Here is a 72,089-nt window from a genome sequence, read left to right as displayed (position 1 = left end):
AAAAAAAAAAAAAAAAAAAAAAAGCATTCAAACATTTTCTGGCAAAGTGCAGCCATATTTTCAAAAAGTCATGTCTCTCTCAGACACTATTATGAGAAGACAGTGTAGTGTTTTTCAGAAAAGCAAAGAATAATCTCATTCCAACCAAAGTTCATGTGGTCCATTATGAGCTTGTTCAGGTCTGTATGACCCAGTGCATGGATACTATTGAAAATAAGGTGATTCAGAATTAGATTGAGAGCTTTTTATCCAGTGCCAAAATTCCATGCAGATATATTAGACAGTACTGGTGTTTGAATTTGGCGTTCATTCATAGCCCAGGTTTAAAATTAACAGTCTTTTATCCAGGAACAACATTAGGATTCCTTACAACTTGTTCTGTGTGGATTATCTCATTATAAAACAACTGAAGCTATAAAGATCTCTATGTTGTCATAAGATCTTTAGTCTGAAATATCCCTTTCACTTCAAAAATGTACACACTGCATAGCAAGCTCAGTGAAGCTTGGACAGTGATATTAGATATTGTCTTCATTGCCTGCAGTAATATAGCCTTTGACTGGTGACCTACTGTCATATATCAGATTATCTGTAATAGTAATAGTGGAGGAGGAAGAAACAGCACTTTTATTTTGCAGGATCAGTCTGCTGCACTCAGTCTTCAGTGAGAATAAGGGACATCTACACAGGTATGTACAAAACTGTCTCTGTAGTCTCATCACACTTACAAATAGTACATATTTAACATTTTATAAATTGTAAACATATAAAACTTTTGCTTAGTATGTTTTGTGTATCTCAACTGTTGTCCAAATTTGAATTCTATACCACTCTATGTATTTGTTCTCCATAAACAGTGTATGCTCTGTCTTCTTAGTTGATGGAACTATAATAATAATAATAATAATAATAATAATAATAATAATAATAATAATAATAACACCTCCACCACAACAAAAAACCCTCATACACACACAAAAAATAAACCAATTCAGTTCTCTGTTATTCCAGAATATTTTCTGGATTGTTCTCTTGGCAGCCTGCTGTTGTGAAATTTATTAAAAAAATATTTTCCTTGGAGCCTATTATGTAATCTCCATCAGCAAGGCTTTTATTGTCATCAAAAATAGAATTTTTTAGAATGTTTGCTCTTGGTACAAATGTGTTTCCCTATCTGTTTTTACAGTTTAGTCTCACTAGTGTTATCATTACTTTCATAAATATGTAGTGCGTATGTTCATAATGCCCTAAACTGTAGAGAATGTAGTTAGATTTCTAGACCAAATCTGAAAATGCTAGCTGAAATTACTTGCATATACTATAAGATTCAGCCCAAAAGTATGTATTTCTGATTCTTCTGGCAGAAACATGCATTGGTTCTCTCTCTTTTTTTTTTTTTTTTTTTTGATGCCCCAAGTTCTTATGAAATACTGAAGATAAAAACTGGAAGCCTAAAGTGGTGAAGTTCATTGTCACTTGCATGACTTCATGACTTCAACACTTATATTTAATTTTCCATGCACATTTGGAAATATTTCACAGTCATTATCTTTCTTGGTAAAACATTGTGATAAGTCTTGTAAAGTTGCTTGTAAGTTTGTGTCTGCTCCTTTTTGAATCGTCTTGTACTACAAAGAGCTGGCTCCATTATCTTTGTAAGTTGACATAAAGAAGTTGTGCAAAACATTTAGATTGCCCCGTACTCTTCTAATCACTCGTTACCCCATCAAATCTCTCTTCATAGGGCATGTAGTGTGCCCACACTATTTTGACAGTAATCTTTGCATGCTTTCTACATCCAATTTCAACTGGACTAACCTAAACTTGTGCAGTACTCTGAATGTAGTCTCAATAGCACCACGTAGAGGGAAATAGCAATTCCCTCTTTTCTCCTACCCACTCCTTTTAAAGTATGCACGTATGCAGCTTCTCTTATTTACAGTGAGTACACACAATTTACTTATATTAAACTTGGTACCCACCTGTAACCTCTAAACATCTTTCAGCAGGGAGAACTCAGGTATAAACAACATATACATGTATATATCATAGAGTCATAGAATAACTTGGATTGAAAGGGACCTTAAAGATCATCCAGGTCCAATCCCCCTGCCATGGGCAGGGATGCCACTCACTAGATCAAGTTGCCCAGGGCCTTGTCCAACATGGTCTTGGACACTTTCAGGGATGGGGCATCCACAGCTTACCTGGGCAATCTGTTCCAATGCCTCACCACCCCCTGAGTGAAGACTGACACCTAACCACCTAATCTAAGCCTCCCCTCTTTAAGTTTAAAACCATTTTCCCTTGTCTATGATTATTTGCCTGAGCAAAAAGTTGTTTTGCATCAATTTAGAACTTTTAGAACACCCTTTAAGAACTGAATAGCTGCAATGAGATCACCCCAGAGCCTTCTCTTATTCAAGATGAACATCCCCAGATCTCTTGCCTTCCATATATGTATATACATGTATATATATATATATGCATGTATATACCAATAAGAACACAAACCAGGTACTTTTTGCTCAACATTATACATATGCAATTCAGACCAAAGGATAAAAATATTGGACAGAAATGATACTCAGGCTGATGCTGAAAGGCACCTCTGGTTGGTTCACACATCTTCACTTTATCTATGAGGATGTTATGAGACAGTGTTGAAAGCCTTTATTGTAGGTAAACAATGCCTACTGCTCTCATCTCATCCACCAGTCTGGTCAGGAGCTTATTTCCTCTTATGCTTATTAATCCTAATCATCATCTTGTCATTCATATGGTTGGAAATAGTTTCCATAATTATTTGCTCCATAGCCTTCCCACAGACTGAAGTAAGGCTGACTGGCCAGTAGTTTTGCAGATCCTTCTTTTTACCTTTCCAGAAAACTGGAGTCACAACAACAACAAAATACAGAAATCTTCCATTAAGGATAATGAAAGAGATTTCACAATGTGAGAAGTCGTGTCAGAAGGATTTTTAAAGTGAGAGTCAGGTGGTGCAAATAGGGAGAACCCACAGGGTGGGTGAAAAAAAAACAACTAACAAACACTGAAATACAAACAAAACCAGAATGTAAGTAACTGCTGCTTCTCACTCAGGCACTGATACATGAAATAGTACTGTTATCAAAGCCTTGTATTACTCTGAAAGCTAGTCTAAGTGAATAATTTGTCCAAGAATGTATTTTAAGCTGTATCATGAACCAGGTGGTCTGCCATACTATGAGCATACCTGTAAATTTTGCTTTTGAACAATTTATAAATATATATATTAATTTTATTTTATTTTTATTTTGAGAAAAAGGCAATTTATCAGTATAACACAAGTTCACTCATGGAAGTAATGCTCTCAGAAATAACATTCGATTTTTGGGTGTTTCTTTGTGGAGCTTGGAGTTGGGCTCAATCCTCATGGGTCCCCTCCAGCTCTTCATATATGTGATCCTGTGACTCTTCATTTATGAAAGTGATCACATGGTCATAATTTGGCCAACAAATAAGGTTGAGGAATTGCTTGAAGAACATCATTTTTCTATTACTGGTGCAGTTAAAGATCAACAGCAATGAATTCTGTTCACTCGTGCCAAGCAGTTAGGATTTCCCTGAGACTACTCTAGCAGTTCTCAGTAGAAGAAAAGACCATTATAGGTAGATATTTTAATAGAAAGATGAATCAAGCACTAATGACTAAGTATTTCTCCACACCAGAAACATAAAGCTATCTTCCTGAAAGGTATATCATATCTCACAAATCTAGTTTAGTCATAGGAGTCAGATGAGTGAATGGTAGTGTAAAATAAGAAATAGAAGACATTTTGTGTGAACATAAGGCTTATTTATTCTTGAAAGATATCTGTTAAAAGTTATTTTCCTTGTGTTTAAGTTAAATTTATTCCAGAAACTGCATTATTTTGTGTTCTCTTTAAAATATCAAGTGTCCTGTGGGCAATACATTGATTAGATATTCATCAAACATACACATCCCAAAGCCCAATTATTCTAACTTGATGCTGTATATCAGTATTAGAAATGATTTTTAATTATGATTCCTATCTTGGAGAAAGCATATTGTCCTGTGATTGACAAGCTCTGTTCTTAGATTTGTGTTTCAGTTGCAGTACAGATATATTACAGATATGATAATTGTAGAAAATGTCTGTTGTGAATGTATTTTTATCTATAAAGAGAGTTCAGACATTAGGAAGCTGGTAGAATTTTTAAAATCCTCTAACAATTGCAAAGATGATTACGGTATCCTTTTTTTTTTTTTTTTTTTTCCTTATCGTATCTCTTCTTACCCTACACATTTATGATATGAAATACTCAGTGTTATTATATCTTTTTTGATGATGTTCATGAGAGACAGTCCATTAAATAAAAATGTTCTAAAAACTCGTGGACTGTATTGTAGTTTTAACGTGGTGATTCAATCATTTGATGAGTTCTTAGTAATGGTTCAGGTAGATATGGATATGGACAAATTTGGAAATCTTCAGCTGGTTGCATACAACACATCAAAAACTCTGCCTGGTAGGGGAGAAAGGAGTTGTTATCCAGTAACAACTATCATGCATCATTAGGTCTTTTTTGCAATATAGTTATGCCCTGAAATCATACTGAAAAATAGGAGCAGGATGAAATTCCAAAATTCTAGGTATATTAATGATTATGGAAGACTAATAATAAGACCATATCTAGAATGAAAAAAAAAAAAAAAAAAAGAAAAAAAAAGTCAGTTTTCATATTTTTAATTTATACTGGAGAAGAATGCTAACATGTATTATAGTAGTTCATTTTCAAGCCAGAATCTTCTACAAATCAACTCCTTCTCTACACAGTAGGACTTAAAAAGCTGTAGAGCATTATTTCCCACGCTGCACCCACATTGAAGAGTATCTACTCTGGAAAAAGAGAAGCTTTCTACCAATTTTTGAAATTATGTATGACACATAAAAATGTTTATCTTCTAAACACAAGCCACTTCCCTAACCCTTGTATTGTTTTTGTAAAGGAATAAATCTTACCATTTTCCTCCCACTTCAGTGGGAGGAAAATTCATTCCTTGGGTGCTTCACCAACATTTGAGTCTGTGGAATAGAAAGAGGATATATTTTTGTTATTGCATTTCTTATTTCACTTGAGAATTACTGATAATAAGCCCTACGTGTTGAGCAATAGTGGAGAGCATAACAGCACATTCCATTCCCCATTCTGAAGTATGGAATAAGTGCAACTACTTGATTTGGACTTACATATTCAATCTAATGGAAAATATGCTGCTAGCTGAAGACAGCTTTCACTGGTTGATAAACAGTTCAATGCGTGATAAAACTGGGTGACCCCTATACAATGGTTAGCAGAGAATTTAATAGGAGATTCCTATTTTTTTCCCTACAGTCTCTCAAGTATCCTGAAACAATCTTCATCAGTAAACTATGCCAAGTTTTTTTATTATATTCTTTTTTTTTAAAATTATTATTTTTCCTTCTTTCCTTTCTTTCTTCATTTTCCTCTTCCTTGTCCCTTTTTTCCCTCTTTTCCTTATTTATTTATTTATTTATCCCCCCCCCCCCCTCCATTCTCTGATACTGGTTCCTATCCAGGTTCCATTCAAACTCATCAAAAATCCTCCATCCATGTTGATAGCCTAAGGGCCCCTGGTTTCATGTTTTGCTTGTGTTTTCAAGGCTGCTGCTAGCATCCTTTGATGGTACATTGGACATTTTTCAGCAGATGGTCCCTAATGATGTTTTCTCACACATGGGTTCCTGGCAACCTCAACACATTATTATCACACATGAAATACAGTAAAGAAACAGTCTACTAGAGAACTATTGTAAATTATATAAATATATTATGAACAATTTTTTAAACATTTGTCATTAACTTATATATATATAATTAAATGAATGTAATTAGTGTAGGTTTTCCTTGGTTCTCTTCAGGTTATACAAATTTTTAGGGAAATAAAAGTAGTACCTCTTCAGGAACCCTCTATGTTTAGGAACAGCGGTCACATGGATTTAAAATAATAGTTAAATGTTGGTGATCAAAATAGGAAAAACATGGGCTACTGAGTATCAGATATTAAATTTTACAAACAAATGACCTACAATGTCAAAAAAAATTTTTCCACTTTAGTATTATCTTTAGGAATGTGGAATGTGAAGCTCTACCTGAATGACAAACAGAAGATGAAGCCATCCAATCCCCAAGCCACCACAGTCATATGCCAGGTGTCAGTTTTTGAGAATAAGGACAGAAGTCTCAAAGCAAGATGCTGACAAAGAGAAATGTTGTACAAAAGATCTAACATGTTAATATTTCTCTGTGTGGGAATATTACACAGGTCAAAAAAAACACAATGACATATCCTACCCTTGGGACAGCCCTCTCAACCCTTGCTGACTCTCAGAAATCCTGATCAGAATAAAATAGAAGCAAGCATTGTTACATCATCAGAACTAAATCTGCCATATTAGTTAATCATCTTTTTATTTTCTCATCTCTGGTGTTAAGCAGAAATTCAGGGATTTTTTAGTCAATATATATGATACATGAGAAAACTGAAGTGGAATTTGAGCAACAACATAAAATGCACTGTAAGGACCTCTAACATTTGAATAATATGTGTATATATATATATATAAGTAAAATAAGTATGGCAGCACATATTTAATCTACTAAAGTAAAAATGTGCAAATGAAGCTTCCTGTTGCATGTTAAAGGAAATTCTACAGCTTATTATGTGATCTATTTTCCCCATAAGCATAAGAGAAGAGGACATATGCTAGGTAATGATGGAAAGAGGGTTTGGAATTGCTTGCCCCAGAACACATCAAGAAGAATTAATAAATATTACTCGGTACTGAATAGTCCTTTAGATTTGGAAAAACACACAAGTAGTCCATAATGAGGCACTCAATAAACCTCAAAGATACAGGGATTATTTATTTATTTATTTATTTTGTCCACCTGTGTTTTTGGCCTCAAGGTTGTATAGAAACTGACACACAGGAACAACACGATTACAGTCTGAAATTTCAGTGAGTCTTTGCTGAATGCTTTGTTAAATAGTTTGTGTATGTGTATTAGCAGGCTAATAGCCTCAGTGATTCCAGACTTTCAGGCAGTCCACACATCATGTGGACTGGCTTCAGATGCTGAAATCCCTAGAAAATGGCGGGCCACATAGGGAGGTTATAGTCAATATACAGCAGCTTCTCTCTCCTGCTCCTCTCTCTTCACCACTTTTCTTGGTGCCTTAGACCCTGGAGGATAAAGTCCACCAATCAAGCTAGCAAGTGACATTTCCTGGTAAAATCAACAACAAAAAATAAAATAAAATTAATAATAATAATAAAAACACCAACCACTTCTCCCTACTAGATATAACAATGTTTACTCAGTCAGCAATATAGAGGTTATACAATAACCAGAAATCAGCAGGAGAGCAACATCCAGCTTTGCTTACTTCCTATTCTGAGGATGTCATTTTGTTCTCCATACTGAACATTTATTTTAAAGACCATTACAATGAATACAGGATTTTTGCTTCTCTTTGGACTGAACTATTAAATTAAAGGGAAAACCAAAATGTTCTTTCAATGATAGCTATAAGGATATCAGCAAGTTGTGAAGCATAATAAAAATGGTGTTATAATATATACAGTTTGGAAGCTTTACTTCAGATTAGCTCTTGTCTGGTCTACTGGATTGAATACCATCCTGGAGTGGGAGTACATTGAGATCCTGGAACACAGTTTTAAGTTTATTTTATCTGAATGGATTAAATCTGCATTCTCCAGAATAAGAACCTAAGCACAGGAAGTGGATATGATCAGGGGATTTACTTCAGATATACTCTTCTGATCCAAATTAAAGTAGAGATGTTGATACATGAACAGCCAATTTCTTCTTTGGTTATAGAGACAGATTCGAGTAGCTGACAAAATGTAAGTCATATTCACAATATGTGTTTGTTTTTCTCACAGTATAATGTGATAAAGTTATTCTGTGGCTTTGTTTTTCTTTTATTTTTTTATAAATAAGATACCTTTACAAACTATCACTCAAGGCACCCTTTTTTTTTTTTTTAGCCATAAACATTTTGCAATGCTGTTTTTAGATAAAATTACTTCTAATTTGAAAGAATCCAAACACAAAAACCTCAGAAAAATGCACATAATTTTACTGTAACAAAAATCTACTGGATGTAATGGGTTACAACTGGCAAACAGCAAAATATTTTGTTTTAAAAAAATAAAATTATTTGCTTGTTCCCCCATCCCCACAAAGGGATGGGGTGTGAAAATAAGAACAGAAAATTCACGGATCAAAATCAAGATAGAACATTGGCTACCAATTGCTGTTGTGGGCAAAACAAACCTTACTTTGAAAGCAAACAAACAAACAAACAAATAACAACAACAACAACAAACACAACTTACTTTCTTGCCAAGTAAAATATTTAATTACTAATTGGTGTACGGGGAAACAAGACAACAAATGGTAAAGAAGCACTATTTCCTCCTTTTCCCATGCTCTACTTCACTCCTTCACCTCAGACCCCTCTCCCCACCCTGAGTGGTGCGGGGTGGGAAGTTATAATCAGTATACAGCAGCTTCTCTCTCCTGCTCCTTTCTCTTTGCACTCCTTTCCCATGCTCCACTATGGTCTATTCTAAGTGCCTGGAGCACCTGCTCCCCATCCTCTGACCTTGGTGTCTACACAGCTGTTTCTCATTCCTTTTTGTTCTTACTTCTTCACTGTTCAGCATTTCCTCCCCCTTCCTAACTCTGCTTTCCCCAAGGTGCTGTCATCTTGGCTGCTGGGCCCAGACATGCGCTGTGGTAGGGCTGTCAGAACGGGCTGGAAGTGGCTGTGTGCAGCACAGGGAGCCCCAGCCTCTCCTCACAATGGTCACCTCTGCAGCTCCCATTCTACCAACACCTTGACATAGACACACCATTATTCTCATATCCTTATATCTACAGAAGGTAGCTGTTAAAGGAGTAGCATCACTTTTTCCCTTCCCACTTCAAGTCCTCTTGATAGAAGTATTTTTAAAGGGAAAAAAAATTGTTATGCTGTACTCCATGTTAGTCTGAACTGCATTCAGTTTTGGACAACATATTTTGAAATTAAAATAATTAAAAAAAAATGTAGAGGAGAGACAAAGAAATAATGAAATGTTTGAAAAAGAAGACATTTTCAGCTAAGTGAACTGGGCATGTTCTATGGTGAAAGACTGAAAAGGCATATAATTGTCCTTGAATCCAAAAAGCTGTATTTTAAGGAAGATGGGGACCAATTACTGCTTTTAGCAAGTAAGGACAGAAAGAGAGGCAATGGACTCAAACTGCAGAAGAGAACTGTGGATTAAATATTAGGAAAAACATAAAAGCTGGGCTAAAAGTCATGGGGAAGAGTGAGTTGCAGAGAATTAAGTGGAATTGGTCTCACTAGAGACACTGGAGGTTAGGACTTGACACCCATTCATAAGCAATGTTTTAGGAGTCCTGAAAATCAATTTTGCTATAGCGCGGTATTCTTGACCAAATGAACCTTCTCGACCAAATCATTGCTATATATGACTCCATGCCCAGTGAAAAGGAAAGCATTTTGTCAATTCCAAAACGAAGCTTTTGTTTTTGCAAAACAGAATGCACTGTAACCGTGGGGGGAAGAAGCTGGAAACAGGAGGTGGTGCAATCATGATATATCTCTTTTTTTTTATGAAGCAGTTGCCTTGATATACATTCTATGCCAATATGTTGCTTACATTCTTTATTTGTTATTAATTCATGGTTTATGTAGATTTTTAGATACAAAGTGGTGAATAAAGATTTCTATATAACTACAGGATGGAAACAGCAAGAACTGGCAACTTCCCTGTATTGTTTCATCAATGTATTACATTCCCAGCTGAGAAAGTAAGAGGAAAGTTCAGTCTCCATACTCAGACAGCTTCCTACTGGGGATACATGCAGATAACTTATACTTGTTGTAGCATGCAGTCTACCACTTTTTGTAAATCAATGTTATCAACCATTTTCTTATCATTATTGACTTTCTCCCCCCTAAGGATAGAAAGGAGAAATGATTTTAAAGTACTGCATGATTTTGCATATAAACACCTCTATTCTGAAATAAGATACACGTACGTATTTAAAAAAACAACACCAGAATCATCCAGTAGTCACTGGGGATACACACAGAAATATACCTGTGGAGATTTTAAAGAATAGTTTTAAACACAATTACTGTTTTTGAAACACCCTCTTTTCTCTGTATATAACTCAGTGAAACTAAATTAATTAGGCTACTTAATTCATATAAGCTACAACCAAAAGCTGGCATTAAGCCCTTGCACTCTGTTGTTCTTTGTGACTCAGAATCCAAAACCCAATGTAGGTGCAGGAACCTGATTTTGTTTTCACTGATCGGTGTTATTACACTGATTTAAATAATTTCTTATCAGTTGAGTTGCTCTTTAATTATATTGTGCCTTTTTAATATATATTTATTATCAAAGTAAAGTCATCTTCTCTGAAGGTGATTCTTGTATATGAGCTAAACCAAAACCCCATGCGTGAACACCCCAAATTGATTCTCGCAGCATGCAGCAATCTGTTAAAATACACATTTCAGTTATTGCATTATATTTTATGTCTGACATCTGGTCAACACAGTCTGACATTTATCAGATGATTTTATTTTATAGGTGTTAACTTTTTGAATTGCTACTTTTAGGATTTCTTACTTTTTCTTTCCTTATCTCCCCCATTTGCTCCTCCAGGCGTTGTCCACCTTTCAGGAATTCTCTCAGTGTTCCCTAAAGCACACAATTCTCCCTGTCAGCTTATCTCACAGACCTAGCAAAACTGAAAATTTCAGAAACTGATCTCAACCAATACTTACCTCCCAGCTGTTCATTTTCCTGACAGACCTGAACTATTTTGCAGAACATTCTGTTATTCTCTTCTTATTCATCATTCTGCTGCATGGTCAAAGAATAAACCGCAGATTCTTAGATTACGTTTCACACCATCAAAGGCTAGAGAAAAATATAAATGTATTTCTTTGTATGGACAACTTTGGCAATATAGAATCATATAAATCAGGCCCAAAAAAAGAATTTGGATTTCTTATACTTCATTACTCTCAGACATGAGAAATGTGTTTGATTTCCATACAAAGACCCATTTTATCTCTGTGTATAATACATTATACACAATGCATTATACCAATGCTGCTGTCTCTCTTCCATTTGTTTCTATGCCTACATTGCTGCTTTTAAGGTTATGCAATAATAAAATTGCCAAAAACGGTCTCTCTCACGCTGTGTAGGCAGTATGTATATCGTAGTAAGTAGTACTTACTACGACGGATGCATGGTATCTTAAGCTTAGTATCCTAATGATTATATAGAGATTTTTTTAATTCAATTTCTAAAACAGTCCATCTATTACTATGTGAAGTAAAAGATTGTGGTTGAATGAAATAGCACTTGCTCACTTCATATTATGACTATATTTTTGCTTCACTAAGTTTCAAATTAGCAAGTATAGAATAATAAATATATATATATTTACACTGTTTTGTCAAGTACTTGGCATACTAGCTGTTTATTAAACAGTATGCATTATAAAAATTGGAAGGGAAGCTCTCATATTTTGTTCAGCTGTAAAGGTACAGTAAAAACAGCAGCCAAAGGGTTAAGCTGAAAATCAACTGTAAGGAAAAAGGAAGGGAAATTAATTTAAAAGAAACTTTGGAAGAATCTGGATAGAACCATTTCCTTGGAGTTCTCTGTAGACTTCCTGAGAGGTTTTGTGGTTTTTGGTTGTTTGTTTTTTCTCCCTGCCAAAGCAGCCTAATCTTTTCATTTTGCAAATTGGAGAATTAAAAAAAATCTTTTTTCTTTGTTATTTTTCTTTCCCTTGCTGTTCCAAAAGCCTGGTACTAATTTTTACCCAAAGTTTCATATCACCCACATTCATATACATGCTTTTTCCTGTAATCTTCTTTCTTATCTAAATATCCATACATACGCACTTATGCAGTTTCCAGCAATCCAACACAGATTCAGGCTGTTGTTGCTGCTTCTCTTGAGAGAGCTGCTGATGGGAGGAGGAGGTGACACTTTCCAGAAGCTATTCTTTACATATTTAATTCTCTGAAGTGGCAGCAACTGCCTAGTATAGTTATCATACAGCAACTGTCTTCCTTGTGTGGCCTTCATTCAGTAGAAGCCCTACTGTCTGGCACAGCCCTGATATTGCAACTTTGGTTGCTATTTCTGTTGCTGATGTTACATGTGACCCCTTGCTACAGGTTGGGACAAGATATATGTAAGAGGGAAAAAGGATAGAAAAGAAATGTACATTGGCAGATTTAGTAAAATTAGCCACAGAACGACGAAAAGGAATTGACAGAAGCAAGTAGAATAGTGGGAAAATTGGAAGCAGCTTGGAAGGTGCAATTTTGAAACACATTTTGTGCTTAAAGATTAGTCCCATATCTTGTCCTATATGCTTTCTTCCAAACTCTGCTGAAGTCACTGTGGGGATTTCCATGGAGCTCAATAAAATTTTACACCCAACTTTTAACATAGTACTGTCCTTTCCTTACTTCGCCAGTACTGAACTAACGCCTCACAGGGTGCTATGAGGCATAGTGCATCTTTCTGCAGTTGTAAAACTAGCACTGTTTGAATTACACACAATATAAAATTATCGTCATCATCATCATCATTATTTATTCCAGACTTTGTGAAGAAGGTTGATTGTGGCCAAAGGCTCAACACAACTAAAATTAACAACATGTAGGTAGGAACATACACAAGAATGGAAACAGATAGTTTAAACAGTTTAATTAGTATTTAGCTAAGATAGTGATATTTAAGACTGCAGGGCCTGACAAAATTTATACTAGAGCAATTACAAGACATCTCATAAGCTTTTTTGAACTGCTACTTATAGTCTTTGAGAACCAAGGAGGTTTGGTTTAGTTTGGTTTTAGTTTGATTTACTAGTGAAAAATACTCCTCAGCTAAACCAGTCTTTAACAGAGGGGGAAAAAAAGCATCTGTGCTAATGAACATAACAGCAACATACAGAAAGATGCTGCTAGCTACTTATTAAACAAACAATGTATAATACTTGAAGACAACAGTGAAATAAGAATCAGCAGATACAGATTTGTCAACAACAATATGAGAAACATTCATATTTTTAAGAGGCGACAAGGATGGGGTAGATGTGATATAACTCAACAGAATCTTTATTTAGGAGATGCTGTTGACATAAATTTATAAGAAAACTAGAGAAAAGTGTTCTAGGTCAAGTGATTATAAAGTAGATGCACACCCAATTGAAATAAAATAAAATAAAATAAAATAAAATAAAATAAAATAAAATAAAATAAAATAAAATAAAATAAAATAAAATAAAATAAAATAAAATAAAATAAAATAAAATAAAATAAAATAATCATGAAAACTGTTAAGGGAGTTGAAGAGCAAAGAGCACCTCCTCCAGATTCTCCAGCTCAGAACCACTTCTGCCTGGCTGCTGGGGCCAGTGCCTGGGAACCCTGGGTTTCTGCCCAGGCTTTCACCTTTGCAGGTTCAACCGGTATCAAAGTTAAGCACATATCCCAGAGACACACAGATGCACATGGACAGAAATAGAGCACTGACACAGCTGGACCCAAAGGCTGCCCTGGTCAAGGGCTGCCTTCAACATCAGTTACACACAGGACTCACATAAAATGTGAGACAGTCAGGTGAGTCCCCAGTCTCTGTGGCTATTAGAGATAGAAGTCCAGTAGTGCAGACACACACACACACACCAGGATCACAAGCAGAAACACATTTGAGGATCCTTAGAGTACCTGGCATGGCCCCTCTGCCTATACAGCACCCCTGCCTGGATACCTCAAGTACCAGCTCGGTTCCTCTGCCCATCCAACATGCCCATACCCAGATCCTGGGCCCCCTTTCCTGATTCATGGGTCACCTATTTCCCAGCTGCTTGACTGAAGTTGGCGGCAAACACATAGCACTCACACACTCATCCCTCACACACACTACATTCACAAATCCCCATGGCCATACCAGAGCAGACCCCCTCCCCACCTTGTACCCCAGCCCAGATCTCCTACTCACCGACTGGCCTGGCTTAAAGTTTGCTAGAAGACACATATACATACCTACACACAGTGGGTCTGGGGAAGATACAGACATTTATCTCCCACCAGCAGCTGGCACCAGACACAGACTGTGACCACAACCATGCTCCAGCTGCCAGTACAGAGCCTCACACTCACCTCACTCATGCCAGTCACCCACCAGTAGCTGTTTTGGGAACACACTGTTCCTGCTAATGAGATCCTGCTTGGGGAGTAAAAGATCCCCACTCTTTCCAGTAGCTGGCACCACAGACTAAATGTGCCTATACCCATGGTCTGACTCTAGCTGGTATCCAGTCCACTCACATTGATCCTCTCACAGTAACTAGTACTCTGGACTCAAAGTCTGTGGAGCCCTCTCTAGGTCTAGAGAGAACCCTCCAGCTATGGATATTAGAACCCCCACTCAAGTAGCTGGCATGATAGGCCAGGGGTGCCTACACCCCTGATCTTACTCCAGTAGCTGCTACCTTGTCAACTCATAGATGGCAGTCTCCCCAGTAACTGACACTCCAGGAACAAAGTCTACAGGACTCTTTCAGATCCAGAGAGCTGTTACCCCTCAAACTACTGATGCTAGGATCCTCCACTCCCTCCAGTAGCTGACTGTACAGGCCTGAGGTACATACACTCCTGTCCTGAATGCAGTAGCTGGCACCAATTCCACTGGCACACCCACACATCCTGCAAATGCCCGAAACTGAATGTGGGGGCTTTCACTCCAGGAGTGAGCACCACAGGCCAGGGCCGTCTGCTCCCCAGCCTGACTTCAGTGGCTGGCATCCATCTTCACTCACCCACTTCCAAGTCTCACCTGTAGCTGGCATGTACTCCTTGCAGCTCACATACACATACAAGAGAGTGTGAATACACAGATAGTTAAGAAACACTTAACCACAGAACTGACTGGCCCTGTTTTATATGCAACCAACCCTTCTGTACCCTCTTCTACTTACTTGCCTCTTTGTTCCTTCTGTGCCTCCTCTTTCTCCCTGCCAAGCCCCATGGGTTTGCAGAGTTCTGCAGTTTCTGGCACCCTTCCAGGCTGGACCCCCTTGGTTCACAATCTTATCAGTTGCAAGATTCATCCTTCCTGGAAGTGGCACCTGTAGTTTGATTTGTTTCTTATGATACTCTCCCTGCATAGAAGTCCTCGATCAGGTAACCCTGCTGGAATAAACATTGCCATGCTCTCAAAAATTAGTGTGACTGACCAGACTTAGTTCCCACCTTCCAGCCTTTCCAGTGCTGATTACTTGCTTTAAAGATATAACATTATAATTTTGAACATCATTTACTCAAGAAATGGGCTGAAGGTGATAAGAGTAAATTTAACATAAAAGTAAGAGAAGTATTGCATTAAAGGAGAAATCAAATGTAGAAATCTACAATGGAGATAAAGCTGAATCAAGCTGAGCCTGAGTGAAAACATGAGGTTGTTCAAAAAAAACAATCTCTTTTTGAAGCGTATTAAGAAAATGGCTGTAAAGAAGGCAATGAAATATTTCCTCTCCCCTTTGCAATAACAATTCCTTAAATTGAAACCTAGGAATTATTTATTATCTCCACAAAGACTCTATCTTGAAGAATAGCCATTGCCCTCAGAAATTATTTTCCTTTCTCAAATGATAGAGAAAAGAAAACATAGGTGCTCTGAATTGCATCTCAAGGGTATGCAGAAGGTAAATCTATTAATAGTCTCATTTTGTCTTTGTTTAGAGTCCTTTTAAGAAAAAAAAAAAAAAAAAAAAAAAAGTATCAATTAAAGAAACTGTGTAAAGGTGCAGGATACTAGGATACTTCGATGTTATGGTAAAAGGTAAATCTCATCTGCTTGTAAAATGAGATCTATAAGGAAAGATTATAGAAACTGGACTTGTTTTGATCTAGAAAAGTGAAGGCTTTTTTAGACCATAATACCAGTTTTCAAATATGTAAAGGATAGATACTGAGAGGCAGCAATGTTTTGTTTTCCAGATCAATGAAGAGCAGAACAGAAAAATGACATATTTAATTTTCACTCAAATGGATTTCCATGAAATACTGAGTTATCTTACTCTGTGATTCAGGCATATAAAAATGACAGAGTAATTTATTATTCAGCACAGAAAGAAAAGTGTACCAAAATCATGTCCATTCACTTTTACTGGACTCCTTGTAAAATAAAGTGGACTGTAAAATGAGTGAATGTATCAAAATCTGTTCCTACTTGAGCTACTGCCTTTACAAAAATATGTACCTGAAATTATTCCAATCACATGGTGAAAGTGCATATTTTTTCCCTGTGTCAAATTCCCAGTAAGTTTAGTATAAATACTGATAAAGAAATGCAAATTAATCTAACAATAATTTTGTGAAATCAGAATGTAACTTGAACCAAATTTATGAAGCCAAAATACACTTCAGAAATTCAAATAGGAACTAGATAGTTTAATCCAGTCTCATACTGGGTTAAGAATAAAAAAGGAAAAATACAAAGGGAATCTCATTGCTTTGATGTGAAAGAAATATAAACTTCTACAAAAAATAGTATACATATTTTCATGTAACCACTGTAACAGTAAATGACATACCCACCATTGTGATATGCTATATAGGTAAAATTACTTGTGCCACAACACAAAGAATATTATATCTCAGTTTTCCTTATAAATGAAATGGAAATATTTGTCAAAATTATCTTTTCATCTCTTTTTCCCAATTTCTGTCAATGATTGTTTCTTCTCCTTATTACTGCCTTCTTCAGTCCCTGCCTGGAAGGAAAGGAAAGGAAAGGAAAGGAAAGGAAAGGAAAGGAAAGGAAAGGAAAGGAAAGGAAAGGAAAGGAAAGGAAAGGAAAGGAAAGGAAAGGAAAGGAAAGGAAAGGAAAGGAAAGGAAATATTGTAAAAAGATAAATCTTTAGTTCTGAGCACAGAGAGATTTTCTGATCAGGCTTATGTCTGGCACAGGGTAAGTCCTAAACAAAAGGCCAGACAGAAAAATAGTTTAGCCACTCACTGTACTGAGTCTCAGTTCTGATCCCCAAACTGTTATGACTTCCCATTGTCACAACACAAAGCAGTCCATAAGAAATCTGTCAATCTAATGAGCTTCGCATACTAATACACATTGACCTGATGGGGGCCTTGTATGGTATCTAAAACGTAAGGTTAGTTCTTTTAGTCTACTTTTCTGAATCATTTATACTTCACTGATAGCACATAATAGTTACTTGCACTCACCTGTGTAATCTGCTCATTTTGGTCACCAGTGCAGATCATTTTCACACTTCCTATCTAGCTTCAGGATTTAACTTTGCTAAATTTAAACTTAACTCTTTACTAAAAGGAGCAAATCATGATTGTCAATAAGTACATATGAGATGAGTAGATTACTTCAATTATCAAAACAGAAGATGTATGGTTTTTGAGATTAACAGAAGGAGCAGACTGCTGTTGCACATTCACAGGAACTAAAAGCAGTGGTCATTTCACTTCAAGCGACATCTAGTTGTCAGAGCTGTAGTTTCAAAACCTGTGCTTCCAGAAGGAGGGTTTATTTATTTATTAATGCTTTCATCAGTAACAAGGCGTATTGAAAGCATTTCAAAGTAGCAAAATGCTTAGGAGAGATCATCCGCCATGCCCCTGAAACTGAAGTTATTTATGATGACAGCACTAAATGATCATCTCCGCAGTGACTTGCTGGAGAGCTGGTGGCTGAGCCAGGAGCAGTAATGCACAGCAACACACTTTATCAATTTAAAACACAGTTGCAGGCAACCATAAACTTTTTTCTTCATGACTTGTCCTTTTGTTGCTATCAAAGTGGTGCATAAAATGAGATTTAGCTTACATAAAGAATTAACTTATAGATACTTTTCCTCACCACAGGCTTCCTATATACAGAATAGAGAATCAGGTAACTTCAGAAAGCAAGGTATTTCATGAGACAGATATCAGACACCTAAAATTGGCCAGATTAAGCTTTCTGCAGATGCAAACCATAGATTCATACTGGGAGGACACAATGATATCCTTGTCTTTAAATTGGAGAGACATAGATTTGATGGATGGACCACACAGTGGGTAAGGAATTGACTAGATGGTCTCACTCAAATTGCTGCAGTCGACAGTTCAATGTCCAAGTGATCAGTAATGAGTAGTGTTCTTCAGAAGTCAGTATTAGGATCAGTGTTGATTAACATCTTTGTTGGCAATATGGACAGTGAAACTGAGCAAGTGAAACCTCAGCAAGTTTGACAATGACACCAAGCTGTGTGGTGCAGTCAACACACTGGAGAGAAGGGATGACATCCAGAGGGACCTTGACAGGCCTGAGAGGTGGTCCTGTGCAAAATTTATTAAGCTCAACAAGGCCAAATGCAAGGTCCTGCATCTGGGTCAGGGCAATTCCAAGCACAAATACAGGCTGGGCAGAGAATGAATTGAGAGCAGCCCTGAGGAGATGGACCTGGGGGTGTTTGTTGTGGTCTGGGAAGAATACAGTGATGCAGCAACCTCTCCCCGGCTGAGTTTGTGATCTTGAGGAACACGGGCCTGACAAAGAGCAAAGTCAGGACCCTAGACTTTCAATGAGCAAAATTCAAGCTATTTAAAGACCTTTTAACACTGGAATACTGTCCATAGGGACAGAGGAGCTGAGCAGAGCTGGCAGCTCTTTAAAGATGTTTTCCTTGGAGTGCAAGAACTCTCCATCCCCCTCTGTAGAAAAACGGGCAGGGAGGGCAGACAACTGGGATAGCTGAGCAAGGACCTGCTGGTCAGACTGAGGCACAGACAGGAAATGCACAGGCAGTGGAATCAGGGGCATGTGGTCTGGGAAGAATACAGTGATGCAGTCTGGATGTGCAGGGATAGGATCAGGAAAGCCAAGGCATGGATGGAACCGAATTTGGCAAGGGATGCAAAGAAAAACAGGAAGGGATTCTCTAGGTACATTGGCCAGAAAAGAAAGGCGAGAGTGTGCCCCCTCTGATAAACCAGAAAGGAGAACTGGTACCAACAGACATGGAAAAAGCATGTCTTCACTGCCAGTCAGGCTTTCCAAGTCTGTTGTTTCCTTGAATCCATAGATGGAGGCTGGGGGAGCAAAGTCCCACCCAGTGTAAGCAAAGAGCAGATTTGAGACCACCTGATGAAACTAAACAAGTACAAATCTATGGGGATGCATCCCACTCTACGCCATGCATCCCAGGGTCTTGAAGGAACTGGCTGATAGAGTTACCAAGCTTCTCTCCATCATATTTGAAAAGCTGTGGCAGTCAGGTGAAGTCCCTGTTGACTGGAAAAGGGGAAACATCACTCCCATTTTTAAAAAGGGTAGAAAAGAGGACCCAGGCAACTACAGACGAGTAAGTCTCACCTCTGTGCCTGGGAAGATCATGGAACAGATCCTCCTCATAGCGATGTCAAGGCATATACAAGACAAAGAGGTGATCTGTTACAGCCAACATGGCTTCATAAAGGGCAAATCATGTCTGACCAATCTGATTCTATGATTGGCTCTAGGGTAGCTGCATTGGTTCTGGTTCTGGAGTGACTTCATCAGTTGACAAGGGAAGACTGACCAATGTCATCTACCTAGACTTCTACAAGACCTTTGACATCATCCTACATGACATACTGGTCTCCTGTTTAATGTCTTTATCAATGACATAAGACAGTGGGATTGAGTGCACTCCTCTCAGCAAGTCTGCAGATCACACCAGGCTGAATGGTGCAGTCGATACAACGGAAGGAAGGGATGCCATCCAAAGGGGCCTGGACAAGCTAGATAAGTGGGCCCACGTGAACTTAATGAGGTTCAGCAAGGCCAAGTGCAACGTGCTGCACCTGGGCTGGGGCAATCCCAGACATGAAGACAGACTGGGAGAAAAACTCATTGAGAGCAGCCCTGCAGAGAAGGACTTGGGGGTTCTAGTGGACAAAAAGTTCAACGTGAGCCATCAGTGCATGCTTGTAGCCCAGAAGGCCAACTGAATTCTGGGCTGCAACAACAGAGGGGCGAGCAGCACAGGAAGGAGGTGATTGCCCCTTCTGTCCCCCTTGTGAGGCCCCACTTGGAGTGCTGCAGCCATGTCTGGAACCCCTAGCACAAGGATGTGGAGCTGTTAGAAAGGGTCCAGAGGAGGGCTACAAAGATGATCAAGGGGCTGGAGCACCTCTCCTATGAAGAAAGCCTGAGAGAGCTGGGTCTGTTCAGCCTAGAGAAGAGAAGGCTCCACGGTGACCTTAATATGGCTTTTGAGTATTTAAAGGTGGCTTACAAAAAAATGCTCAATCAGATACTGAAAAGACAGGGGGAGATGGTTTTAGACTATAAGAGGGGAGATTTAGATTAGGCAGAAATTCTTCACTCTGAGGGTGGTGAGGCACTGGAACAGTTTGACAAAAAAAAACTGTAAATGCCCCATCCCTGGAGGTGTTCAAGGCCAGGTTGGATGAGGCCCTGGGCAGCCTGATCTAGTGTGTGGTGTCCCTACCTATGGCTGGGGGGTTGGAACTAGATGATCTTCAAGGTCCCTTCCAACCTGAGCCATTCCATGATTCTATGATTCTGTGAATTTCAATTTGAATGACACTCAGCTCTCTGAATTGAAGAAGAGCTTTCTCTTCCTACTGAATTCTTAGTGAAAAGTCATAAAATTCACTACACCACAATGTTATGCTTTTTATAATTCCCAAATCTGATTCATTTTCTATTGTCACTGAATTAGAATCAGAGAGTCATATATTCTATACACACCATCCATAATTCACATCATCAATAATATTTACATTTTTTTCAAGAAAACTTTGCATCTGAATTATTCTGTTCTAAAGTAAGCAAGCTACATGACAGTATAATTTGATTATATATATGTATATATAAAGGTTTATATCAAACTGCATATTTAAAGGCAGGTTACTTATATTCCCAAAAGACAGAGAAGAAAGTACTAGGTCATCTGAATGGATTCCGGTAATTGATTAAGCCCTGATATTTCAAGTCGCTCATTGCAGCTGGGTCACTTTGTTTATGCAGAGGAAAGTGAATTCCATTGGGAATGTCACAACATCAACAACACCCAAAGAAGCTTACAGCTGATCGCCTAATAAGAAAAAAAAAAAAAAAAAAAAAGCATAAAAACAAAACACCCAAAAAGACCCCACAAAAAAACAACCCTCCCACCCCACCCTACTGCCCATAAGAAAAACAACAGCAGATCCTTCTCAGAGGATGAAGTCCTGTCAGAACCTTTGCCCATATCTTAAGGATATGAAAATCCCGCTTGGATCTCAAATTGCTAGTAATAAGAACTAGATTCATATTTAGTCAACCATATCCCATGCTGCATGGAAATAAGCATAGAGAGCAGGTCATGGGAGGTGAATCTCCCCCTCTACTCCACTCGTATGTAACACCACTTGGGGTACTGTATCCATCTCTGGGACCCCCAGAACAAGAATGATGTGGACCTGTTAAAGCATGTACAGAGGATGGCTACAAAAATTATCAGAGGGCTGGAGCACCTCTCCTATGAAGAGTGACTGAGGGAGTTGCGGTTGTTCAACTTGGAGAAGGGAAAGATCCAAGGAGACCTTATAGCAGTGTTCTAGTACATACAGGGGGCCTTTAGATACTGGAAAAGAGCAGGAGAGGGACTCTTTTTCAGGGAGTGTAGTGATAGGACAAGGAGGAATGGTTTTAAACTAGAAGAGGGTAGATTTTGATTAGGTACAAGGAAGAAATTTTTTACTACAAGAGTGGTGAGTCACTGGAACAGATACCCAGAGAAGTTGTGAGTGCCCTATCCCTTGGAGTGTTAAAGGCCAGGTTAGATGGGGCTTTGAGCAACCTGGTCTAGTGGGAGGCATCCCTGTCCATGTATCAGGGTTAGAACAATATGTTCTTTAAGGTTCCTTCCAACTCCAAACATTCTATGATTCTATGATTTTATGGTTTTGCTTTAGAGATAATGCTGTCTTTGATTTTATTTTTATTTTTTTCTACTTCTGGTCTCTGTCATGCTTTCTGCTGCTTCTTTAATACTGGCTATGGTCTTGTGGAAACAGGAACATGGGGTGGAAGAAATACATATGTGTGCAGTCAGATAATCAAATTGTTCAGTTCACCCCACAAGTCAGTGATAATTATATCCAAAATCCAGAAGAGTGTAAAAAAATGTGGGGTACAAAAAGGGCAGAATCATAACTTTCAGTGGAATTCTGGGTTGCTATCAGTTTCTGCTAATACTAAAACCTCATGGTAAAATATTTAGGAAAAAATGTCCTCCAGAGTTACTTTTTTCTTCAGTTGTTATGGAGAAAAAATGGAAAACCAAATGAAATTATTTACCTGAGCTTTTCTGTAAATCCTCTCCCAAATAACAAGAAAGGATGTTATATAGTGCTTTAAATTGCCTTTTTCACACTATTTCCCCTCCCCTCCTCTCCCCCTTCCTCCCCTTCCCTTCCTTCCTTCCTCCCTTCCTCCCTTTTTTCCTCTTTTCTTTTTTCTTTTCTTTTCTTTTTTCTTTTCTTTTCTTTTCTTTTCTTTTCTTTTCTTTTCTTTTCTTTTCTTTTCTTTTCTTTTCTTTTCTTTTCTTTTCTTTTCTTTTCTTTTCTTTTCTTCTCTTCTCTTCTCTTCTCTTCTCTTCTCTTCTCTTCTCTTCTCTTTTTCTTCTTTTTCTTTTTCTTTTTCTTTTTCTTTTTCTTTTTCTTTTTCTTTTTCTTTTTCTTTTTCTTTTTCTTTTTCTTTTTCTTTTTCTTTTCTTTTCTTTTTTAAATACATGTTCTTTTCAGTTGGAGTTTGAAAAACAAATCACCTTTCAATCCCTTATCCTTATTACCCCATCAACTATAACAAGGCAAAGGAGAGTATTTCTTGTCCTTTTTCAATGTATAAAATCTTAAATTAAGATTGCAGCTATTAATAATCTGTGAGTAGAGATCAATCATATCTTACTCTTCCATTAAAAAAGTAAAATGTGAATATCATAGATGGCGAGTAGTAAATATTTGCCTGTTTCCATATTACTATTACTTTTATTTCCTTACTTGGTCTTTAATAAGATAAATTTTTAAACAGAATAAAAACTGCTTTAAAATTGCTGCAGTAGTATCAACTGCAGAAAAACAGAGCTTACACATTGAAAAGTTTTGTAGAGAAGCTTATGAGCTGAAAAATGGCTAACAGAGTTCAGTCCATAGGAGTGAAATATAGTAATGAACTAAGGACTGATAATATTCACTGGCAGAACTTACTGTATAAAAAGAAAAGCAGTATATTATACCAGCTAAGAAAAAAAGATCTGTGAAATATTTGGATGCAAAACAGAACAATTAAGATCTTAGGTTGGATTTTCAGAAGGATGTTAAGAAGTGGTTACTTAGCAGTTGAATTTTCGGAAGATAAATCAGGATGTTTTTAAATTAGAGAAATTAGTGAGGGTTCTCAGAAAATCTCTGTTTAGCTATACCAGAAATGATGTATGTGATCTAGGGCAAGTCATTTAAGTTAAAATGTTCAGAAATATTTGACTCTCAGTTAAGATCTGATTTCCATTTCTGTTAGTTATAAAAATAACAGTGCCTTTCTCCTACTCTTCATGTCTATTTAAACAGCATTGTCCCCTGATATTCTATTTTAAAGTAGTGAATATTCTTTCTTATCTTTCTACAGAACTTGAGTCTTTTGCCTCCTTTGGGGTCTTACATCAGCATATGGATCCATGCAGGAGATAAATCTTCTATAGCCTCCATGAATAAATCTGCTCCAGATTTATCTGCACCACTGGAAAAAAAATAATAATAATAATAAAAAAAAATGTAGTAATATCAGATTATGATGCTTTGCTGTCTTTTTATTTATTTATTATTATGGGTAGGCAGAATTATTTCATTCAGAAAAATAAGTGACAACATTACTTGAAAACCAAGAGATCATGAAGTTGAGTTGCAGTGGGTATGTAAGCAAAACTTCTTACTATCTAAGTTAGAGAAATATTAAAACTAAAACCTACAGTTAAATAAGAAATAATGAGATTTACTCACTATGAGACCTTTCACACAACATTTTTAGTGCATGTTTAGCATCAACATGCAGTACCACTTTCTCAGAAGGCCAGAAAAACTACACAAAACTGAATATGTACTAATAAAAAGGAGAAAGACACGTGTTTAAGGTAGATAGGAAACTAGAATAAGAGAAACAGATTTTAGTTGTGCATGACATAGATGCAAGATATAATCGTGTCAGATGTAGAACTTCAGAACTTGACAGTAGCTTCTAAACAGAAAGTATCTTAAATTAGCAATGGTGCATGACCAACATGTATAAATACAGACAGGCACAGAGTCATAGCTACTGAGTTACTGAGCCTCTGTAAAAAACAAAGATAGCTGTAAGAACATAAAGCTAGCTCAAATTAAAGACAGCAATTGTGCCATGTCACTACAAACACTACTTAACTCTTCATGTGATTAGTAAAATGGCTATATTGCTAAATTTAATTTCCTTAAGGAACCTGATATTTGTCTTTAAGTATTTATATGCATAAAAATGATATGCAACTAAATACATATACCAATCTCAAAGGGAAAACACAGTGTTAGAAGTAAATATATATATATATTTTTGTCAGTAAATTAGCATTCTTTTTTCTACTATATTTATTTACCATGTTATCAACTTCTATAGCCACCTGTTCCCTGATTCCAGTTCTTGCCATCTTGAACATCATCTTGAAGACCTGAACATCATCTTAAGACCTGTCCCCACTTCCCTTCTAAAAAAATGTAAGAACAAAATAAAGGTAAAAGACCAATCACTTCAGGCAGGAACAATCGTGTTGGCTTAAGGGTATGGCATCCAGCTATAAGCACATCTGCCACATTGCTTTAAAGGAAGTGAAGCTTCATATAGGGCCAGAGATGCATTTGCCTAATCTCTTTGACAATGTGACAGAACTACAATAAGGTCTATTTTTGACTATTAAAAAATGTGAGCTGGGAGGTGAGAAAATGGGGTGGGAATAATAAGACAAACATTCAGGCAGAAATAAAAAAGATCAGATAGACTAGAGAAGTAAGCAAGGCATCTGCTTAGATACTAGAAAATAATATACACAAATGCACTTTCAAAAATGGTTGTGTTTCTACTGCTGTAGGTATTTCTGAGCACAGCAAGAGCACTAGAAAATGTATTCTTATGCACTAGTAGCACAGGAGGATCAAAAGATGAAGTATTGGGAAGTATAATGATAACTGTAAGACATTGCATAGATTTCTGCTGTGGAAAACAAGGAACAGGTTGATTATATAGGAACTCAGCTTGTCAGAAGCATTGCCATGTGAGACCTATAAGATATGTTTATCAGAGCTAATTTATATTATATAATAACGTATATATACATGAGTAAATCAATATTTAAATATTTTATTCTTATAATATATAAACAATGAAAATAATATTCAAAAATATATGTTGTCAACATATTCAAGTTACATATATACTTGAAATATATTGCTTATAATACCAAAATTGAAGGCTGTCATTATATTTAGATATGATTTACATTTTCCACAGATTTACTAAATGTATGGTTGATATTGATGTTGCTTATATTTTGATCATTGGTAATCATTGCAATTTAATGGAGTTAAATCCAGTTGGAGGCCAGTCATGATTAGAGTTCCCCAGGGCTCAGTACTAGGGCCAGTTCTCTTTAATATCTTCATCAGTGATCTGTATGAGGGGATCGAGTGCACCCTCAGTAAGTTTGCAGACGACATCAAGTTAGGTGCGTGTGTTGATCTGCTCAGGGGTAGGAAGGCTCTGCAGGAGAATCTGGATAGGCTGGACCGATGGGCTGAGGCCAACTGTATGAAGTACAACAAGGCCAAGTGCTGGGTCCTGCACCTGGGGCGCAACAACCCCAAAGAGTGCTACAGGCTGGGAGATAAGTGGTTGGAAAGATGCCTGGCAGAGAAGGACCTGGGAGTGATGGTTGATAGTTGGCTGAATATGAGCCAGCAGTGTGCTCAGGTGGCCGAGAAGGCCAACGGCATCCTGGCTTGTATAAGAAACAGTGTGGCCAGCAGGTCTATGGAAGTGATTGTCCCCCTGTATTTGTCTCTGGTGAGGCTGCACCTTGAGTACTGTGTTCAGTTTTGGACCCCTCGCTACAAGTAGGACATGGAGGTGCTTGAGTGAGTCCAGAGGAGGACAACAAAGCTGGGAGGACAACAAAGCTGGTGAAGGATCTAGAGAACAAGTCTCACATGGAGCGGATAAGGGAGCTGGGGTTGTTTAGCCTGAAGAAGAGGAGGCTCAGGAGTGACCTTTTCATACTCTACAGGTAATTTAAAGGAGGCTGTAGTGAGGTGGGGATTAGTCTATTCTCCCATATGCCCTGTGCCAGGACAAGGGGGAAAGGGCTAAAGTTGTTTAGTTGAAACCTCCTCCAGTGGAGGTTTAGGTTGGTTATTAGGAAGAATTTCTTTACTGAAAGGGTTGATAGGCATTGGAAGGGGCTACCCAGGGAAATGGTTGAGTCATCATCCCTGGAAGACAGGGAGATCACTCAACAATTATCATGGGCAAAACAGGTTCAGCATAGGGAGATCAATGAAATTTATTACCTATTACTAACAACCCAGAAGAGTAAGAAACTAAAAGCAAACTAAAAACACTTCCCCCCCATCCCTCACCCCCCCTCTTCTATGTCCTCCCCCTGAGCGGCACAGGGGAACAGGGAATGGGGGCTGTGGCCAGTCCTTAACACTTCATCTCCGCTGCTCCTTCTCGGTCACTCTCTGCCCCTGCTCCACATGGGGTCCCTCCCATGGGATGCCTTCCTTCCTGAACTGATCCTGCGTGGGCTTCCCACAGGCAGCAGCTGTTCAAGAACTGCTCCAACATAGATCTGTACCACAGGGTCCATCCATCAGGAGTAAACTGCTCCAGCATGGGTTCTGCATGGGCAACAGTTTCCTCCAGACTCCTTGCTCCTGTGTGGGCTCCTCTCCACAGGCAGCAGCTCCGGCCCAGGGCCTGCTCCTGCAGGGGCTCTCCATGGGCCACAGCCTCCTCCAGGTCACATCCACCTGCTCCACTGGGGCTCCTCCACAGGCTGCAGCGTTGAGATCTGCTCCATGGAGCATGGGCTGCAGGGAGACAGCCTGCTCCACCAGGGGCCTCTCCACAGGCCACTGGGGAACTTCTGCTGTGTGCCTGGAGCACCTCCTGCCCTCCTTCTGGACTGACCTTGGCACCTACAAGGCTGGTTCTCATTTCTCACTCTCCCAGCTGCTGTTGTGCAGCAGTTTTTTGTTTGTTTGTTTGTTTCCTTTCTTAAATCTGCTGTCACAGAGGTGCAAACAACATCCCTTATTGGTTCAGCTCTGACCAGTGGTGGGTCCCTTTGGAGCTGGCTAAAATGCTCCTGTCTAACATGGGGCAGCTTCTGGACTCTTCTCACACAGGCCACCCCTGCATCCCCCCCACTACCAACACCTTGCCACATAAACCCTGTACACAAGTACAAACAATATGGTTCTGTAATAAATGTGTTAGTAAAATGCAGTTATTTACAGGAGATACATGTATATTGTAGTTGCATATTCATCCATAAGCACATTGGTGTGACAGGGAAATAAAAGCTCAATTAACACATATCAGATCATAGCTGTCATCAGTTCTCATGCCCTTTAAGTGATTTGCACTGTGGTAAAGAAAATTTAGGTGTTGTCTGGTACCTTTAAAATCTAGCTAAATATAGGTGGTCTCACTACTACGATATTCCTTGTTCTTTCTGTCCTAACCTTAGGTAATTAATACTGATGTAATATTCCAGCATTCGTGTCACCTTTTCTTCACACTTGCCAATTATCTTCTGAACATTTTATTGCAAATTGTTGAAAAGATATTGCTTACTGGAACAAATTCACTGTAATTGAGGATTAGAGCTTATTGTTTTATGGTAAATAAACCTATATTGGAAGATTGCGTGTCCACAATCCAAAGAAAGTGTTATCAGGACCTCAGCACAAATAATTACAATGACCAACTTGATCAGTAGGCTCACTTGTTCCTTTGACTGAGTAGTCAACCTCCAAACAGCTGAAGACAGCTGAATTAAGTTGTTTAAAGCAGAAGTTACAAGCTTTGTTATTAATCAATCTAACCATTAGACAATGTGAATAGAAATAGTTGCTTTCAACTCAAAATTTTCAGGTCTCCTAAAAAGATAAGAAATTGTAGGCCATACATGTGCATAATAAAGACTTCCTTCTTACCTTCTAGGCTTGCATAACATTGGATCTGGCTCAGGTGTTGCCATGATTATGGTCTATAATCTGGTTGTCTTAAATTACCATTTTCTCTTTCAGGCTAGACCTACTGTTCAAATCATATTTTTAATGACCTCATGCTTTTCATAGTCATTATTTGGGGGGACAGGAGATAAAGCTGAATAACACTGAAATAGGAATGATGACTCAGGAGAGTCAAAATATTAGCATTAAATAAACCATATAGTGATATTTTAACATTTCCAAACTTAAATGTTTGGCTTTCAAACACTTAAAACCCAAACCAAAATATATCCCAAGAAAAATAAACTCTCTTATTCTGAAAGAAGACCTTGTTATTGGTATTCATGATTTGCTGCAAAAAGCATATGATCTTTACATTCTCATTTTAATATGACTCTAAGTACTGTGATGCTATGATTCTTTACATTTGCAACAATGCCATTTATTTCTGAATATAAGAATGCTAACTTCTCAAATAAAAAGAACTGAAGAAGGTACTTCATGTCCCCATTTTCCCACACCTAGATGACACCTCACCTCCTCACAAGATCACCTTAGAGACTGGAGAATAGCAGGTATAGCACCTTTATAGCAAAGTAGTCCTTGTCAGACTGTGTTGCTGTAGTCATTATATTACCGTTATGAACTGGATTTCTCTTTCCTAGAAATGTCTCCAAAGACACAATGAGCATGTCAAAGCGGAAGACACTCCTTTGTGCACAGATTTCTTCATAGACAGAGCTATTTTTCACACAAACAAATACAAATCTGGGAAACAGCTAACCTGTGTTAAGCAATATCTGGTATCTGCTCTATTTTGTATGAATGACTCATTAAAAAATTCATTTCAGTAACAGAGAGCACTGTTACTGTCCATCAAATGGTACCCTGTAATTACAAACAGTGCGGCCAAGGAGTTAATCAGATCTCTAGCTTCCTACTGTTTATTGGAACAATATTCTTTAGTAACCTCCACAGGCTATCTACAAACTGCATTGACATTTTCAGATTTTCAAGCACCGTTTGCATCTTCCCCAAACACTACAGATATGTGGGAACACTCTACCCACTGAACAAATCAAGAACCCATCCTGGTATTTGTTCAAGTGTATTTTCATTCAGAGATTGTTCTTTAATCAGAATAAATAGTCTGTTTCGCGCCAAAAGTGATCTTATTGACAGATTCTAAAAATGTTAAATGAGCAACCTGTTCTTTAAATGTTGCTTTTCTAATTTAAAATCATTACAACACTGGAGCACTGACATGGTGTTATTTGTTATAATTTCTTTTTTGGTTATTGTAAGTTACTCTTGTGATTTTTCTTTGATTTTAGTTTTATTTAAAATCCTTAGAATACAATTTACACTTATATTTATAATCCTCACAGTGAACCAATACATAGAAGTGATGAAAACTGATGTTGTTTTAATATTGGCTTTGGCATATGATACACTGTATCTCATAACTTTTCAATATTCAAAAGATACACGTTTCTAAGTTAGTTCTTTAGTAAAGTTTATATTTATCTTGCTATTCAGCTATTTCTATTCTTCTGTGGTAATTTATATGAAAAATGAAGCAACCATCAGAATATGTAGTGAATAATGAGGTGATATAATTCATGGATAATTAAAACATAGCATTTCAGCATTAAATCCTCAGATTTAAAACTTTTCTGTTTCTGAGAACAGTCAGAAAGCATGGGTTTGTACTCAGAATTTTAAAAATATCTTTTTGTATAACACACATAAAAGTCATCCTGTAACAGGATAAGTAGTACTGAGCAGCACAAGGTCATGATCTATTTCAGAAAAAGTAAAAATTAATGAGACATCTATAAAGAAAAGCCATTTCACAGATGCACTGTCCACTGTCCCTTATACTGTACATTATTTTCATATGGAAATTTTCACAAATGACTTCTAGGGGAAGGTCTAAAACAGAACTTGAAGACCTAAATACATATAGTTATTGATTCAGCTAAGGACTCTCTGAAAGCTATCCTCAATTTATGTTTAAGTTCACCTTCAGAGAAACTGAAGCGTTATAGTCTTTAGATGCAAGTAGCTACTATTTCATTTAATTAGTTCAGTTCTGAAGTAATTTAGTTTTATTTATATACAGTTATGTCAATGATAATATTAATGCAAATGCAGATCTATTACAATTTCTGTTATATAAAAAGTATGTAATACTGTTCAAAATACATGTATATTTTAAATACTTTGAAATTTTTTTTCATATAACTTGAGCCAAGTATACAAGAAGTATGACAATGTGCATGTATTTGTTTTTTTAAAAAAGTGATATTATAAAACTGAAGTAGTCATCATAATTGATGTGTACATAACATCCCTGTACATTCTGGGGGAAAAATAAATAAGGAAAAGATTAAAGTTAACATCACAGTTAAAAAATAAATTTATCCCAATGTTATTGTTACCTCTTTTCAAAGTTTCTAACGCAATCTTTATTTAACAAATAGAGTTTTTATTTGCATATTTGTAGTGCATGCAATAATGACAACATAAAATCATATAGGATTATTAATTTGCACTCAAAAAATCAATAATAAAATAATAATAAAAATATTCAATAGAACATTTTTATCTTTTTTTTTTTTTTCTTAAGATGAAACAGAATTATTCAGCTTTAGAAACACAGAACAAGTACGTGAGATGGTAATTACTATATGCTTTCCCAGATTGCAATCCCCCAGTCTTATTATGGTCATGGCTGATCTTCATCAGTTTTTCTTACTGTATTTAACTGTTACTGTGCTAATTGTACCTTACTGAGCAGCTGAACTCCTTCACAACCACTCTCTCAATCCACCTCCTCAAAGGGAAAGGGGGAGAAAATATGATGGAAAAAGCTCAAGGGCTGAAATAAGGACAGGGAGAACACTCAACAATTATCATCATGAGCAAAACAGACTCAGCATAGGGAGATCAATAAAATTTATTACCTATTACTAACAACCCAGAACAGTAAGAAACTAAAAGCAAACTAAAAACACCTTCCCCGCCACCCACCCGTCACCACCCCACACCCTCTTCTGTGTCCTCGCCCTGAGCAGTGCAGGGGAATGGGGGCATGTGGGCTGTGGTCTCCTAATGCTTTATCTCCACTGCTCCTTCTCAGTCACTCTCTTCCCCTGCTCCACGCGGGGTCCTCCCACAGGATGACATCCTTTCCGAATGGATCCTGTGTGGCAGCAGAAGGCAGCAGTTCTTCAAGAACAGCATCTGTATCATGGAGTACATCCCCCAGGAGCAACCTGCTCCAGCACGGGTCCCCCACAGGCAGCAGCTTCCCCCAGGCCCCCTGCTCCTGCGTGGGCTACTCTCCATGGGCTGTAGCTCTGGCCCAGGGCCTGCTCCAGCGGGGCTCTCCATGGGCCACAGCCTCCTCCAGGCCACATCCACCTGCTCTACCTGGGGCTCCTCCACAGGCTGCAGTGTGGAGATCTGCTCCATGTGGGACCCATGGGCTGTAGGGGGACAGCCTGCTCCACCAGGGGCCTCTCCACAGGCCACAGGATAACTTCTGCTCAGGTGCCTGGAGCACCTCCTCTTTTGCACCTCTTTCTGCACTGATCTTGGGGGCGGCTTGTGCAGCAGTTTTGTTTTGTTTTGTTTTGCTAAATATGCTCTCACAGAGGTGCAAATGACAGCCCTTATTGGCTCAGCTCTGACCAGCTCTTTGGGGCCAGCTGAAACTGGCCCTTATCTAACATGAGGCAGCTTCTGGATTCTTATCACAGTGGAAACCCCTGCAGCCGTCTGTTAAGAAAACCTTGCCACATAAACCCAGTACAGGTACTACTCCCTCCAGAAGTTTCCTATTTTCCATAGTTGTGAGATGAACCTTGAAATCAGTTTTTTGTTTATTTTTCTGTATGTATTTTCTTTCTATTTCACAATGCTCTGTATGTAACATTGAAATAAATATGTTTTCTACCATGAAATTAAAAGGAGGTCTTGTAAGCTTTTGCTTTTAAAGTAGATATTGATCAATCCAGGTTTCATTCTCTCCCTTTGCTGAGAAGTAATGCTTTCCCTTCATTTCTGCTACTGTTGTTCTGTACAGACATGAGAAGGTGGGAAACAATTACACCAGAATCACACTTGTTCGGTAAAATCATGACTCACTCCTTCCATGGATATGGGAAACACAATGATGTATCACGTAATACAATATCAGTTTAATTTAGTTGTACTTTCTGGACTTACTGTTAGGTCAGGTGTATTTATAGCCTGTTTTCGACATTAATTTTGTTTTGTTCTATATTTCCATGTGTGCATTGATCTGTACACAGATCTATACACAGAGAATATACAGTATTCCACAGGGTGCATGAATGCCAGTTGCAATATGCAGAATAAAAATGGCTGTATGTAGATATGCCTGTATGTCTTTTGTCTGTATTACAGACAGACAAACAGACAAACAAACAGGCAACAGTCATTTCATAAACACATGTCAAGTGTGGTTGGAGCCACTGGATGAAGCACTACTTAAAGGCTTCAGTACTTTCCTTATTCTGCAAATATCTTGGAGGTTAAGTACTGAAAAGACATTATACAGTGCTTCACTTCAGTGAATACATATTGAAAATGATAAAATCATAGAGTTATAGTCATAATTCCAACCCCTCTGCCATTGGCAGGGACACCTCCCACTAGACCAGGTTTCTCAAAGCCCCATCCAACCTGGCCTTGAACACTTCCAGGGATGGGGCATCCACAGCCTATCTTGGCAACCTGTTCCAATACCTCACCTTGTAGTAAAGAATTTCTTCCTTATATCTAATCTAATGGGGTTTAGTTTAGAATCATTATTCTTTTTCCTAATTTTTAGGATTGCCCAGGACCTTACACAATATTAAGAAAGAAGAATCTCCATTTGACTTTCTGAAGTACAGAGGAAAGAAGCTTCTTTGCTCTTTAATTTGGAAAAAAAAAAAAAAAAAAGCAATCAGTGTACGAGCAGAAAAGCACAAAAAAAGCTTACTTGGGCTTGTGCTCATCTTCATTGTCTCAGTATTTCAGTCTGTCTCAAGATATTTCTAATTCTAAGCTTCTCTTCATCCCCCCAGAAGTGGCAGCAGATTTACATTTCAGTCTCCAAAGCATGTGTTTTAACAGTGACCAACAGGTTATAAAAACAATGGTGTCTCAAAAGTGCCAAGAGGTCTTTGCAAGAGGGACTTATTTCTGGTATGAACTTCTCAATAGCCTGAACATGCTTTCCTGTAACAGGAAAAATACTCTACTTTTAGCCATTATCATACAATCAGGCTGGACTGTTTACTGGACAATAGCTCTTGGGAGAGCCTGGGTGAGAGCTCTAGAATGTACCTGTATGAGGGTTTCCTGCTGAAACTCAAGTGTGACCATACTCTATTAGCTGAGGTGAGGTTTTGTTCCTTTATTCTTTCAACAGGACGCTATTTGTTTCAAAATTCTTCACCACCTCTCAGTGAGATTTACAGACAATGAAAATACATGTCACTTACCAGCTTAGGGGGAGGAAGATCCTTTCCCTTCAATCCTGTGTCAGTGACATATTTCTGAGAGCCTGAGGGCATTTACATACTGCCGCCTGCTGCCTTTAGGGCCTTGATCTCAGTCTGCTCTGATCCCAGCAGGGTTGGTGATCTGCTGTTCTCTGCTTAAATCTGCTCGTCTTCCTACAGTTTGATCCAGAGCCCAGTGGAGTAGAAGACTCTTAAGACTTCTTTTGGCTTCAGTGGATTTTGGAGTCTGCCAGATACATAATTAATTTATTTCAATGGAATTTGAATCAGGCTTTTTGTACTGCCAGATGTATAATTAATATTTCAAGATGAAATCCAGGTATCTTGCTGTTTTGAAAGTTCCTCCCACTTTCTCAGTTCTTGACCCCCTTCCCACTCTCCCACCTCCCTCCACAGGAAAGTCATAATTTAAACTCTTATGTTCATAAATCAATCAGGAAATCTATCAAATTACTAAAACTGTGATTCTATGATTTTATCTAACAGAAGAAAATATTTCAAAGGACCTTTCAGTTTCAAAAACAATAGCATTTTAACTCTCAAACTTCGAAACGAGGGTTATTTTTTCACAGTCTCATAAAATACAACTTTTCAGTTTTATCGCTCTTTGTGACTTGAGGGAAAATTTAACATTGTTTATATATGAAAAGTGGCAAGTGAATTTACTTAAATATAGCTAGTTCTATGCATTACTTCAAACATCTTTTTTACATTAATGATTGCAAGTGGACAAGTGAGACAACAGGAATATTTTATTCTTTTGTGAAGGCTTTTCTTGAAATGAAATAAATTCATTTTCTATTACCCACAAAAGCAGCTTTTGCCTCCTTTGAAGTCTTACTTACTGCAATAGAAGCCTGTCATATCCTAGCCTGTTAATAGACGCTCACTCTTCAAAACATTATAGCCTATAGTCTCTGACTCCCACTGTTATTACTAATGCATCCCCTCACCTTTACACTCCAAGGCAAATATCTATTTTCCCTGAGGATAAGTTTTGCACCACAATACAGCCTGTCTGTTCTAGCTTTATGAATTAAATGCCAATCTAAAATAAGCGTACTGCTAAGGATACAAAGGAACTTGGCCATATACTAATTTTATTTCATTCCATTGATCCTACTTTCTCAGCAAATTGTCATGTAAAACTCAGTGGATATTTGAGATAGTGAAGAAGTACCAAAACTGTTTTATCCACTCATCAGAAGAGCATTTTTCTTTCACTGACTTGCTATCTGGCTGTCTTTTGTTTGAATGACTCTGACTGGTTTCTTAATTTCAGTACATTCCAAAATGTTGGCAAAGCTCTGAAGTTTCAATATTCGAAAAAAATATATAGTTTTTGTATTAATAATATAGTTAATAATAATAATAATAATAATAATAATAATAATAATAATATAGTATATTGTGTTTCCATTGATGGTTGCTCCTGAGTCATGTCCCATTCCTTCCCCCCAGCCCAGTGGAAAGCTGTATTTAGAGAGTGACTTGGAAACCAATTCTGATGAGCCCTAAAAGTGTGATCAACTTGAAAAGAAAATCTGAACAAAAGCTTTGAAATTCACTGCAGGAGTTTATTTTCCAATAGTAACTTCTTTTGATTTCAGAAGAAAATCATGAGCTTGGCAAGTTGTTAATTTCTATGAAAATAGGTCATTTTTATTTAATGATGATAGCTCCTAAGCAGTGCATGATAATCTTAATAGAATTTAAGAACTGCTTTATGAATCACCAAGTTTTGAAAAAGATGGAAGCAAAAGTGGAAAAAAAATGTACATATTATGTCTTGGTAATGATATGATTTATGTTAACTGTACAAGGTACTACAATATTATCTATTCAAAAACTGTGAGGTCATCAAAAAAATGACAGATACCTGAGTTATTGAGTTTTGTTTCAAATCTTTTGGCAGTTATTAACTTTTGCTTTTCTGCCATTCTGTGCTTTAAATAGACAATGTACAAAACATCCAGAGCTGTTATTGCTGCTAGAGGATGAATCCTATCCACTATTGCATTTTCTCTAAGCTTTAAAGAAAACTTGTTGACACGGTTTAGCAAAAACACTTAGTCTCTTAGATATCACTCTGCTTCTGAATAATCTTTTTGGTGTACAGATCAAAAGGAAAGCTTTCATCGTAGATCTTGGATTGGACTCTAATCAGTATAGGAGTTCCATAAGCTTTAGTGCAAGACCTTTTCATTTTCCTCATGTGAAGATCAATTAGATCATAAGCTCTTCAGAGAAAACATCAAATTCTTTCAGTGTTTACTGCACTAAACAATACAAAGCACCACAGTTTTGGCTTCAAGAAAACAACCTGTAATTGACATGTTTGTTTCAGAGTATGGAAAGATCAAAACAGTGAACTATTTTCACTGCTTGACTATGTAAATTGCATCCAAACTAAACTAGCCATAGTCATTCCAGTATATCAAGATGAATTCACAGATGTTAGGTAGTCTTTTAAAGATGTCATATATATATATATATATTATTTTCTGTGTTACATAGGCAAAAATATTGTGTTTCCCCTTTGATTTTTAAAAAGCAGAGCATATAGCTTTATATCCATGGTAGCACAGCATTTTTTAATTTTTATTTTCAAATTATGAAAGGACAGGAAAGGCATAAGAAAACTGTTGCTCTGGCAGAATTTGGTAAATGATATCTCTGGGAGGAAATATGACTACATCTTTTATATTTTCCCCTAAAGCACAGAATTCATATTAACCATGTATGATGAGGCTCTGTGTGGCTGGAATACTTACTGTAAATGATATCAATTGCACATTTGAAGAACTTATCCAGAAGTTATTTGAAGCCAGTAGGGATATTTCCATTGATTTTAAAGGGCTTAGAAATAGGCCTTTAGCCTTGTTTTCAGTTCATGAATCATTATTCAGAAGCAAATCCTGATGTCTAGGTATTTGTAAATATTGGACAAATACTTCGGACAAACAACTTCTGGTCTAGAGGCTGTTTCCAAAATGTTAATCTAGGCTATATACTGTTCCATATTCATGACGTGTGATTAGTCATCTACATCATCATGTTGTTACTTCTATTATCTAATTGAAGGACTGAAACTATTTAAGCTGTACTATCTATCCATTTATATTCTTATAATGGAGTACCTCATCGCTGTAGTATATGAATGAATAATGAATAACAAATGTTGAATAGTGAATAATGAATAGTAAATAATTTATACATTCTGCTAGGATTTTTTAAACAAATATTCATTCGTGCAACTACATGTGAAACTTCTAGGATTGAGAACATTTTCACAAATGTTCAGGAGCTGCACCAACAGTGTGGAATAACAAGTAATAACTTTTGATTAATACAGGATAGCACTTATGATTATATCGTTTAAATATAAAATGAAGCTGTTTTATTTTATTTATTTTTTTTAACCATTGGATTAGGTCTGAGGTATATGAATTGATTTTAGTGTTTCTTTTCTTCCTCCAGTTGCTCATTTCAGCATCCTCTCCTCTCCTCTCCTCTCCTCTCCCTCTTTTAATTATGTTTATCTCCTTATTCTTCCAGTCCATTTGTTCAAATTCCCTTATTCATTTTTTTTCTTTTCCTTTTTTCTTTTATTCTCCCACTGCATTTACTCATCATCAATCATTTGATTTTTTTTTTTCCTCAGCATCTTCTTCAATATTTTCAATTACCATTCATTTGTCTGCAGTTACTCTCTTTACAGAATAACAAAATTTCTAGGTTGGAAGAGACCTACAAGATCATTGAGTCCAACCTCTGACCTAACACTAACAAGTCCTCCACTAAACCATATCATTAAGCTCTACATCTAAACGCCTTTTAAAGACCTCCACGGATGGTGACTCCACCACTTCCCTGGGCAGCCCATTCCAATGTCTAACAACCCTTTCGGTAAAGAAGTTCTTCCTAACATCCAACCTAAAAGTCCCCTGGTGCAACTTTAGCCCATTCCCCCTCATCCTGTCACCAGGCATGTGGGAGAACAGACCAACCCCCACCTCGCTACAGCCTCCTTTAAGGTACCTATAGAGAGCAATAAGGTCAACCCTGAGCCTCCTTTTCTCCAGGCCAAACAAACCCAGCTCCCTCAGCCGCTCCTCGTAGGGCTTGTTCTCCAGGCCTCTCACCAGCTTTGTTGCCCTTCTCTGGACTCGCTTGAGCACCTCGATGTCCTTCTTGTAGCCAGGGGCCCAAAACTGAACACAGTACTCGAGGTGCGGCCTCACCAGAGCCGAGTACAGGGGGACAATCACTTCCATAGACCTGCTGGCCACACTGCTTCTTATGCAAGCCAGGATGCCGTTGGCCTTCTCGGCCACCTGAGCACACTGCTGGCTCATATTCAGCCAACTATCAACCAATACTCCCAGGTCCTTCCCCACCAGGCAGCTTTCCAACCATTCCCCTCCCAGTCCCTAGCTCTGCTTGGGGTTATTGCGCCCCAGGTGCAGGACCCGACACTTGGCCTTGTTGAACTTCATGCAGTTGACCTCAGCCCATCGGTCCAGCCTATCCAGATCCTCCTGCAGAGCCTTCCTACCCTCGAGCAGATCGACACACGCACCTAACTTGGTGTCATCTGCAAACTTACTGAGGGTGCACTCAATGCCCTCATCCAGATCATCGATAAAGATATTAAAGCGGACCGGCCCCAGTACCGAGCCCTGGGGAACGCCACTAGTGACTGGCCCCGATCTGGACTTGACTCCATTTACCACGACTCTTTGGGCCCTGCTACCCAGGCAGTTTCTAACCCAACGAAGCATACGCCAGTCCAATCCAAGAGCAGCCAGTTTCTTGAGGAGAATGCTGTGGGAAACGGTGTCAAAAGCCTTGCTGAAGTCAAGGTAGACCACATCCACAGCCTTTCCCTCATCCACCTTTCATAAACCCATGCAGACTGGGCCTGATCGCCTGCTTGCCCTGCAAGTGCCACGTGATGACTCTCAAGACAATCTGCTCCATGAGCTTCCCTGGCACTGAGGTCAAACTGACAGGCCTATAGTTCCTCGGGTCTGCCCTCCGGACCTTCTTGTAGATGGGCGTCATGTTTGCTAGCCACCAGTCAACTGGGACCTCCCCCGATAGCCAGGACTGCTGATAAATGATGGAAAGTGGCTTGGCCAGCTCCTCTGCCAGTTCTCTCAGTACCCTCGGGTGGATCCCATCCGGCCCCATCGACTTGTGCACATCCAAGTGCCGTAGCAGGTCGCCGTGTATAGTCTATATATCTATATCTATATTTCTTCGTGTATAGTGAGGGCCACATTCTGCTCCCCATCCCATTCCGCCAGCTCAGGGTACTGGGTATCCAGAGAACAACCGGTATTGCCGCTAAAGACTGAGGCAAAGAAGGCATTAAGCACCTCCGCCTTTTCCTCATCTTTTGTAACAAGGTTTCCCCCTGCACCCAGTAAAGGATGGAGATTCTCCTTAGTTCTCCGTTTTGCGTTGAATTATTTGTAAAAAGATTTTTTGTTGTCTTTAACAGCAGTAGCCAGATTGAGCTCCAGATGAGCTTTGGCCTTTCTAATTTTGTCCCTGCACAGCCTCGTAACGTCCTTATAGTCCTCCTCAGTGGCCCGCCCTTTTTTTCAAAGATCATAAACCCTCTTTTTTCTCCTCAGCTCAAGCTGCAACCCTCTGTTGAGCCAGGCCGGTCTTCTTCCACGCTGGCTCATCTTTGGGCACGTGGGGACAGACTGCTCCTGCACCATTAAGATTTCCTTCTTGAAGAGCGCCCAGCCTTCCTGGACTCCTCTGCCCTTCAGAACCGCCTCCCAAGGGACTCTACCAACCAGTGTCCTGAACAGCTCAAAGTCAGCCTTCTGGAAGTCCAATACAGTGGTTTTACTGGTCTCCTTCCTGGCCTTGCCAAGAATAGTGAACTCCACCATTTCGTGGTCACTCTGCCCAAGACAGCTTCCGACCACCACATCTCCCACCAGTCCTTCTCTGTTTGTGAAGAGAAGGTCTAGCGGGGCACCACCCCTGGTAGGCTCACTAACCAGTTGCATCAGGAAGCTATCTTCCACACTCTCCAGAAACCTCCTAGACTGCTTTCTCAGAGCTGTGTTGTGCTTGCAGGATATGTCAGGGAAGTTGAAGTCCCCCACAAGAACAAGCACCGATGATTTTGCAACTTCTGTCAGCTGCCTGTAGAACTCCTCATCCGTCTCCTCACCCTGGTTCGGCGGTCTATAACAGACCCCAACCAGGACGCTAGCCTTGTTGGCCTTCCCGCCAATCCTAACCCAAAGGGACTCAACCTTGTCATTCCCAGCCTCTAGTTCCACAACATCGAAAGATTCTCTAATATAGAGAGCCACACCACCACCCCTTCTGTGCTGCCTGTCCCTTCTAAAGAGCTTATAGCCAGGCATTGCAGCACTCCACTCATGAGAGTGGTCCCACGACGTCTCCGTGATGGCAACCAAGTTGTAGCCTGCCTGCGGCACGATGGCTTCCAGCTCCTCCTGTTTGTTACCCATGCTGCGTGCATTGGTGTAGATGCACTCCAGCTGGGCCATTGTCTTATCCCCCGGCCTTGCCATTGTTCCCCCTGGCACAGCTCCAACAAGCCTTGAGCGAACGAACGGCTGTGTGAACGGCTGTGTGGTGCTTAGCTGCCAGCTGGGGGAAACCACGAGGACAGCAATGTAGTCATGTAACCAAATTAAAGCCAAAACTTTCAGCCCGGTCCTTGACCTGAATAGGGAGTGAGGATCCGGATCCTGGCATTTATACGTGATAGTTTATATGCAGCCAAAGTAAATACTGCAGTCGGAGGTCATGGCGCTAGATTTTGACAAGTCAGGCATAAAGAAGTGATCTCAGAAAAGCAAATTTAAGCAACATTAATGTTAAGTAAAGTCTTTCTGATTGCTATATTCCTTATCTGTCATGACTAGACAGATGAAAATCCAGGATGGCAATTTTGCCTTTTAGGTCATTTTCTTTTTTTCTTTTATTTATTTCTTCTCTTTATGTTGATTTATCTTATTTTAACAGGCTCTGTACTAATTTTCCTCACAGAATGACTAGCAGAAATATGACCCTTACATGCCTTTTGTAGTTAATTAATTAGGTCAACTCTAACCACTGAGCCCCTTGTCAGGTTCTTTCTGCTAGCAATAAGGAGCAATTGAACCTTAAACATTGAAACGAGCTTGTTGAGCCTATTCCACAAGGTCTCATGACTCCACACATGTGAAGTGAAATCTGCCAGGTGGGGATCATTTGACCTTTGCTATATAGGAAGCATGAGGAGTCATGGGAAGACTTGCCACTCCAGAGGAGTTTGAGGTTCAGGTTATTTAAGGTACCTTTCTACTGGTCCCCAGTCCGTTTTGGCATCCCAATCAAGCTGCTCCAATTCTTTTCCAGGGACAGAGGTGAGACTGACTGACCTGTAGTTTTCCAGATCCTTCTTCCTGCCCTTCTTGAAGATCCGAATGGCACTGGCTTTCCTCCTGTCTTCAGGCACCTCACCCGTTCTCCAGGACCTTTCCAAGATTATAGAGAAAGTTTCAGCGATCGCATCTGACAGCTCCCTTAGCACCCATGTATCTAGTAGATTTGTAGTAGAACCCCGCCACTGTGTCTCCCATACCAGCCCACCCCTTAATGCTTACTCAGCTCTCCACCTGTCCATCACCCTCCCCCAGCTGGAGCTGGCTACACTCTAATTGCTCTCTCACATAAAGGGCAACCCCACCCCCTCGCTTCCCCAGCCTGTCTCTTCTAAAGAGGACATAGCCCTCCATGACTGCGTTCCACTCACGTGAGCTGTCCCACCACGTCTCAGTGATCGCAATGAGATCGTGGCCCCACAACCGAACACAGATCTTGAGCTCATCCTGTTTATTTCCCATGCTCCATGCACTGGTGTACAGGCACTTTAGGGAAGCAGCAGGTACAGTTACCCTGGGGGCATGCAAGAAGAAGGTACTGGATGGGGGATTGGAAACACTACCTTCTCTGAGGAGCCTTCAGACAATCCTATGGGAGAGCTCTGAAGTTTGTCCTTGTCTTCAACAGTGGCAGTAGTGTGAAAAGTGTTCATCTGATTCGTGTGTTTAGATGTAGAGCTTAGGGATATGGTTTAGTGGGGACTGCTAGTGTTAGGTCAGAGGTTGGACTCTATGATCTTGAGGTCTCTTCCAACCTAGAAATTCTGTGATTCTGTGTCATTATGGAACAATGCTAGGGCCGCATGGTATGATGACTGTGACCTTCTGTCCTATAGACCCTTGTATAACCACAACACTAAGAAAAACAGAGTGGTTAATGTATATAGTTCTCGTACCTTGCAAAGGAATGTTTTAGCAATTTGTGTCAATAGAGAGCTTGAAGGGAAATGTATTTGTAGGCTTTTCCTTGAAGTCTCTGATACCTGGGGGGGAGGGGAGGGGGTCAGAATAGCTGCTAACTATTATGACTATTGCATGGGACACTATGCAAGTCTCTGATATCTGGCCGGGAGACTAAGGAGATGGGGAAAGCTGAAGAACGACTAAAAGACAAAGCTTGCAGGGGACACTGCATAAGTCTCTGCCATACAGCCAAGTTGGACAAAGGAGAAGGACAAGGGGTCTGAGATAAGGAGGACTGTTCACAAAGGGACAGGTTATGCCTATGTATAGGAGCATTGGGAAACTTCATGTATATGTAACTCTTTACTAGATATAACCAAAGCAAGTTGCCACGAGGCGTGCACGACTTTGGTGGAACTACCCCCACCGTGCCACCCAGAACTGAGTAAACCTACCTACTTTACAATCTTACTGATCGTGGAATCAGCTTTCTGTGAGTCATTTTGTCATCTTTCTGTGAGCCAGGCAGGAAACACCCTGTTCGGCTATGGGATCAGCTGCGGAGCAGACGCCCCGAGGTGCACCCTGAGTGTTTTGCTCGGACGGGACTCCACTCTCAGTCGCTCACTGCAGGAGCAGAAAAAGACCTCCTGAAGCTGCAGACAAGACCTCCTGAAGCTGCAGACAAACGGTATGTTTTCAGCTGCTGGAGGGATACTAACTGCAGTGTTAATAATTGTATGTCTTATTCTCAAATGTCCAGGTATTTTGTGTTGAAAGTATTTGTGTAAGTGTAAGGGTTTGAAACAAAGTGTTACAAGTCGCTTCACGAAGAACACAGTCAGAGACGATACTTATTTAGGTTGGTTATTATTCTAAATTATGTTCTTGTGGTATGAATGAGATGCACTAGAGGCCTCTTTGTGTGATTGCATGATTGTGCAGTGTGAGTGAAACACAGCGTTGCCACAAAACGAATGCGGAGTTCCAGTCCGTGGTTCCATATTCTCCGTGAGGGGACTGGGCGGAGACGAATGAAGTGCATGACAGACTGAAAAGAAGTGCTGTTTTATCCAAGGTTTGATTGGTGGTGCCCAATATATGGGCCTGGCAGTGTATCCTGTGAGCCTATTTGTGCTCTTAAATGCTTTGAGTGTGACAAGAAAAAAAAGGCGGGAGCATTATCTAAGTAACTAACAGTTGAGAAGTGTTGGTGTATTTGCTGTGGCATTTGGTCAGTTTCCCAAGTACTTGTGGGGGGGGAGGGGGGGGGGAAGGGGGCTGACTGATTATCAAAGCAGAACTGAAAGAGTCATTTCTTTGGTGGTTCGGGCTTCAGCCCTGGGAATTTGGTAAGAAGGGGGAGAGCGAATTTATTTAGGCCTCAATACCTTTTTAAACCCCCATATTGACAAATACACAGGAGAGATTCCTTGTTTTGTATGGGCTTACTAACAAAGTGCATGAGAAAAATTGGCATTTGGCTTGAAATTCGGTCCTGTTGAAATGTAAATTTTTGTGGAATGTTTGTCTAGAAGACAGAAGGCTGAGTGCTTCAGCTGTTTTCCTGAAGTTCCATGGATTTATGATTGGAATGGGGCTCATTAATAATCTGAAATAGTAAAGTCTGTATGTGGGAAGAAGCGTTTAATCCCAGAGAATTGGGACATTGGGGAAGAAGATTAGAAAAAGATAGTAAAAACCTGCAGTAAAAAGTTTTGCGTGGAAATTGAAACAAAGGACAGTAACTAGTAAGGAATAGTAATAAATAAATAAAAGGGAATGGGAAATCAAGGAAATGAGTAATATCCAAAACAAAGACGTTTTAAAGAAAGCCTCCTTGGGTGCATATTGGCACATTGGAAGGATATTGTTAGAACTGGGGGCACAGAAAGCAAGAGGACTTTCACTAAGTATTGCAATCAATGGTGGCCGCTTTATGGATCAATCGACTATAACACTATCTTGCAATTAATGTTGTTTTTGAGGAGAGAAGGAAAATAGGATGAAATGTATTATACTGATATGTTGTTCCAGCATCTTAGAGGGAAAAGGAGTGGAATTAAGTTGGCCCCTGACTGAGCCTTTGGTGTTGGCATGAGAAAAGTACAGGCTGGAGAAAGATAAAGGAAGGGTTAAAAGAGTTGAAGGTGTTAAAGGCATGTAGTATTTAACAGAGCTGTTTGAAGTTGAATGAGCAGGGAAAGAGGATGTAGGAGTGTTAATAGTTCTGCCTCCACAGGAGGCTGTGATCTCAAAATCACCAGTGTGAGCCCTTTGGGGCAGAGGGACCATGATGGGTGCGAGAGAGTTGTCATGGACACAGAAAAGCAACAAACTCTTAAAACAACCTGAGTTTATGAGTGAGCTCAGACTGCCAATGGGACCGCTCAGGGAACTGTTGACAATTGCATTCCCCTGACCAACCCCACACTGAGACTATAGTCACCCCGGAAATAATGAACGGTAAATACCAAAATCTGGTTAAATTCGGAATTGAGAATGTGTTCCAACAAGATCCAAAAGAAACCCCTATGGAATTTTTGGACCGACTCTGAAGTGCAATGGAAAATGAAACTGGAGAAAATAGGGGCTAAGTTAGAACAAGGAAAATGGACACTGCCAGACAGGCAAGAGATATTGCCAAAAGCTTATGCGAAGCAAATATTGGGACGTTTGCATGCACAGACACATTGGGGTACAAAGGCGTTAAGTGATCATTTACTTCAACAATTTGGTTGCATTGGGATTTTTGAAATAGCAAAGCAAATTGTACAAAGTTGCTTAACTTGTCAGGAGATAAATAAGAAAGTGTTTCGACAAGCAGCCACGGGAGGGAGAAAAAACAGCTTATAGGCCTTTTGAGAAAGTACAAGTTGATTTAACTGAATTGCCTGAGGTAGGGAGGATAAAATATCTATTGGTAATAGTAGATCACTTAACGCAATGGGTAGAAGCTTATCCCGTAGCACAAGTTACGGCATAAATGGTGGTAAAAATTCTATTAGAACACCTGATACCCAGATATGGGATAATCCAGTACATTGATTCTGATCAGGGCACACACTTGACTTCTAAAATAATAAAATTATTATGTCAATCATTAGGTGTTCAGTGGGAATACCATACTCTGTGGCACCCACAAAGTTCAGGGAAAGTAGAAAGACTGAATCAAACAATAAAACAACAATTGGCTAAATTAATGATCGAGACACAAATGCCCTGGACCAGATGCTTACCATTGGTACTTTTAAACATAAGAACTAAACCACACAGTGAGACTGGATTATCACCATATGAAATGTTATATGGTATGCCTTCTTCTCAAGGGAAGAGCCTTGAGAACTAGCCTATAGGGAACAATGTAGTTGAGGATCATAGCATCCAGAAAGGTATAATTATTATTGGAAGGAGATTACAAGAACTAAGAGAAATTGGAATGATGGCTCAACCACCACCTTTAGGATTTGCTATATGTAAAATACAACCAGGAGACAAGGTCTTAATAAACACCTGGAGGGAAGAATCATTGAACCCCTGACGGGAGGGATTGTACCTTGTTTTACTTACTACCTCACAGCAGAAAGGGGTTGGACCCACGCATCCAGAATTAAAGGACCAGTAACTACTGAAACTTGGAGGGTTGAGTCCGCTCCTGGGGAACTGAAACTCAAGCTACAGAAGAACTAATATTCTGGCAACGAGGCTCTGCATGAATTAAGGATGCCGAATAAAGGGGACAAGCGTAAAGGGAGGAAAGGGAGAAGGCAAGACTGGGGCAGGACCCTCCACTGCAGTGTGTATGGTCTACCGAGGGAGGCAACCCCTATGGGTATTGACTGCCGAGTGAAAGGGCCTTGACCGGACTTCTCCCACACTAAGGTCAGGTTGTCCCAAGAAAATAATGTAAGAACCTTTTTTTTAAACCCATATAAAGCTGTGATTTGTTTTCCAGGAGCTGATCACCCTGACAGGCTGAATGGTAACACAAACGCAAATCGACCCTGAAAGCGGGCCCAACCCCTTGATTGAAGGCATTTGCTTACTATGATCCAGCTACGTGGGCAGAAGACGGATCCTGGGGCTATAGGACCCCAATGTATATACTTAATAGAATAATTAGGTTACAAGCTGTAATAGAAATAGTTGTAAATAAAACCGGAGATGCGCTTGGATTAATTGCAAAGCAAAATACCAAGATGAGAACTGCTTTGTATCAAAATTGCTTAGCTTTGGATTATTTACTAGAGAAGGAGAAGTCTGTGGAAAATTTAACCTTAGTAATTGCTGTTTAGAGATTGATGAGGGTGTTTCTTCCTAGTAGCTGGTAGAATGCTATGTTCTGGCTTAGGATGAGAAGAGTGCTGATAATATGCTGCTGTTTTAATTGTTGCAGAGCAGTGCTTACACCAAGCCAAGGACGTTTCAGCTTCTCACTCTCTCCTGCCAGCAGGCAGGCTGGGGGTGCAAGAGCTGGGAGGAGGGCCGGAATGCTTGGGGTTAGGCTGGGCATCGGACAGTGGGTGGTGAGCAATTGCATTGTGCATCACTTGTTTCGTACACATTATTACTAGTAGTATTGTTATCTTCATTATTGTCATTATTATTGTTGTTGTTATTTTCTTGTCTTTATCTCAACGCATGGGCTTCACTTTCCCATTTCTCTCTCCCATCCCAGAGAAGGAGGGGGGGAGGTGAGCAAACAGCCGTGTGTTGTTTAGCTGCCCGCTGGCTTAAACCACCACAGAAAGAAAAGCTGTAAATAAACTTGTAAGAGAATTGAAGAAAATTGCACATGTCCCAGTTCAGATTTCAGATGGAATTGATCTAAGAGGATGATGGGAGGGGGCTTTATAGGTGGTGATTGGCTTGCTAAAATAAGGATGGTTGTATTGGGGATATGTGGAGGATTATTAATAATTCCATGTTTAATACCTTGTATTACCAGACTAAGACACTCGGTAATACAAGGAACGCAAATATCTGTGGTACCTGTTGACCCAGAACCAGGGAAGGAGAAAACCCATTCCCTGATGATAATAAAAACAAACAAAGATCCCAAATTGGTACCAATTAGTATCAATTTGGCAAGTATTGACTTGATTGGAAAGGAAAACACAAATCAATGCCATGAAAAAGGAGATGGGGGATTGTGAAATGTGTTCATCTGATTCCTGTCATTATGGAACAATGCTAGGGCCGCATGGTATGATGACTGTGACCTTCTGTCCTATAGACCCTTGTATAACCACAACACTAAGAAAAACAGAGTGGTTAATGTATATAGTTCTCGTACCTTGCAAAGGAATGTTTTAGCAATTTGTGTCAATAGAGAGCTTGAAGGGAAATGTATTTGTAGGCTTTTCCTTGAAGTCTCTGATACCTGGGGGGGAGGGGGGGGTTCAGAATAGCTGCTAACTATTATGACTATTGCATGGGACACTATGCAAGTCTCTGATATCTGGCCGGGAGACTGAGGAGATGGGGAAAGCTGAAGAACGACTAAAAGACAAAGCTTGCAGGGGACACTGCACAAGTCTCTGCCATACAGCCAAGTTGGACAAAGGAGAAGGACAAGAGGGAGGGAGGAGCCTTCAGCATGAGAGACCCCCAGAGGGTCCACCAGAGACTGTTACGCATGCTCCAGTAGGAGGGTTTGGATTCCGGAAACTAATTATAATAACCCTAGTTGTTTTAGAAGCAGTATTGAATATGTATTAGCCTAGGAGCATAAAAATCAGCTGCTTGATGTAACTGGTGTGCGTCTTGGTGGAGCAGAGACTCCCGGTGCACCCAGCGCTGTTTGCTTACCTCTATTCCTTGAATAAATTGTAAACTTTGATTATAGTCCTATTTTGAAGACTGAGCCATTTATAACAGTAGTGAGGACTTCCCCCAGCCCTTCTCTGTCCCCTTTAGCTCCCCTCCCTTCCCCCATCAAACCTAGTTTAAAGCCCTGGTAATCAGCCCAGAGAGCTTGCTCCCCAACACGCTTGCGCCCCACTTGCCCAGTCCTGGTCCCCAGATTTTTGCGCCACGAACATGATTCCACAGAGCCTTCAAGCCTTTCTGTAGCTTTAAAGATGCTGAAACAGTCCCTGGCTTAAGAACTAGTTCCCCACCTGGCACTACGAATCGTTGCTTAGGGATAAAAGCTGAGGTTCTTGTCTGTTAAGTGAACAGCCAGGGAGACTCAGCCTCCTTTCTCTGAGTTCGGTGCTGCCTAGCCTTAACATTTTCAGTACTCAGTAGTGTCTACCAGGCTCTTGTATTTTGAGAGGGATTGCACTCCCCTTACATCATATGGGAATCCCAGTTTTCTGTCTCAAGGGTGAATGGTGGAAGGCACTTGTAAATCATTGCAGGTTGTCGTTGTTGTCCATTGCCACGTAAATTAAGGCCATGCAAGTACCTTCTACTGTTCCTTCTTCTCTTTCATTTGTTGTCTGGTTTCTACCAAATATTACATATTTGGTGAAATGCCTTAAAACAACGTTACTTGTTAATTAACAACTTATTTTTTTTTTTCTCTCTAGGTCTGCCAGTAGCTGACAGAGTAGAAAGGTGTGCTTCTCTCTCTTTCTTGTATAGAGTTAGAGGCAATGCCTGATATCCAGCCAAGATGGACAAAGGAGAAGGACAAGGACAAAGCCTGGGAGGAAGACTATGAGCCTTCAGCACGAGAGAACCCCAGAGGGACCACCGGGGACTGATACACATGCGCCAGTGGGAGGGTTCGGAATCCGGGAACTAATTACAATAACCCTGCCTTTTCCAGAAGTAATAATGAACATGTATTAGCCTAGGAGCAGAAAAAGCTGCCGCCTGATGTAACGTGTGTGCGTGTTGGAGAAGCCCAGACTCCCCATGCACCCAGCGCTCTTTACTTGCCTTTTATTAACCCCATAAATAAATCTCATAAAGCTAAGTTGGCTCGGAATTTATAACAGTATGATGAAAACTGTTGCACTCCAAGTTGGGAAGGGGAGAGGAAAATGTTCATGTATACGTGAGAATTGTACTCAAACAGCTGATTACACCTTTGCATACACCTTTTAAGGGAAAAGTTTAAACCTCAGAAGCAACAGGCAGTTTTCTACGTTTCCTGATATGATAACATAATATATGATATAGGTAGGATATCAAAGGATGATATCATACCTATAGCCTGCTGCAGGCTGAAAAGTAGCCTGTGCCTCAGGTACCGTTTTATGCCTTTGCTTTTGTTACTACATCCCTGTTAGTCTTCAAAAGGGAAATGAAATCTCTCCTGGCTTGTTTACTCCTGAAGGAGCGTGAAAGAGACGCGTGTCCTTGTATGTGAAGAGGAGGTGAAGGAACAGCTAGTGCAAGGAACACACAAATCCGTTGCGCCAGACTAACAGGTGGTTGGCTCTGAGCTGGGAGACTGCAACAGAAACACAGAATTATCTAGGTTGCAAGAGACCTCCAAGATCATTGAGTCCAACCTCTGACCTAACACTAACAGTCCTCCACTAAACCATATCCCTAAGCTCTACATCTAAATGTCTTTTAAAGACCTCCACGGATGGTGACTCCACCACTTCCCTGGGCAGCCCATTCCAATGTCTAACAACCCTTTCGGTAAAGAAGTTCTTCCTAACATCCAATCTAAAACAACCCTGGTGCAACTTTAGCCCATTCCCCCTCATCCTGTCACCAGGCATGTGGGAGAACAGACCAACCCCCACCTCGCTACAGCCTCCTTTAAAGTACCTATAGAGAGCAATAAGGTCAACCCTGAGCCTCCTTTTCTCCAGGCCAAACAAACCCAGCTCCCTCAGCCGCTCCTCGTAGGGCTTGTTCTCCAGGCCTCTCACCAGCTTTGTTGCCCTTCTCTGGACTCGCTTGAGCACCTCGATGTCCTTCTTGTAGCCAGGGGCCCAAAACTGAACACAGTACTCGAGGTGCGGCCTCACCAGAGCCGAGTACAGGGGGACAATCACTTCCATAGACCTGCTGGCCACACTGCTTCTTATGCAAGCCAGGATGCCGTTGGCCTTCTCGGCCACCTGAGCACACTGCTGGCTCATATTCAGCCAACTATCAACCAATACTCCCAGGTCCTTCCCCACCAGGCAGCTTTCCAACCATTCCCCTCCCAGTCCCTAGCTCTGCTTGGGGTTATTGCGCCCCAGGTGCAGGACCCGACACTTGGCCTTGTTGAACTTCATGCAGTTGACCTCAGCCCATCGGTCCAGCCTATCCAGATCCTCCTGCAGAGCCTTCCTACCCTCGAGCAGATCGACACACGCACCTAACTTGGTGTCATCTGCAAACTTACTGAGGGTGCACTCAATGCCTTCATCCAGATCATCGATAAAGATATTAAAGCGGACTGGCCCCAGTACCGAGCCCTGGGGAACGCCACTAGTGACCGGCCTCCAACTGGATTTCGCTCCATTCACCACGACTCTTTGGGCCCAGCTATCCAGGCAGTTTCTAACCCAACGAAGCATACGCCAGTCCAATCCAAGAGCAGCCAGTTTCTTGAGGAGAGTGCTGTGGTAAATGGTGGTCCAAAGCTTTACTGAAGTCAAGGTAGACCACATCCACAGCCTTTCCCTCATCCACCAAGCGCATCACTTTGTCATAGAAAACATAGAAAACAGGTAACATAGATGTTACCTGTTGACCATTTTCCTCATCACATTTACTTATAATTCATCAGCCAAGTTGTCTCTTGCAAAATGTTGGGAAGTGATTCTGATGTAAGTAGAACCCTTTCTGCAAATCTTTTAGCACACAGCATCTTATCAATTACATGTTCCTGCATGTTCCTGCATTGAGTTTACATGGCAAGGTTTTGACAGTGGGGGCTGCAGTGGTTGCCTTTGTGAGAAGAATCCAGATGCTGCCCCATGTTAGATAAGGGACAGTTTCAGTCAGCTCCAAAGGGACGTGCTGCTGGCCCAAGGAAAGTCAATAAGCATTGTTGTTTGAGTCTCTGTGAGAGCCAATTTAAGAAAGGAGGGAAAACAAAACAAAACAAACAACAATAACAACAACAACAAATGCTGCACAGCAGTAGCTGGGAGAGTGAGGAGCGAGAACCCGCCCTGCAGACTTCAAGGTCAGTGCAGGAGGGCAGGAGGTGCTCCAGGCACCAGAGCAAAGTTCCACCACAATCACTCTCTCAATCCCTCTCCTCAAAGTGAAAGGGGGAGAAAACATGATGCAATGAGCTCAAGGGTTGAGATAAGGACAGGGAGATAGCTCAGCAATTATCGTCACAGGCAAAACAGACTCAGAGTAGGCAGATAGTGAGATTCATTGCCTATTACTAACAAGCTAGAGAAGTGAGAAATAAAGGAAAGAAACCAAAAACACCTTCCCCCCATCCAGCCTCTACCACCTGCTCCCCATGAGTGGTGCACAGGAATGGGAGAATGGGGATTGTGCTCAGTCTATAGCACTTCATCTCTGCCGTTCCTTCATGGTCACTCTTTTCCCCTGCGCTGTGGGGTCCCTCCCACGGGATGCCGAACTTCTTGCACTGAGACTGTGTGGGCTTCCCACAGGCAGCAGCTCTTCAAGAACTGGTCCCATGTGGCTCTGTACCATGGGGTCTATCCCCCAGGAGCAAACTGCTCCAGCACAGGTCCCCCACAGGCGGCAGCTCCCCCCAAGTCCCCTACTCCTGCGGGGGCTCTCCATGGGCCATAGCCTCCTCCAAGCCACACCCACTTGCTCCACCGGGGGCTCCTCCATGGGCTGCAGCATGAAGATCTGCTCCATGTGGGACCCATGGGCTGCAGGGGGACAGCCTGCTCCACCAGGGGCCTCTTCACAGGCCCCAGGGGAGGATCTTCTACTCTGTTGCCTGGAGTACGTCTCCCCTCCTTCTCCTTTTGCACTGATCTTGGGGGTGCCTTCAAGGCTGTTTCTCACTCCTCTCACTTTCCCAGCTACTGGCTGCTGCGTGGCCACCTTTTTTTTTTTTTTTTTTCCTCCTTTCTTAAATCTGCTCTCACAGAGGTGCAAACAACATAACCTAATGGCTCTGGTCTGCAGCAGGGCTCTTATCTAGTATGGGACTGCTTCCAGATTCTTCTCACAGAAGCCAACCGTATGGCCCCCTGCTACCAAAACCTTGCTGTATAAGTCCACTACAAGCAGGCTCTCCCCCTGCAGCCCACAGCAGAGCAGATCTCCATGCTGCAGCCTGTGGAGGGTCCCTGGTGGAGAAGGTGGATGTGGCCTGAAGGAAACTGCAGCCTATGGAGAACCCTCACAGGTGCAGGTGATCTGGCAGGAGACCTCAACCCTATCTCAATGCTTGAGCCCTTTTCATTTTATTTTCTCTTCCTTTCCCTTTTAGGAGAGGGAGTGAGAGAGTGGTTGGGGTGGAGCTCAGCTGTACAGGTGAGTAAAACCACTAGAGTTACCAATGCTCACAGACCTTTTTCTCCCCTTTTCTGATGCAAATCCTTTATTTCTCATTTTGAGAAACTATCTGATCTGATCCAGAGCTCTCTTTTAGAATAAATTATGCCCAGCAACTTCTGACTCATGAGGATATTATTTTTCTACATACCTACATTACTAGTGTTCTCAGAAGCCTTCTCCACATATAATGTCAAACTTGTTTGGTATCATAATATGACAATTAGAACAATAAAAACAACAATAACAAAAGATAATTTAGAAGAGAATGACTCAGAATTAATTCTTAAGTCCACTCAGTGACTTATTTAGTAAGAAACTACTGCTGTAGTAGAGACATTTTGTTAAATAACATCATACATAAATCTTGTCCATTATACATAACTAAATATCATTAGCACTGTGACAATACATGAAAAAGATTTAATGTTTTAATACCATATTTACTTATTTGAAGACATGATGTTATATGAGTCTTTCATTTAGCAGTGATACAGCAACCTACTAAAATCACAATGCAAGTACAATATAGCAGTTGTAGTAAACAGCTGGATCACAGTGAAAACATGGTTCCCATTACTGATCTATTTATGCCCTCTGTCAAAATCCTGGGTGTCCCTAATTGCTGAGAAGGAATACATGGGTTGAGCTGAGTAACTCTTGTTGTTCTAGTCAGAGTTCATTTTGACAGTTGCTCCATATTTATACTCTGTTTTGGTCTGAACCATGCATATACTCCCTCCCGTGTTGTGTGATCTGACTAGCTCAAAAAGACATTCACCTTTTTTTTTTTTTTTTTTTTGATTAATTTGGACAAGGACATTTACATGACCAGTCAATCCACTTAGCTGATATAGTCTGTTATTTAAAACAAAGGCCACCTTCTGCCCTATGTTGTGTAACGTTCAGCTTTCTTTACAACAGCTGTTGTCACTCCCTCTGTTATTCTCTGAGATTTATGAACACATCATCTTTGCTTATCTCTGTGCCTTCTTCCATTGTAGATATTTACTGATTAGTTACATTATGAAATGCCTAAGACTATGCAAAACTCAGATACTGCAGATTTATTAAAAACTTCATCCTCGTCATAACTGTTGTTATTTTTAAGAGGAGAAAATGATAATCAGTAAGAAAATGATAATTGAGAATAAAGTGAGAATCACTGAGGTTGGAAAAGACCTTTCGAATCATCTAGCCCAACCTTTAACCTAGCACTGCCAAGTCCACCATTAAATCATGTCACTAAGCACTACATCTACATGTTTTTTGAAGATCTCCAGGGATGGTGACTCAACCACTTCCCTGGGCAGCCCATTCCAATGCCTAAAAACCCTTTCGGTAAAGAAGTTTTTCCTAATATCCAACCTAACATCCCCTGATACAAATGAAGTCCATTTCCTCTTGTCTTATCACTTAGTGTTTGGGAGAAAGAGCCCTATTCCCACTTCACTACAACCTCCTTTAAGGTAATTGTAAAGTACAATAAGGTCTCACCTGAGCCTCCTTTTCTCCAGGCTAAACAACCCCAGCTCCCTCAGCCGCTCCTCACAGGACTTGTTCTCTAGACCCTTCACCAGTTTTGTTGCCTGTCTTTGGATACGCTCCAGCACAAGATGTCTTTCTTGTAGTGAGGGCCCCAAAAATGAACACAGTATTCAAGGTGTGGCCTGACCAGAGCTGAGTACAGGGGGATGATCACTTCCCTACTACTACTGGCCACAATATTTCTGATAGAAGCCAGGATGCTGTTGGCCTTCTTGGACACCTGAGCCACCTGAGAACACTTCTGGCTCATATTCCAACAGCTATTGACCAATACCCCCAGGTCCTTTTCTGCTGGGCAGCTTTCCAGCCTCTCTTCCCCCAGCCTGTAGCATTGTATGGAGTTACTATGTCCCAAGTGCAGGACCCAACACTTAGCCTTGTTGAACTTCATACAGTTGGCCTTGACCCATCAGTCCAGTCTATCCAGATCCCTCTGCAGGTGGATGTGACCTGAAGGAGGCTGCAGTCTATGGAGAGCCACCGCAGGAGCAGACCCCGGGCCGGAGCTGCAGTCCATGGAGAGGAGCAGGGAGTCTGGGGGGAGCTGTCACCCATGGGGGACCCATGTTGGAGCAGTTTGCTCCTGATGGATGTACCCCGTGGTACAGATCCATGTTGGAGCAGTCCTTGAAGAGCTGCTGCCTTCTGCTGCCACACAGGCTCAGTTCAGGAGGGACACATCCCATGGGAGGGACCCCACAGCGCATGGGCAGAGAGTGACTGTGAAGGAGTGGCGGAGATGAAGCATTAGGGACTGATCACAGCCCCCATTCCCCATTCCCCTGCACTGCTTGGGGGCAGGAGGTGGTAGAGGGTGGTTGGGGGGAAGGTGTTTTTAGTTTGTTTTCTCTGTTTCTTACTGTTTTATTTTGTTAGTAATAAGTAATAAATTTCATTAATCTCCCTATGCTGAGACTGTTTTGCCTGTGACAATAATTGTTGAGTGATCTCCCTGTCTTTATTTCAGCCCTTGAGCCCTTTTCATTGTATTTTCTTCCTCTTTCCCTTTGAGGAGGGGGACTGAGAGAGTGATTGCAGTTGAGCTCAGCTGCCCAGGTGGATAAAACCACCACAGGATTTTCTGTTAATGGGTGTCTTGGACGTTTTAGAACAGATTGATTTAACTTCTGTATATGACGCAGGTATTGTAGGGAAGGACAATTTTAGTATTTTTTGTTTCAGTTTAGCAATGATGATACTCATCATCATTTAGCTGATGATGTTGCAGCATTACATTAAACATTACAGTAGGAGTTATGATTCTGTGATCATGTCCCACTGTACTAAAATCAAAGCAAAATTATAATAAACAAAATATAGTCCCTGTATTGAAACTCTAAACCTAATTTTAATCTAAAAAATTTAATCTAGTTTAATCTAAAAAGTTTTAATCTAAGAAGTAATATTTTTTCCTGTTAATTTTGTTTATTAAAAAAAAAAAAAAAAAAGATTTCCAGTAATCGATGAAAATATCAATAAGTCAAAAATGGTCTTTGATTTTTCTTAGGAAAATAACAATTTTTCTATAAATTGTGTTTTAATTTACTCTTGACTAGCAATGCCTAGTCATTGCCTAGTCATGACTAGCAATACAGGATGTAATGCAATGGAACTTTTAAATAACCTCTTTTTTCCCCTTGTACCTTAAATAATAATTTACTTCAAGAACAAAGGAGAAAATTCACCTGATTGTTTTCTGAGATACAGATCCTCGGTTGTCCTTTGTATCTTCGTCGCCCCAGGTAAAGCAGAATTCAAAGCTGTATTGTTCAATATAACTTTAGGAGAAATTTCTTTCCATACCTGTGGTAATCTTCAAGATTCTTGTTGATTAGATGTTTAAGAAACATCACCTACAAAAGAAGACTGGAAGTACAGGGATTAATTTTAAGAAAAAAATACCGAGATAATTCTTTCAAACATATAAAAGTTGTTTGCAAGGAGGAAAAGGATAAACTGTTGTCAAGGTCCTATCCTTTAGGACTAGGGCCAAAAGCAACAAGTGTAGCAAGAAAGATATGCTTTAATTGATAAGGATAGTTAAGCTCAAGGGTAATAGGTTTCTTCTGAAAAAAAGTTATCTCCTGAATAGCCACAACAGGATAATATTAAAAGCAGAAGAAATGTGTCAGGAATTTTTTAGCCACATCAATACTTCATTAGGCTAGAAGAAGTAGGTTAAGATGCTCTCCCACAAGTTTTTTCATAGAATCATAGAATCATTAAGGTTGGAAAACACCTTCAGGATCATCTGGTCTAACCATCACCCTACTACCAATGTCAGCCACTAAACAATGTCTCTACGCACCAGGTCCAACTTTTCCTTGAACACCCCCAGGGATGGTGACTCCACCTTCCTCCTCCTTGGGCAACCCGTCCCAATGCCTGACTACTCTTTGTGAGAAGAAATTTCTCCTATTTTCCAACCAAAACCTCCCCTGGCGCAACTTGAGGCCATTTCCTCTAGTCCTATCACTAGTTACCTGTGAGAAGAGGCCAGCCCCCAGCTCCCCACACCTTCCTTTGAAGTAGCTGTAGAGAGCAATAATGTCTCCCCTGAGCCTCCTCTTCTCCAGACTAAACAACCCCATTTCCCTCAGCCACTCCTCATATCCTATTCCTATGACTTTTTAGCAGACAACATTTTCTTTGGGACCAAGGGTCATGTAGGCAGATTCTTATCATCTTTACATTACCAATTCATAACAAAAACAAAAAAGAAACAAACAAACAAACCACAACAACAACAAAACATAGCAGTGTGAGCATGGAATAACTGTCCAACTTGTTTCACTTCTGGGAAATGGTCCTTGCTTCCTTGGTTTGGGACTCTGGCAGTTCCTTTTTTAGTTGTCATATGCAGGTTTTGGCTGGGGCAGAGGTAATATTCTTTGTAGTCTCACACAACAGTGTGGTTTGGATTTTTCATGGAAATAGTGGTGGTAACACAACAATGTTTTAAGCTGTTGTAAAGCAGTGATTATACAGAACCAAGGCCTTTTTTTTTTTTTTTTTTTTTTTTTTTCTTATGATGATGCCCTGCCTTTGAGGAGGCTGGGGGTGAACAAGAAGCTGTGACAGGACACAGCTAGGACAGATGACTGAGACTGACCTCCATAACATATGGTGGCATGCTCAGCAATAAAAGCTTGGGTAAAAGGGTGGGGGGAGAAGGGGAGGAGGAGGATGTTGTGAGTGATAGCATTTGTATTCATGAGAAACCATTACGCATGATGAGCCCTGCTTCCTTGGAAACAGCTGAACACCTTCCTGCTGATGGGAAGTAGCAAATGAATTTCTTGTTTTGCTTTGCTTGTGTGCACTGCTCTTGCTTTACCTGTCTTTATCTTAACCCATGAGTTATCACACTTTTACCTTTCTGATTGTCTCCCATGTCCCACCTGGGGAGACCAATTAAGCGGCTGTGTGGTGCCTAGATGTCTGCCAGGGCTAAAACACAGCATTAGCTCAGTTATAGCTATACAAACATTTGCTATTGCAATATGGGTATGCTGAATGGGGTACATTTCCCTTTTAACTAAACTCATCATCTGAGGGTTTATAGACAACAGGCACACAGCAAATATGATTATTCTGACCTACTTCAGATATCTATTTTAAGAGTGAATAGGTCCTTAAAATTTATCTTTGAAAGAGAGCCTAGGATTGCTCTCTCAAATGAAAATGCCTAAAATGAGATTCCCATCCACTTTTGCTTACTTTTTGGTGATAAGGCAGATCTAAGAAGTATATAAAGAAGAATAAAAGATATAGATAGGACATCTTGGATGCTCCTTAGTCTCATGGTAGTCTTGATGGACAAAGTAGCTATCCTTACAGGTAAGGGATTTATTTCAGGTCTGTAGTGTATTTTGAGATGGCCTGACTCATAGCTCCATTTTTTTCTTCAACATCAGTATATTTTATACAAATTATTAGTGTTTTGATCACGTTTTTTAAACCTTTTTTCTCATACACCAGCTTTCACAAATACAACATGACCAATTCTCAGACTGCTTCCAGCCATAATCTAAAAAGGTTGAGAAGTTGTCCCTCTGTACAGCCATTCATGACTACTTCAGAGGACCTCATGAACTGAGAGAAGAAAAGGCACTTTAAATAAATAAATAAATAAATAAATAAATAAATAAATAAATAAATAAATCTTAGAACTGAATTACTAACTGGATAAACCTTGTATCTCCAGTGACTTTGGGGGAAGTTCTACTGGTTTGCATTTATAGCTGATTAGGTCTTCTACTGGTAAAATTCATGTTCCTCTTCTGTATATAGCATATTTATACGAAAGGTAAGATTTTTTTTTTCTTCTTTTTAGAAAGAAAAATATATATTTACTTTCAGCATAGACATAACATTTTTTAAGACTGTTTAAAAGGAAAGTAATATATCCTAAATCAGCTTCCTAATCAGAAACTTTGCCAGTTCTATGTGGTTACAGATACCATGATTCTGGAGAAATTTAATAGTTGTAGTTTTATCTTCTCCTAATATATATATATACATATATATATATATATATATAATATATGTATATATTATATATATGTATATTATATGTATATGTAAATATATATATATATATTTAATATATATATATTTATATAAGATGCAATTAAGAAGTGGAATTTTGCAAAAGTTTTTCAGGCAATGTAGAGACTTCATGGTTCACTTACTAATACCAGACCCAAAATCCATTTAATCCATTTTCTGAAACTCTGTTTTAATGAAAGACTGATGTTTCTTTTTATATTTAGTACATGCCAGATTATGAAATGTTAGTTAAAATATACCCCTCATTCTATATTCCAGGCTTATAGGTTTCCAGGATTTAGCAGAATTGGTAAAACTATAATACTGTAACAGTACCTCCTTGAGTTGCCTATATAAAATTAATACAATTACATTAGCAAATCCAGTACTAAGAACATGATTGAGTATATGAAAATATATATATATATTATGAACATTACAAAAAATGCTGCATTAAGTGTACTTAGAATGATGCTGAGGTCATTGGAATCAAAGGAACTTCAACACATGCTTAAAATTGAGCATGTTTAAAATTGAGCTTCAGGTTTACTTCAGAAGAGAAGCTGAAAAAGATAATTAGTTTTAACATAAGGACGGTCATTAAATATATAAATATATAAATATATAAATATATAAATATATAATGACAACAGACTCTACTGCCAATTTGAATCTATAAGATAGAAAACACAAATTTGATTCCTACTAAGATCATATATGTGAAATGACACCAGTGGCCAAAAAAGTTTGTTTTTTTTGTTCGTTTTAAAGCATGAAAAAGCATCCAGCAGAATATATGTATCTCCAGACATTATGCAGAGTAAAAGATACTGCTTCTTCACAGCCAAAGGAACTTTGATCATAATGATCTTGTTCAGTAACAACATTAAATTCCTATGTCATTCTCATTCCTACAGGCAAAGTGTCACACAAGTTGACCTGTATTAGGTACTGAACATTGTTATTTTCTACAGAACATTGCTCATGGCTAGGCATTGTCCCTTTACCTTTTATAAATTTATGTTTGTACTTTGCTGGTGATTAAACTTTTGAAATATATCTGATGACTACCAGGTGCTACTTTCCTGTAATTCCTGTATTTCCATTTGTAAACAGATCATTGAGCAATTCCACAAGGTATGGGTATTGAAGTACTGAAATTATTAAGCATGGACCAGAGCTGTTGCCATTTCAGCACCTTCAAGCAAAACATGGAAGCTTACAAGAAAGGTTGCTGAGGTCTGAACAGATGTAGACATGGAATTTTATTGCCTGACATTAGGCAATGCATCTATGTATTTTTCATAAAGCTTTAGAGAATTTCTGTGCTGGTAACATAAAATTATTAGTTATTTGATTAAAGTAAGTCCATTAAAGCCAAGTTATCATTAATGTTGGAGCTGAATCTGGTGAGGCATGTCAAGGGCAACTAGGCTTCCTAACACATAAAGTACTTCTTTAAGTACAACAAAAGGATGACATGGGAAAATGTGTGTCTGCTGCTGAGTGGGGCAGGGGCCCTGGTGACAAAGGATGTGTAAAAGGCTGAGGATGCAGCTTATTCTTTGAAACCTTTCAAAATGCTTTGGTATGGCAACTTGGATGCCTTCTTCACCACAGTCTTTACTAGTAAGAGTATCCTTTGGAAATCCAGTACCCCAGAGGCAAAGGAGGAAATCTGGAGCAATAAAGGCTTACAGATTGGTGTAGATACAATTTAATTCCATGGTCTAAGTCACCTGATAAATCTAGCCCTTATTTTAAACCATATGTATCACAAAATAGTAGAGGCCTTTAAAAGCAATCTACCAGAAACAAACTTTAATAGTCAGTGATCCTAATATTTTAAATTGTTTCTGTAGAGCAATCCTATTATGATTGACATGATAAAGGTCCTAGGTTTTAATTTAGCAGAGCAACTTTCTCACAACAAATATGCAAGTTGTAATTAATTAACTTGCTACTATCTTTATGTCAAAACATTGAAGCAAAGCATGTGTCTTCACTAAAACCTTTCAAGGCTCACAGATACCATGGATTTTTAAAAACAAATTTAACTATACATTCTACAAAAATGGCTATAGTAAGATTCTTGGCTACTTAGAACACATCTTTAAACAAATTAACTTAATTATAAACCAAAAATAAAATATCTGCCTTGTACCTCGAGTTGGTGGGGAAAAATGGTTTCTATGGCATCAAAAAATCCAAACACCACAGTTAAATCAATCTCATTTCAAATTTTAATAGTGGATTATTCATTGAAGAAGTTGATTGCTAACACAAAACAATTTTATAAATAACTGCCAGATTTTTTTTTTTTTTTCAAATTCACAGTTTTAAACATACATTTATCTGATAGCCTAGGAATATTGATCGTACATTAGTTACAATCTATCTTGGATCCTCTTGGCTGAGATAAGCTACAGCACTGGAGACCTAATTATCCTCACTGTTTAACTGTTCTCCTGCTTCTTGTCCCTCTTTTATGTTGCTCTAGGTAGCTCTGCCCAAGACATACTTGCTACAGCAATGTGGGATGAACCTGTCAATGTCATCTGAACTGGTGGCTCTCAATCAGACTCTGGTTCTTTTTTTCCTATTTAGCAATGGGCTCAATAACTAGGCCTCTAATTGAGAAGAAATTGAGCTTCTGGTTGCTGTGATGAATAATATGTCGAAGGCAATTTGAGATAATATATGCCCATTTATCAAAGTTTATGATAATCATCAGAACTGTCTGGACCTAGGAACAGTAAACATTCTGCTGCAGTTCTAATACGCTGTCAGGACAGAGTTATCTTTCTAACCTATAGGAAATTTCAGAAATTTCAACATTAATTCTAGCTAAACTTCTAAGAACTCTTCATGTTTTTTTTTTTTTAATTAAAATATTATAAAGAGATTTAAAAAAAAAAAAGAAAAAAGAAGAAGAAGAAGAAGAAGAAGAAAAATTTAAAAACAAAAAAAAAAAACAAAAAAAACCAACAAACTGTGACATTGTTATTTTACTAACATATCATTCTCTCAATTTCTATTATTTCTCTACGTTTATTCATGCACATAGGCATGGCATCTTTGTTATTGCTGAAGTGTATAAAATTGAAATTAATGTAGCTGTGATTAATTTTGTCTTCCACTTTCATATTACACTAATTGGCAAACCTGGTAGCTGGACACTCTGCAGTGGGTTTCTCTCAGAGATGATCTGTACTTCTGTTTCAATAATTTCTTGAACTTTGGATATTTCCACCATTTACCCAGGCCTCCTTCCTGTTACTAAAATCCATAATCTGTGTGTTATTTCACTGCTTTCTGAATTCTGCAGGTTATGTCTCTATATTTGTGTAGTAATATATGCCTTTCCTATCCAAACAAACAGCTAAAACTTCTGTTTATATTTCTTTCAACTCCCATCAAACTACCTTTTTGTACCACAGTTTAATTTGATTTGAGAATTGCAATCTTTTCCTACTTATATCCATCCAGAATTCTGTTCATTTCCAGTAATATTATTTTGGCAGTATCATCTCTTTTTGTATCCCTTTCCTGCTCCACATTTTTTTTTTTTTTGTTACATCAAGCATGAAATACTTGTCTTTACTTTCAAAGTTCTGCTCCATTTATCCTCACTTGATCATCATTTCTCATTTAAAATCTCACACCCTCCCATCAGCAATCCATTTTGTCAGCTTCCCTTCCCTATTAGTTCAATTTTCACATAGTGCCTTTCTGACTATCTGGGAGGAGCTTCCAATAAAATATTCAAAATTAACTCTTTGACACTCTTCATCTTTGTGATCTCTGTTTAAAAAACTGCTTATGCAGATGACCAAATGACCCCCTTTTCTTGCACTTCTCTCCTTCCCCATTTCCATTTTTCTTTTGTATTTCATCTTACAAATTACAGGGTCTGTGCTTTGGAAGATGGATTGTTAGCCAATGCTGTGTTTTTAAAACACCTATCACATCAGAGTCTTAACACTCCCCAGGCAAGATCTGAACAATCACCCAGCTCCTAACATATATCCAAAGTAAAAGAAAAGAACAGACACAAATCTCTATTCTGCCTAATCTGTTTAGAGTCTGGGAGGCCACAGACATTGTTGCTGTCCCTAGAAATCTTGCCAAAATCTCAGAAACTGCTCCTACATATGGGCAGATCTGGTATCCTCGTTGAAATAAGGATTTAAATGGGTATTTTACAGTTAAAACCTCTTGGGGACTACAGAACAGTACATTTGTGCTTGAGAGACTTGAGATATTCCAGACTGGAGTGGAAAGTTTGCATTATTTTCTCTCAGCTGGAGTCTAGACACTCTGTAATTGGACTTAAACTCCAAAAGAGTATTAAACTACTAAATAATTAGAGTGAGAGTAACGGTACCTTTTACACCTGTTAAAACAGGAATGTTAGATGTGAAAAATGCCACTTCCCAGAAAGACAGATATTTCTCTAAGGCTGTTGGTCCATGGTCTCTGCAGTCCTACGTGACCTGTACTAAAACTAGTATAATTGTCCAATGTCTTGACAGCCATGGGAAGACATTCAAAGTACATGGTAAGGCCTATGTGCTCTGATAGTTTTCTAATCCAGAATCCTAAACATATGAACTGGTTTAAGAGACTGGGCCTATTTTCATACAGGTAAATACATCAATTCCCTGTGCCTCTTTTAAGTTCTGATGTCTTCCACTCCTCATTCCCATCTGTAATCCCTGTATCCTAGCTATTCTGGAACAAATTGCCAGATGGCAGCTTCTAAAGAAAGAATCTACACCCTAATTTCTGTATCTTCTGAGCAAATTCATTCTCAATTATCTTGACTGTTCTTATGTGGGCTCTTTGACTTTGTGTATGCAATTAAAGCATACTTATACTCGAAGAAACAGTCTGTAAAAATGTATAATTGGATTCTCTGTGTGTTTCCTCTTAGACTCTGTCTTAAATGTACTCAGTTGACAAGTTAAAAAAAAAAAAAACAAAAAACTTTTCTGACAGTCAACCTTGCAAATTTGTCTTCAGATATGCAAGTCAAATCCTGATATTATTAAAATTCTACAAATAGAGCTTTGCTAATAATTTCTTTACTATTTGTGAGTACAAAAAAAAAGGGGGGGAGAGGGGGAGTGATGCTAGTTCACATCTTTATAAGCACTATAGGCCTATAAAGTGGTGCAAAGAAAAATAAAACGGTAAATATCCAATGCAGTATAATACACATATCTCTACATAAGTGAGCGTAAATCACACTAATTACATAAAGAAATGCAATATTTAAATGTAAAAGAGTTGTCATTTTAAACACACCGTTTCAGATAAAACACAGACATTTTTTCATGTTTACTATGAAATTAATGGGTTTTATGCTTTGTAACACCACCTCACCTAAGTAATAAATTACCCTGTGATATTACAGAAAATCCTTTTTTTTTTTTCTCTTCTCCCAGGAATTATTTGAAAAAAAATAAATAAATATGTGTACAGGCAAAGAATAATAGCAAAAATAATAGTAAAAAATATTACAATACTACAAAATATTGTATACCGCATTTATATAACATAGCAAAAAAGGGAGACGGAGAAAGAGACTGTATTTCAGCTCCAGTTTTTAACTTCTTGCTATGTTTTACAGTGCCAGATGCTGCTGGCAAACCCCAAGTTATCATCCATCCTCAGTCCTCAGTACAGCTGGGCCTGAACCAACCACAAGCACAACTTGAAACAGCACAAGGGCTGTGCTGCCTCGGTAGTTTCCCGTAGGGACATCCCTGCCTGCTAATGACTGGATGGTGCTCTGTGTATTCCAGTCCATCCTTCTTACTGTGTTTGATCCTGGCATGTTCCTGACATGCCCCACACCAAAGAGTGGGGTAACAGATTGGCTGTAAGGGCATTTGTCCAACAGAATTTTCTTTTGTTTAACAAGGAGTCCCCCGAGCTCTTTCTGTTCTGCTTTATTTCAGGTCTGTGCTACATTGCTTAAGAAATGAATTGTTTAATGAACATTTCCATTAAGAAAAATATATTTTTTTTTCTTTTCACTAAGGTGTTTATTGTTTCAATATGTTCCTTCTTCACTTAATATATGAGTAGACAAATGAGCTAATGCAGAACATATCTGTTTTCAGTGTCCCTGCATTATTTGGAAATAGAAACTAACTTTATCTTTCCTTTCATCTATAGTCTCCTCTGTCCTTTTTTGGTGATTTATTGTGCTATATGAACTATGAATTAATACTTCAGTTCCTTCTGCATTTGTTACTATTCTTCCCACTGGGGTCAACTGTCAGATGAGATTTTCAGTAAGGTTTTTGTTTTTAATAAACTCTTGTATTGCTAGCACTGATAGAGTTCTTTGAGGGGAATTTTATACATTAAGAAATTGTTATTTTTTTTCTTGCTATGTTGTTATCTATTGCACTGTCTTTTTATTAAATGCATTTTATTAACTTCTATACCATGAATAAACTTTTCTGAGAGTTGTTTTTTCTAGTGGGTGTGAAGTATAGTTATTTTAAATTCCCACTTTAACTTGTTCATTTAAATGTTAATCCTCTGAAATGTTGATTGCAAAAACATATTTTTCTTTCCTGTTGTCCAGAAAAGTGAATTTAAACTATATTTGTTTACTATTTCATGGTTTAACACCCACATTTACATAGTACTTGCTTTGATTTCACATACTCTGTCATCGCCAATATGAACTGGATTGGCAGCACTTGTTAATGCCAGAAGCCATCTTTTCTTCTCATTCATCACCTCTTCTACTTTGTCCCCTAGAATGAACTAAAACACACTTTTTTTTTTTTTTTTTTTTTGATAAAAACTAGACTATGTTGAAATCACTCATAAAATTATTGCTAATTTAAGTGGAGACAGAATTTTATCTTTGTTTCTTGTCATCCTACTTTTATCTTATTGTTCCAAAAAGGCATAATTCAGAGTCAGCAGATATCAATGTAAAGATTCCCGCTGACATCATTTGCCTCACAAAGTTCAATACTGTTTCATGAATGTCATTTAATATTTTCTTTAGATGTTATCCTAGGAAATGTGTGGAAGAGACAACCTATCCTTATGTATATGCACTGAAGTTTTCATCCTAAACCTGAGGTTATGGGATTACTTGAGTTTAAAATATGAGTTGATGGTAAGTGAAACACAATCATATGCACAAGAATCTGGTAGCTGCTGAACAACATAAACCGCCTTGATTTTCAGGGGAAGAAGAAAATGATGCCGTACTCTATTGAAAGGACAATCATGATTTTTTTTTTTAAATGGAAGTTATCTAAGTATCCATACTGGATTTGGACAGACAATTGAAAATTAACACTCTATCTCTTACAAAAGCATTGTGGGGCTTTTAACAAACAAAAGGTGTTACAAGTTGGCTTTTATGTGTTTTCTGAAAACAAAGACAGTGATTTTGTATAGTACAAATCTTAACATAGAGCATGTATTTAAAAATATATTCAGCTTTCATTTCTAGAGAGCTGGGATTAAGAAGGGGCTGTTTCTCTTCTGGATTTGTTGAGGATTATTTCTGCTTGCAGGTACACCACAGAAATTAAATCTAGATGAATTTTGAACTATCTTTTAACTAATATTACATGATCAGATTGGTGTTACTAACACTCCAACTGACATGCATTTGTGGTTCTTTAGTTCTTTTCCAGTGTTTTTCATAATCAATATAATAATTTAATTCCCAAGTGGTTCAACCCACTTGATCTTCAATAGAAATTCCATTCCTTCTCCCTAGCGAAACAGTATTTTCTTGAGGCCTCAGGAAAATTTCCACCTCCTTCCACTTTCAAGCCCCTGGAAGCTTTGTGCCCACAAGGATTTCCTATGGAAGTAAAATATATTCAAGCATGCAAAAGCTATGAAACCCCTCCTTAACAGGATCCTCTTATGTTTTCATTTTCTCTAAAAATTCTCAAATATGCTGGAAGTGCTGTATCACTAGCATGAAATACAAATGATTGTGGCAAGAACTCCATGAATTTAATGAAATGCAGAATGTTAGGATGAATTCTGAGAAGTGTTTTCATTAATAGAGTCAGATGATTATTCAGTGTTAAGATGGCAGAACAGGTGCATTGTAAAACATAAAATACAGTGGATGACATTTCATCTGTACAATTGACTCAAGCAAAGTTCTCACTTCTATCCATTATGCTACGTGGGAGTTTTAGCTCCATGTTGCAAGAGGTAAATTCTTCACTGGAGACAGAAAAACATACAATTCAACCACTGAACTTTACAGGTGATTTATCAGTTGGTTACACAGGAACTGTCTGTTCAAAAAAGAAGCCTGAGAAGCGCAGATACTCACGTGGAAGTTCTTCAGGAAGTGCATCTGAGAGGTAGTTGGTACAATTTCCTTTCACAGAAACACTTCTCAATGTCTCACAGCTGTTTCAGCACTTGTTTTGATGCAACTTTTCTCCATTTCCTTCTGCTCCTTTGTTTCCCCCCCCCCCTTTTTTTTTTTTATTTTCCTCTCTTATTTTCATAAAACAGATTACCTGTCTTGCACTAATTCAAAGAAAACTTCCAACAATGTCATAACAGAAAGTCTTAGAAATACTGCCTCACATTCATAGCTGATGTTTTAATTTCAGATTTAAAATGGTGAATCAGGTCTGTTCTGACTGTTTTTGTTTGTTTGTTTGTTTGTTTTAGCTGAAACTTTTTAAAGTGTTCATATACTTACAAAAAAAGAATAATGCTTAATTATGAGTCTATGGCTAAGTTCCTAAAAGTTTCTAAATGTGTCTAATTCCTATATTAGATTCTTCCATTTTTATTAATAGTCTCAAATATGGTTACAGTGGACACAGAAGTTATGCCATGACTGTGTACAAGAATAAAAACATGTTTTTCTTTCTCATCTCTGTTTCTAGTAGATACAATCGAGGAAGACACTTGCATATACTTCATAGATAAATACACAGCATTCCTACTGAATGCAAAAGGATATGCATACTTATGGAAGAATGGACGAAAGTCATGGTAAGATCAAAGTCTGTCTCACCACTTTATTTTATAATATTATTATTAGCAGGTTTTAATGTTTTGGATATGAGCCACCTGACAATATTTGTGATAGTATGTATTTCACAGTGTAATGTAAATGACATCATTTTTTTGTTTCCTTCACCATCTAGAACTCTGGATTTCCAATTTTGTTGACTTTGAACAAGCCAGTGAAAGAATAGGGTTCAGAGAGGGCACAAGAAGTTTCACTGTGTCCCTTTCCAAACAAACAACAACAACAAAAACAGTTTGAAATCAACTTCAAGTGGACAACAACGTCTGAGTTGTTAATATCACCTGCTTCAAACCAGCTCCTCCTGGGCTCTAAACAGACACTTCTTTCTTTTAACCTAATTCTTAGCACCTTATCCAATGCCTTTATTTCTCCATTCCTTTATATTGAAATATTTAAATGTTACAGCTTGGTTTTGAAATTATTTATTTCTTACTGCATTTGGAAACAATATCTTATTCTGAATGCTATTAAAAATACTTAAACAGAAATCATTATTGTTATTTACTTTTTTTTTCCATTGTAACAAAACTGATATCTATGGGTTATTAGTTATTTAGTTATTAAAATGTGTTTGCTAGAAAATAATTGACCATTTGAAACTTTTTCCAAATTTTACAATGAGGTCTGCACGTTTTTTTAACTATTCTTAAATTATCTTTTAATATTAATAACTACAGTTTTGCATATCAGTCTTTAATGTAAGATTTTTAAGTATGTAACAGTCTTTGGTGAAGATTAAAGTCTGTCTAGTTATAATAATTCTTTACTGAATATCTATGTTCTTATTAACTGCATATAGCAGTTATTTCATTTTGTTTAGACTGAAGTCTATGAACACTGAGTATAGAGAAAAGCTGCATTACCAAATCGTTAAGATGAGAAGGAAGAACACGCATTTCACAGACTTCAGGGTTAATTAAGGCAAGTAGAATGTAATTATCTACTTTCAATTTGGCCAAGAGAACAATATGAGAAATGTCGTATGATTTTTAATGGCCATTTATGTTCAGAACCTTGTTTTATTGTCTTATCTGAAAGATGTCATCTCTAGCAATAGGGTTCCCTCTAGCATGATATCTAGGCAGCACTAATACAGGGAAAAATGTCACCTACTGTATCATTTACTACTAATACCTCCTTAAATACTTTAAAGGTTCACAGAGGTCTTCCTTCCATCTGTGTATAGACCAGACTGACCTCATTTAATTTAGGGGTTCTCTTGTGATTACAATTTAAACTTTTTTTCTGCAGCACTACAGATGATTGCATTATATCTCTCAGCTAGCACTCCGAAATGGAAAAGCACTCTAGAAATAAGCCCTTTTCAGGGCAATCTATGGTTTGATTAGCATGGCAGTGCAGGGGCAAGGGGTTGCCAAGAGTACCTCTTTAATAACCTTCTGCAGTAAACACAGATAGCAGAGCAGAAGGGGGAGTAGATCTGTCATTGGTGTTGAGGATTTCCTCTCTTTCATTGAAGAGAGAGGGTGACAAGGCTGTGATGTTATGGGTAACAAACTGAGCTTTGGCTCTATACCCTAAATATTGGCAAGCATACACATTCTGCTGCAAAACATTATATTCTGCACCGTCTTTAAGCTTACTTGAATCTTAGTCAGTCAGTCTGCCTCTCACTATCTGTCTGCTCAATGCTCAATGTCTGATTCAAGTTTTACAGCTAAGCCATATCTTTAGCTGTCTGCTTTCAGTTCTCAATTCCTAAATGAATTTATGCAAATTAAAAAAAAAAAAAAAAAGTCAAAAAAATCATACATGAAATATTTTCCTACAGCTGCTCAACAACTTTCAGTTGAAATGTTATTTCAATAGGAAGTATCCTTTTAAATAAAAAGTAAAAGAGAAAAAAAAAAAAATCTGAATTACTATTGTGGCAATTTTCATAACATTTTCAATCAAACTTGTTTCTAATGTTTTTTAATTTTTTAATGTTTTCTAATGTTTTTTGTAATTTTTTTAATATTTTCAATAACGTTATCCAAATGGTTATAGAAATGCTTCAACTTGGTCTTTCTCTAAGGGGAAAGGTGTAATCATCCTTTGAATTGCATCAATACAGTTTTTGTCACAAAAATTTAGTGAAATATTTAAAGATGGAATTGACCGTTCTTTTGAATACTGCCCCACATAAAGATGGTCAAAGTCTGTCTACTAAGATTTGTTTCCCTACTTCCTATACTTAATTACCTGTTCTTTTGTTTATAATGTGGACTACATTTTCTCTTGCACTTCCTTCTGAATCTTATCCTTTGTGAACTATCAATGGAGTTATTCTTGCAATAGTACTATTTTGCTTGAGGTTCTAGGCATGGATCTGACAAATCTTTACTCATATTGGTAGTTTTACTCATATATGAATATCTACTGAAGTTAATGCTTTTTTTTTTTTTGTGACAATAAATCCACATTTTAATTTTTTTTTTTTTTTTGACAATAAATCTACATAGGTATTTGTATCTATAAAATGAATCCTATTTTTTTACAGTTATAAACAAACTAGCAACAGGCTTGCATTCTATAGTAATAGCGTTTTTCTGCCAAGCTGCTTTATTGTCCTTTCAGTCCACAAAACTCTAGTGCCATTTCCCAGGAGAAAGCCTTCAGCAAAGTAGAGACACTTCAGAGCACAGCTAGGTACAGAGTACAAGAATTATAAAACTGTCATAAATGTCAGAATGTATTGTAATCAGCAGCATAGTAGCTTTGCCTGGAAACCAGCCATTTATTCTAAGGAGTTCTTTATGGTCTGGTAAATTGCATTAAATATAAACAAAATCATAATGACATTTTCTACAAAATAATATTTAATAATCCAGGACATTGCCAGTTCTTTTTATGTGTTTGTTTGTTCTGAGTTGTTTTTCAGATCCTTTACCTTTGCATCCTTTACCTTTGCATCCTTTATTTTATTCTCAGATTTTTATTTTACCCTACATAGCCAGCACACACTCTTTTCTTCTTTTACACATACACACTTAACATGCACATTCCTCTCTAATACCAGCACTCTGAAATTAATCTCTTAATGCCAGTTTTGCACCAGTGTGACTTCAGTGACCACAGTGGAGTTTCCTCAGGCTTAGATGACCGCATAGAAGATCAGAGTGAAGCCCAGCAACTTTACAATTATTTAACTAGTTTTCTGTTGTATGAAAGCTAAAGCTCCCCAAATAAAGCAACCCTCTCCCCTTCTCCAACATAGAGTAAGAAAGCAAAGACAAACAACAGAAGAAAATCAATGTGTTGAAAAAAGAAAAGGATAAGTCTAAAAGCGAATAATTAAATGGAAGCTGAAGCAGTATAAAGAAATTCTTTATACAGGAATAAAAGAACACACAGAAGGCAAAAAACTACTGTTACAAAGGAGTATTTAATATTTAACTGTTAATCAGCATGATGTCTAATATGCATTACATAGGCAGCTATAAATAGTTAGCCATGTTAACAGAATAATTGTCATTTTGTGACACTGTACTGTTAATCATTCTCCCTGCCTTCTTATTTCCCCCCTACCCACCCCTGCTTCAGTTCAGTCTCAGCTATGTGCTTTAAACTTGCATCCATCTTTTTTTGTTGCTTTTGACACTTTCTGTAGTCAAGTAATGGTGAGCACAGGTAATATATTATTTATTTATTGAGCATTGTGCACACTAGGAGGCAAATTAGTATTCTGTCCCTATCACTCACTGCTAGACACTGCACGCAGATGGAACACATTACCACATTAGACCAGTTAAGAGGCTTTAAATTAGATTTGTGACTTGAAAGTTTGAATAAGAAAACTAATAGAACACAGAATGAAGCAGAGGGAAAATTAGATTAATTATCTACAACATTAGGAGTGAACTGTTGCTGATGCACTGTTGTAAAAGGCTATTTTTGTACTACAAACATGCCTTAATTTTGCCTAGATCAAGATCCTTGAATGATTGTGAAAACACATTTGTTTACAGTTTTTAATATCATGGAGTTCTTTTTTTTAAATTAAAAGTATATATTTTAAATGTGCTGCATCATTTTCCTCTCAGTTGTTTTGGTTTACTATTCAGAGGAGAGAGAATGAATTGCAAGCAAGACTATAGATGTTAATCATGGAAATACAAATTTGAATCTTAGTGCCGAAT

The sequence above is a fragment of the Aythya marila genome (assembly GCF_965140915.1).
Source record: "Aythya marila genome assembly, chromosome: 1".
Classification (NCBI taxonomy): domain Eukaryota; kingdom Metazoa; phylum Chordata; class Aves; order Anseriformes; family Anatidae; genus Aythya; species Aythya marila.
The sequence above is the reverse complement of the archived record's forward strand: the minus strand, read 5'-3'. Positions refer to the sequence as shown.